General features: G+C 38.5%; 1 pseudogene; it reads right to left on the reverse strand.

Moving 5' to 3' along the window:
* Window positions 1–26,017: 26,017 nt before the first annotated feature.
* Vdac1-ps4 (voltage-dependent anion channel 1, pseudogene 4) lies at window positions 26,018–42,991 on the reverse strand (annotated as a pseudogene).
* Window positions 42,992–72,089: the final 29,098 nt, after the last annotated feature.

The following is a 72,089-nucleotide window of genomic DNA, read 5'->3' on the forward strand; positions in this document are numbered from 1 at the left end:
TGTCTCCATATCTCCTCCTATGAATATTTTTGTTCCCCCATTTTAAGAAGCTTCCACACTTTGGTCCTCCTTCTTCTTGAGTTTCACGTGGTCTGTGAATTGTATCTTGAGTAATTCAAGCTTTTGGGTGCCTTAAACTTTCTAACTTGTAATCCATGTGTCTACACATCAACGGTTACTATGATCATACACCAGGAGACTTTCATGTTTGAAATATTACTCAAGATTCTGGCTTAAATAAAGTTCTTGGAATATTACTCCCGGCACAATTATTTTTTGTTAATGAAAATCAATTTATTAAACATAGTTTGTGTAAGCCTTCTTATCTTTACACTCTTGATGCTTTGAGGAAAATAAAAAAATAACATACAAAAAGGTTGCTCTGTTACGAATAAATTTATAGTAAAAAATATCAATAGGGTAACAAGAATAACAAAGGGATAAAATAATAAATAATAAGTTAAAATAATAAATTAGAAATGCAAACTAAGCCATGTTATGATAACCTAAATTTCAATTATACAATTGAATTATTATTCAATTAAATTATTTAAACAAGCTAATTTAGAGTAACAGGCTATTAGAGTAGATTTAAAATTCTCTTTGGAATTTTTTTTCTCCTTTTTGCCTAGGGTGGTGTCTATCATTGATGATGAGATATTTCTTGGAAACAGCAAAAACTTGGATCATATTTTCTGGTCCAATCTATTGGTTTATCTATGTCTTTTTATTGGGGAACTGAACTCAGTATTAAAGGCTATTTTTTAAATGTTTGCTAATTTCTCTCATTGTGTTGATTTTCTTGTTTCTGTCGACTCTGTTTTTAGTGTCTTCCTTATAGTTCTTATTTGTTCCCCATCCTAAATAGGGTTATGATTTCTGTAACTAAACAGTGCAACTAAAGTCAAGTCAAGGAAGAAATGGGTTTATTTGCCTTACTTGTACATCACTGAAGGAAGTCAGGGCAGGAATCTGGAAGCAGCTGTGATGCAGAGGCCACAGAAGGGTGCTGCTTACTGGTTGGCTTCGTTATAGAACCCAGGACCTCTAGCCCAGGAGTGGCCCCATCCACAGTGGCTGACCACCCTATGGTTTTACAGATTTTCTTGTTGAAAATATTTAATGGGGAGTTTCTACCCTACCTTACTTAGATCTCTAGGTTCTCAGACACAAACCTTTATATTTATGATAAGACTTTAAAGCACTAGAACTGGACTGATATCTATCCTCTAAGCTATTAGTGTCTACTTCCCTATCAATAACCAAGTTATATTTTGCCATGTTCTGCCGTGTTTCTCTTACTCTAATTGGCCAGTCTGTATGGCCATATTTTCATGATTCACTTATCACCATGGTGTCTTCTCCTCTCTCCACCTTCTCCTTCTTCTCTCATAATTTCCTGCCTCAGACACCAAGCCTGGGAATGGATCTTGCCTATATCTCTCTGTCCAGTTGTAGGCTATAGGCATCTTTATTGACTAATCAGGGATAACATGGGGGGCAAGGTTATATAATATCACTTGGTGCATATGAGAATCTCTTGGTCCCTGAGGTAACTAGGACCAGTATTTAGCATTACAACACATAGCAACAGACTAAACCTCAATAAATTTGTTTACAGCCCAGTCATATAGAAGCATCGTCTTAACTGATACTCTCTTCTCAGATGATATTAGCCTGCGCTGAGTTGACTTAAAACTATCAGCCACCCTTCCTTTGAAATCTTGTGTGTGTTTAATCTTCTTTAAAGGTTGTAGTATTTTTTTCTAGTTTCCTCTATATAGCTAATTTAGTAGTCAAATTCCTTTCTATCTGTGTCATTGTTTGATCAGTGAAAGTTTTTATTTCTCCTTCAATTTTAATAGGTAACTTTAATGAATATAATTGTCTGGGTTGACTGTTATCTTTCAGGACTTGGAAAATATCTTTCCAGGCCCTTCTGGCGTCAGCGGCCTCTGTCTAACAAGCAAGTTTGTTCCAATGGGCCGGCATTTAGAGATGACTTAACTTTTTTGTTTTCCTCCTTTATCTTTCAATACTCTTTCATTATTCAGTTTTTACAGTTTTATCTCTAATATATTACGAAGAATTTCTTTTCTCACTTTGTATGTTTGGTTGTTCATGGACCTTCTGTACCTGGATAGACATCTCTTTCTTAAGTTTTATTTTTTTCCTTCTGTGATTTTACAGAAAGTATCCTCTATCCTTTTATGATAATATTCTTCTCCAACTGTGCCCATAAGTCAGATGTTAGGTTTTGTTCACTGTGTCCCATAATCTATACCTCCTTCCTACCTCCAGTTTTTCACTGACCTGCTCTACATGACCTGATGCCTCTGTGTTTACCTTTGACCTTTCACTGCCTACTTTTCACATGATAAATAGTGGTGGTGAGTTTTTGCCTTACGACCTAGTCAACCATCGTTGCTCATTCCATTTTGCTTTTCTTCAACTCTATTTTCATGCCGTGGATTGACTTCCTTATTACACATATCCCTTTGTCTTTTTCAGCATTGGGTTGTTTGAATATTGTTATAATAATTTGTTTGAATTCTTTGAAAACGTTTCCAAGTCATTTTTATTATGGACCATTACTATGAAATACATATTTTGGAGAAGACGTGTTATTTGGTTTCATATGTTTTAATTTTTATGTTGAGATTTCCACCTCTACAGTTAGTTCATGGTTTAGTTTGTCTTTAATTTTTGTCCAGGGCATCTTTCTCCTAAAAGAGAGGGTTTTTAGTTTTTTGCTTTATGACGTTTAGGAGAAAGCTAATTCATAGCGGAGGTGGCATCTCCATTTCCTGTTTGCCTGGGATTTGGGGATTCAGCCTTTATTCTTGGTTTTCAGTTTGTCTGCCACAGTCTAGTTGCTTTAGTGGCTTGGTCAAGAAGGTTGGAATAAGTTTCTCCTGGCAGTAAGGACAGGTCCCAGGTGTCAAGACTAGATAGGGTAACTGGATGCTTCCAGTCAGGCAGTTGGCATCACAAGGGCTCTTTAGAGTGGTCAAGTGTGGTGATTTGGCAATTACTGAGGGGAAATCGGATGGAATCCGTGGAAGTCCATAAGGTGAGAGAGGGACTCAGAGAAGCTGCAGGTCCCTGACAAACTACCAACTGGATTTAGGTCACCTGAATGGATTGAGGCTGGAAAGGAATGTCAGGAAAGTCTGGTTCTCCAAGTCATGTGTGATGGTTAAAGTTTTTAATAATGCACTTATTCTATAAAACAGACTTTCTATACATACGCAATTAGTTTTACTGCATTTGGAATGACTACAATAGAACTGTGCAAATCAACATGGCTGACTCTAACCATAATCATGTCAAATAAATAAAAAAATCGTTTGCAGAAGAGAAGAACATGACACCATTTCTATAAATAATGTAAGACAGATAATGCGTTCTAAGGCTATATCCATATGGAAATCATAAACTAAAGCAAAATAACAGAGTCTGGCACAATGGTGACCTCTGGATATGAAGAGGAAGGCGGCTTTGTCAGAGATCTCATGGTGCCCAGCTCCATCTTGTTGGCTTACTATAGGTCTCTCATTGTTTTATTTCAATGTGAGCTATGTTATTGTATGAATGTATAATATTTAATTATTGCATGTATAATATTTAATTACTATTATAATACACTATGAAAGTATATTTTAGACCAATAGACGGTTAAACTGCAAAAGTTTGTTATATGCACATAAGGTTTTCCGTCCTTAACGTTCTTACACTTATGCAGTGAAAGCAAAATTAGTTAAACTCAATCTTAATTGTGAAATTATTTCTAATTTATTAATCAGTTTTGTAAGATCTGTTATTGAAAAATAGATTTCATAATATATTGTTATGAGACGTTTGGGGATATATTTAAGTCATAGGCACAGTTTTTGACTACTCTTTTCCTTTAGGTCATGATAATTGAGAGAACATCATGATTAATTTTATGTTATCATTATTTTAAACAAGAGAGTACATTTTTCTTTGCCTCACACTGTTCCATTGGTGATTTTTAAACAGAACACTTTTTCAGAAATAAATTATTAGGCGATAACATTTCATTTCTACTTTTATTCTCTTTTCAACTCTAATATATGTTCGTAATTGCCACTCTTGGGGACATAAACCTCTGTATATTTCTCTAATTATGGACCTCCAGCAATATCTTACCATCACTACAACTACTTGTGTGTAAAAGGTCTTCTAAACAATGATTTAAAGGGACATCTCATGTTTGTATAGGCTTCAAGATTTTTGTTTTTACTGACTTATCCCACACTCGTTAAATTTTAATCGACCCAGAATGAACTTATATAATATTCTCTAAGGTATACTTGACATTTTCCCTGTCATAAGTAAGCATGTATTTTTTTGTTCTGCCTGGGATAAAAATTAAGAATCAATCATTTCTGGAAAACTGCAGTTTTTAATAGTTTGTAGTAATTTATGACACAGTATCGATTGTATTATAAAGACTAACTCATAAACATTGGCTAACTGTGCACTTTAATACTTGAGTCCTGTTTCATGTCATAAATTTATCAGCACAAACACAAAATTCACCCACATTCAGTTTGCATTCCACTTTATAGAGAGCCAAGATGAAAACTCTTTGTTTCCTAAAATCTGAAGTTTCGACTTTTGACAGAGATCTTTGAAACTAAGCAGAATTTAGAAACAACTGAGTGCCCTGAATTGTATCTCTTGGAAATAGATTTAAGGACCAAGGTTTTTGGGTGTTCTTAAGGTCTTATCAGAAAAAATGTGAGTTAATGAGGAACACAGGATCTAGCTGAGGGGCAGCCTAGGGTACAGTAACTAGACTTGAATCAGCCGTGAAGAGCCATCGATAATCTTGAAGAGAAGTTGGGGTGACTCAGAGAAACTGTTGAGGTAGATGTATTGCAGTGTTGTATAAAGCTTATTTTCCAAACTCTGGGGTGGGTGCATCTACGCTTTTCTCTAGTGATGGGAAGCAATACACTTTTCTCTTCTTGCTTACCCAGATTAATTTTATCTTTGATGACTATCCTAAGCCATTTACATAATTATGTGATACACTAAGTTCTTTTCAGGTAATTAAGGAACTGAACAGAAGGATCATCAAAGCTTTGCAGAGAAAATAAATGTATAATAATATATATTATTAACATACTTTCCAATATTTATGGTAGAAGTTGGAAGTATCTTGCTTAATTGTAAGTTGTATATCATTTATTCAAAGGTTTGTAGTCCACATTAGAAAAGATAAGGCATTTACCTTGGCCAAACCATCTATGAGAAGGTGAAATTTAAAGTGATCTACCTTTTTGTTACATCATGCCATGGCATTGAAAATCAAATGGCAAGACATCAAGTGTACTGGAGTAAGGCCTTTTGTATAAGAAAGCACTCCTGGAAAACCCACTGTTCCATTAATCATAGAATAGATTATTCATTGCACAAGAATTGAAAAAAACAATTATTTCACTTCCCAGCAAATGTATTATGAAACAAATTTCAAAGAACTATAATTTAGGAGACATTGCTTAAACAATATCAAGCACTAACATATGTCATTCTGCCTAAGATCTTAATCTAGTCTTGATTTACTAATATAATTAATCAGTTTTACTTTTTTAATTTCCAGATCAAAAAACATTTGTCATCTATCTAGGAAAGATGAAAAATGATCTACACAAACTGACAACTGGGATCTTCAAACTAGGAATAATTGGATAAAAGCCAAACTCAAAGGTGGGTCATTACAGTAAATGAGTAAAACTTCCGGAGAAGAAAGTAAGGAAGGGAAAGGAAGGAGGAAATAAAGGAAGATGGGAAGGAAAGGCAGTAGAGGGGAGAAAAAGCAGAAGGAAGGAAAGACAAACAAACACATAGAAAAGGGGAGAGAACAATAGACAGGAAACTAGCAAAAGAGAACGTGCTCTGGTAGGCCTAGTTCCAAGCAGGGAGAAAGACAAGCACTTCTGTCCTGCCACCTCTCTTCCCATTCTTTTTAGGACCTAACCTCAGTGAAATGAGCCATGAATCAGATGCTCACTTGCAGGAATGCTTAGAAGCTTATCCCCCAGGTGATTCTAGACTATTAATATTAAGTTGACAACTATCACTAACCAGAATACCTCTTAATTAAAGTTAAAAAAAAACCCTAAGTCCAGGTGGATTCACTGATTAATTCTATTAGACCTGTAAAGAAAATCTAACAACAGTGTTCATTAGATTGTTGCACACAATATTGAGCTATTTTAAGAAGCCAGGATAACTTTGATAGATAAACCAGATGAAGACACAACAAAACAAACAATATATAAGAGTTTCTCAGGAACACTGATGCAAAAATCCTAAATAAAATACTTGCGAGCAAAATTCAGTGATGCAGCGAAAAGATACTTCTCATGGCCAAGTTGGATTCATCACAGGAGGCAGGGATGATTCAGGAATAAATGAAAAACAGCTCATAAGTAGACGAAAGATCACATAACTATCTCAATGGATGCCAAAAGGGACTTTGGCAATATGTGACATCCTTTCATGATAAAAACACAGGTAGAACTAGAAACTGAACCGAAACATATTTAAAAAAAATAGAAGTAAAGACTACTTTAGAAAACAAAGGCTTTAGGACCAGTTTACATCATGGTGTGGATGAGAGTTTTTGGTATAAATCATCTAAAATAAGGCTAAAGGTGATTGACACACTATGTTGGTAAACAGAGTACATTTTATCTACTTACAATTCACTGAATTGGCTACAACCTTGTGACTCCATATGACCTTCCTCCTCTCCCAGCTTTGAGATTAAGGTATTATATTTTGTATTGAAATCTTTTGCCAAGAACTAGCCTCAGCTTCGAGAGGAGTTCTGAGAGACTCAGTATCTGAGAACAGTCAAATTACTCAAAGTCAAATTGTGGGTCCTAGCTGATGACCTATTCTACTCAAGATAGCTTTCTAGACTGCTTTTTCTCTGTTCTGCTTTTTCTGGAGATCTCTAGACAGCTCTCTCTTTCTCTATTTTCTGCTGGAGATAGTTCTCCAAGCAGTTCTCTCTTGCTATCCCAAAACTTCTCTGAATAGCTCATCTCTTGCAGATCATAAGCTCGGTCTTGTATTTTACATACCAACCCAGTCATTTACTCCAGGTTGCCTTTTGATTATTCTACAGTCAGTATCCTGTGACCTCAGCTCCTTAATTCTTAGGAAACAGCAATTATACATTTTCTTTTAACATTGCATAAGAATTCAGAGATCTGTCTTCCTCTTTTAAACATAGAGACAATAAGCTAGCTGTGTGGGAATGTCCTGAAATTACCATATCTATCATGCCTGGGCCATGTGGTTGCTGGGAATTGAACTCAGGACCTCAGGAGGAGTAGCCAGTGCTCTTAACACCTGAGCCATCTGCCTTTGTATCTGCTTGTCTTTGTATCTTTCTGATAAGCGGGCTCAAAGTGGAGCTGATTTTGTTCCTTTAGATTCATGAAGCCCTTCATATAATTCATGTTGCATCTTTATTTTGCACAGTTGAGAAGTTTTGGACTCACGTTTTTAGAATTCTTTTCTACAGCCTTAAGGCTGTCCTAAGGTCCCAGCATTTACCATTTTGCTGACACACTAGCCTCTTTTCCCAATTCCTGCTAGTACATGCGGGCTAGGTCTATCAACGCCTTTGAACTTAACTATTTCTTCTTTTAACAATGCCAGAACTAGTGTGTCTCTAGCAAGGGAGGAGCTTTAGCTGTTAACACTGAAAAGACTAATTGTATTGCGTTACATTTCCGTATCCTAAATTCCAGCTTTCTACCTGCTCTGTGTTAGAGAAGTGGCTGGAGTTGAAGATTAAGTCTACAGTTGTGAATAAAACCTCTATCTAGATATAAAACCAACCCCTGTATATGATACTCGGGCTTATATTCTCTGAGTATATAAGATTAGATTTTTTTTATACAGCCAGGGATTTGCAATTACAACTGGCCTTAAATCTGTGATTAATCATGTTCATCTTATTACTGTCCCTCTTCGATACTTCAGTCATAGTCATTTTTTGCCTTAGTTCTCAAAATTGGGTCTTACCCCATTACTTTGCAAATAATTGATAACAACTAGATTCCATTTTAAAGATGGTGCTGGTTAACAGTTCATACACATGCTAGCGGTTCCAGCCTTCTAGGACCAGGCTGATAGGATGAGGTTTTTATTGCCATCACAGTCGAGGTGATTTAGTTTAGCATAACTCATTTATGTGTCTGAACACTAAGGATAATTTGCCGTGTCATGCATTTTCGATAAAATTGGCAAGAAGTTAATTGAGGAATACATTCTGGAACGGCGTATGCAAGGGAATTACAACTAGATGAAGAAAAGAGATGTTCAGCCTTGCAACACTTACAGTGAAGCCTCCCTTACACGATCCCTTAGGAGCATTTGGATTTAACACGGTCCTTCTTTCACTTTCTACATCTAATTAGTCCTTGGATGTGGAATGTCTCAGAAAGGGCCAAAACTTTACTTAAAACACTGTTTCTTTATAGAGAACAACTCATAAAAGGAAGGCGTCTGTTGACCAGGAACACACACTATAGCAATGAGTACTTCCTTGTTTTCACCTGTATAATCTACCAATGAAAACATTAAATAGAGTTTCCAGTTCTCTTTAGATGAAAAAACCACGAGGCATAATAACCAGATTGGGTGAGATAGCATTCTGTAAGATCTAGTTAACATTATGTGTGTGTGTGTGTGTGTGTGTGTATCTGTGTGTGTGTGTGTGTGCATGAGCGCACGCGCGCGTGCACACACCTGTGTACTTTTGTTATGTAAGCCACTGGGCAGTACAGAAGGGAAATAATGAATATAAGGAAATGAGAAAGACATGACTCATTAGTCAGTACCCTCTGCATAGCTAAGCCAGTGACTTGGGTATCTGTGTCACTCATTCCTTTGTATACACCAAAGATCCCAGGATTCTTTTCTCTTCTTATTGTTAGATTTTTTTCTGACAAATCTAATTCCTTGCACAATCATCTTGTCTTTACACAGTCGAATCTCCTTACTATGAGAAGTTGTATAGAGACGTTGTTCTATAATTATTACCAGTACAAGCACAGAATATTCAGAAAGAACAAGGGAAGCTAGCTAGCAAAGATGGATACAAGTAGTTGCAGAAGGCTGACCCGTCATACAAACAGATGGTGCCAAACTGGCTTTATGTCTCACAGCCAACTCACTTTAGTTTTCCCGTCAAGCTCATCTGATACTTCTATTTGAGACTGCAGGTCTTTATTCCACTAAAGAATTCACTTGAGTTTTATTTTACAGCAAGCTTTCAGATGCTTTCAGCAAGACTTTGGTTTGATTAGCCTATTTGTTCACTCAAAAGTCATCAGTTCATTTGTCAAAGTCATTCTGGTCATCCCTCTGCCCCAGGTCATTCTAGTAAACACTCATGGTAAAAGTGTGTTTAGCTTTCCAATGTGTGATAATTTTTTTTCTCGCTATATTAACCTTTAAACTCGGACACTTGGAGAGTCCAAATCATTCTTGTATAGAAAGTGTTAGCCTGCGTGTGGATAAACTGAGCTCTATCATGAAAACTTTCAAGTACTTATGAAACAGACTGATAACTATGGCCTTTCTATTTCTGGATGGGAATAAGGTGTGCGTTCATGAGCCCATTTCACAGTGCAAAGTGATGTGGCATTGCAAGCCAACCTTTCCAGCCTCCATGCTAGTTGGGTGAGTAGCACTGCTCCACTGAGTGGGAAACCAGAAGTACAGTAGCTTTGTTTTACTATTTCCATCTCTTGCCTTTGTTCTTGTATGTCACCTACTGGCTTCTATGAGTCAAGAGAAGAAAGGTATCCTTAGATGACCTCACATAGTCATTTGAAGAGTCCAAAAATGATTTGGCACAAAAGAGCCCCTTTATGGCTCGGAGAAACTCTCAGCATATATTCTAATCTTACTAGGGAAAAGATAGCTTCAACGTATGTCCAAGATTATTCTGGAGTGACCAATACACTTTAAGTCAAATGGACTTATCAAACGATGCATGCCTAAGGATCTGTCAAGGGCAATAACATTCCATGCCTGGGGTGATGTCCATTTTCAAATTTCTGTTAGTTTATAACTTTACTTTAAAGACAAAGCATATTTTGATTCATCAAAGGAACTATGAGATTAAAACTGAACACTACTTTACATCTGTTTTATCCTTTGGAGCTACAGTTTTTTTTAAAAAAAAAGTCATTTTATTCAAAGCCTCTTTTAAAAAGATAATGCAAGATTATCTATATGTATAGATGAGGACAGACAGCTTGAAGATGCAATAGGATTCATATGCATAACAATTTCTTTTCGGAGATTAAAGGACTTTGTATGTGGCCTCATAGTATAAGCATCATGGAAGCTTTAATGTGAAATAAATAAGTAACGCAAATAAAAATTTGCTATCCTGTTGAGATGGGACAGAATGAAAGAAGATATAAAATCATAACTGGAAGGTACTAAGCAGCAAACAGGATACATAAAAACTGCAGCAGCTGGATCAGGGACGAATAGAAAGCAAGGTAGTATTATCGTATTGTTTGCCCAGAAGCAACATACAAATGGAAACACTTTTTCTAATTGGCACTAAGAGCACTGCAATGCCTTTTTACCAGGACCTTTTTTGAAAGGGGAAAAAAAAAAGGATTTGCTAGTTGGATGGTTTTTTTCCTCTACTTCTGGCCATATATGGCCTCATAAGCTACCCACACAAACACAAAGAAAAAAGGGAATACACGACAGGAAGTGGAGTCTTAATAGTTCCCATAGGAAACTAGAGGTAGGATCCCAGTAAAAGAAAAAGCAACAAGAATTATCTTGGATAATTGAGTCTTTCTTATTTCTATTAAAAATCGATTCTTCTCTCAGATAGTATACGCCAACCACAGTTTTCCTTCCCTTCACTCCTCCATGCTTCTCCCCACATCCATTTTCCCTCACTGAATACAACGCAAGTCACATACAGTAAATAAGTAACTAACACACAAAGCTTCCGGATAGCAATTTTGTCATAACGGGAAAATAGAAAGTATTAAGTTTATGACTGCAATAAGACCCAATGAAGCACTATGGAATGAACTACTACTAAAAAAATAATAAATAAAAAAAATAATTCTCAGTTTTGGGAGTGGAATTGTTAATACCTATCTTGAGTTTTACAAGTGAACTTACAATGTGAAGGAATATAAAAGTGGCTATTGTAACAGCAAAAATACAGGATGAAATTATTTTTGGTTGTGAGCCTAGCCTTTAACGGCTGAGCCATCTCTCCAGCCCCAGGATGAAATTATTAATTGTCCAGAGTATGTGCGTCAAGATCAAGTCTATCTGATGTTTGGGCTCATGGGTAACTTGGAGAAGTCCTCACTATGAGAGCTTCCTACAGTTCTTCCTCGGAGCCCTGACACCAGTGTAATAAAAACCTCAGCCAGTCTGCTGGACATTGAGGCCTACATCTACTCTTGAAAATTTATTCCACAGTTCTCTGATTCTAATGTATTTAGTGTTAAAATACATGAATTTGGATTTATTATTTTCTTTTTCTTATTGTACCATGTATGTGATTTAAAGTCATTGACAGAACTTAAAATAGTTAAAAATGGTTTTCTGCTAATAGACACGGGTACATCATGGATGCTCTTGATTCTTAAGATGTGAACAGGACAACGAATGGACACTGATTCCTAACAATTTCGATTTAGTGACGTCATAGATGATTTGGTGTTATAAAAACCATGAGATCCTGAGAACCTAAGTTTAGATCCTCAACATCCATAGGAAGGATGGGCATGGTGGTGTGGCCCTGAAATTGCAAATCTGCAGGGACAGAGACAGGAAGATGAGTTACAAGATTCTATCTCAAAAATAAACAAGAAAGGAACAAAGGAATAACTGATGTTGATATCTTCCTCTCTCTCTCTCTCTCTCTCTCTCTCTCTCTGTCTCTGTCTCTCTCTCTAACACACACAGAGAGAGACAGAGACAGAGACAGACAGAGAGAGAGACAGACAGAGATAGACAGAGAGACACACAGACAGAGAGACGGACAGAGACAGGGACAGAGAGAGACAGAGAGATTTTTGAGAAACATTATTTGTAAATGCCAGATCATTTTAGTTCTAACCTTACTTCTTCCTTGCCTTGTAGCAAATAGTCTTTTCTTATTTTGTCATTGTTTCTTTTAGTTGAATGGGTTATCCTTGGCTATTTTCATCCTCTAGCCTCTGTTAAGCAGTATTGGCCTAAATTTTCTGTGATAAGGTCAATGGTGTATAGCAATTCTCTTCTGAGACTTTTGAGAGATCCCCTGTGAGACTGTAATAAACTAAAATAGTCTCTGGGTCTTCATAATATATCTTAAAGAAGTTCAAGAAGCTTGGGAACAGGTTAATGAGCATTTTCTTTCTCCAGAAAAACATATACCCAGGGCCCACTGGGCACTTTAGTGGTGGATGGGTTTGGCTAAATTTTGTAAGACATTGAAATCAGGACTAGGTGTTTGAAAAAAGAAATTCAGTTCCATATTTCTCATTTAGGGGTGAAAGAGCTAATATATTGTGGGCCACACCAGGGGGCACGAAGAAGGCAAGCAGCATAATTTTTACGAGGTAGATCTTTTTTTCAAATGAAGTGTTTTTTAAAAAAATCAAGCAATTCCATCCCACTTCCTATGCATATTGATTTAATGTTGAGACAGACATGGGAATTAGTTGGTACAAAGATTTTTGGAAGAAAGAAATAATAACAAAAGCCTTGCTTAGAGATTCTGACTGTGCATTTTTCTCACAGTCTGTGGACTCATGCTCACTATCTGGATAGACATCGTTGAGCTTTTTCTGAAGAGAACCATTGAGCCTCAACAATCTAATTCCCAGAAATTCTGTCATGCTTTTTGAGCTTCAGAGTTCTGATATTAAACAAAAGTCCCATAGGTTTCAGTAACCAAAGTTTTATTCCTAAGAAACTTAAAACTGCTATTATCATGATATACCCATGTAAAAACATGCAAGGATTATCATATATGAGCTAGGTTACAGTTAGGAGATAGTTTCCATCTCTCAGCATAAACTAACATACAAAATAAAATCAGTAGCCACAAACATACATTTATATTGAGATAATCCACACGTGGAAACAATTACTGACGTTTTGATACCAAGTACTTAAATAAAATAAAGCTATACTGCTGTTCATATGTTTCAATAATTGTCTTGAAAATAAATTTAAATAAAGAAAATGTGTGTATTGTTACCCATTTAATGCTATTCTGCAGGAAGTCAAAATTGAAGTCTTAAAGGCCTAGACAAGTAGTCTTAATGAAAATACAATCAGTTAAGATGAGGCTATCCCAGACAATGGTATCCACTCTTTATCAGAAAATCATTTTTATTAGTGTGTGAAGGGTAGTAAGTGATGCTGGTTATCCATGCAGTTTCATTTTTTGGTTCTAAGCAAGAGGAGGGCAGGCCTAAAGGTCACAGGCTGTGCACAGAGAAGGAACAATAAGCCTTGTTTACAAAGAGCACAACATCTCACAGACACCAATGTGACAAGGATCCGGTCCATTTTCTATATTTTTTCTTAAAAATAAAATGTTTAAAGCAAACAATAAAGAGCTGTCTATAGTCTTCGCTGTACATTTAAATTGCAAGGGTTTAAGCTAGAAAATCTCTGGGAGCAAGTTTAGGCTTAGAAATTACCTGGTACCTGAAAACACTTTATATTACTAAATATTTATTCATAAAAGTTCAGCTGGGGTTTGAGGATTTGAGGGCTTGTTTTAATTATTTCTTTTTCTTCTTGAGATTAAAATGTGATTACGTAATTGGCTCCTTCTCTTTGCTCTCGCCAAGTATGCCTATGCGGGACATGTGTACCATGCCACCACACAGAAAAACTGGTGAGCTCAAACCCCACGAAACCCAGAACTGAGAATGGCAGAAGTCGGACCAGCTCGCTGCCTAACTACCTGCTCTGCAAAGGGTAATCACAACACTCTACTGAGAGGACCATGACAGTCACGTAGGAAAATACCTGGGGTCCTTCCCCATGCTAATAGAGCATCGCCAGCATCTCAAGCTAAGCCAGCTGGAAGAATCTATCCCTTGATCCCACCCTACTCCTCAATGTTCATAAAGTCCCCATCCGCATGGAATAACAAATGTACAACGTAGTCACCAAGAATTGTCGGAGTGTGGCTGTTTTACTGAGTTGTAACACTTTGGGGAAGAGTTTTCTCTCCCAAAGCATTCATCACTGAACCTCAAACCCGCCTGGCAGGCCGGGCTCACGTCCCTTCTGTCCCTGCCACTGTCACCCACTGCTGCCTCCGCTGCTGCTATCGCTCCTACCACTGCTATTCTGTGCTGCAACAGTAGCGGGTGAGACCTGAGACCCCAGAGTCCTGCCCTGTGCAGGCTTCCTTTCTGAGAACGATAACACTTTTGCCATTTCTGGCCGGATCAGAGACCCAGGGAACCTCTGGTTCAACGGAGGATGGTATACCTCTATACCTTGCTGTCATTCATGGCCTCTTTTTTCACTAATCATTGTTATATACACATAACACACATATAATCTCTCTAAGTACATAAACACAAACATACAATATCTCTAAATGTATAACTACAACCTGGTCAGTCTGAATAATCTTCATTTTGTGTATATGTTTTCTGGGCTGACTATTTCCTATTGGGGTGCTCTTCTCATAGGAAAACTATTGCTCCCACTTTCAGCCTTTCTTACTTGCCTACAGTTTTGTTCGTTTGTGTGTTTTGATTTGCTTTGCTTTTCCCTAGCGTTTGAAGTCTCGGGAGCTCCCCTCCATCCATGTTAGCAAGTCTATTGCTGCCATCCATGTTCAGCAGACCTTTGGGTAGTCATGTTGTTGAGACTCTATGACTACAGCTTCTGATAGTCTTAGGAGACACACTCAAATGAAAGCTCATTGCCCATTCCTCTTAGAATCTTTCCATACCCTCCTCCCTGATGATCCCTGAGCCTTAGGTAGGTGTGAGATTGGTGCTGTGTGTATGATGCTGTACATATAGCAGCTGGGATTGATTTCCACAATCCATATTTTTATTGATTGTAGTTTTCAATAATAGCTTTTATCTGATACAATGAGAAGTTTGAAGACTAAAATATGTACATTTTTAATATATATTTAATATAATATATTTAATGAATATATTTATTATAATGTACATTTAATATATGCACATGCATACATATGTATACAATATAATATTTAATATGCCTTTAATATAATATACATATAATAATAAATATATACTATATTTAATATAATACATTATACAAAATATATATGTTTGTGTGTTTATGTATGTGCCTGTATGAGTTTATGTGCATCACATGCATGCAGGTGCCTACCAGAAAATAGCACCAGATATCCTGTAATTATGGTTACAAATAGATGTGAGCTACTAGTTATGGGTGCTAGGAACCTAACCTGTATCCCCTACAAGAGATGTTCTGTTAAAGCTATGAGAAGAGACAGAAATACAGAAACACAGGAGAGACACACAAGGAAAACGCCAAGAATATCAACTCTGAGAACACAGTGACAAACCAGTATGCCAAGGACTTCCAGAAAACCACCAGAAACAGTGGCTCTTGGGCAGATGTTTTCTTGAAAGTTTTAGGGGAAGCCAGTCCTAATGACTTCATAGCTTAGGACTTGAAACTTTCAGAACCTTGGAAACATGAGTTTCCTTGCTGTGAGCCACTTAGTTTGTGATACTTTGTCACCATCTTCTTACCAAGTTAATAAACGCATGTCCTGATATAACTACAGCTCTTCAAGACCTTCAAACTTTAGGGAAGACTCCCCTATTGATCTGGTATTGCGTCCCTTCACCTACAGAATTGCATTTATCCTAACAGCACTCTGCTGATCTGCAGCAGTCATGCAAAATAGAACTACAGGCGACGAGGGAAGGATGAGAGCAGAAGAAATAGTTGTCCCCAGGTAAGAGCACATCAATTAGTTACTCAATATCAAATGGTCAGCTCTGAAAGCATAGCACACCGAACAGGCTGTGTTTACTAAGTATATATGGAATATATACATATACGTATGCATTAATCATTTATAAGCAAAGGGGGCATGAGTTTGAAAGAGAGCAAAGAAAATAAAATCTCGAATATAAATAAAATAAATCTCAAAAATAAAGAGTTCATTAATTAATTATTGATATAGCTGCAAAAAAATTGTTTGCTTCATGTGTGACAATCGGGTGTTGACAATTCTGGTCTTCTCAGCTGAGGACTTCTGAGTCTTGTAGCTTCCTTACATATACACACAGGCTGGCACTAATATGAACTCAAATATGAAGGTCTCTGGAGTTTTCTCTGTGGTTCTGCTTTCCTCTCTTCTGACGTCTTGTGATCACCATTAAGTTCCTGTTACTCGTGGGGAATTTAGCACCATTTCCTCAACTCAGTGGCACAGATTTTGTCTATGTTTGCCAACCAGAGTTTGTGCAAACTCTGTCAACACATCATGCTGGACAATTTTAGAACCTCATTGCTCTTATTTTACGTGAAGTTATGACCCAATCTCTGATGACACCAAATACTTCAGACATAAGACTTGGAGAAATTGAGCTCTAACTGACTTAGAAGCCTCTACCCTGACGACTACCTCTCACGGTATTAGAAGATGTTATGAAAGTTAGCAAGGAAGAAAAGTAATCGATAGTCCGGGAGGCTGGAAAACCTGTGGACCACAACAAGGATTGAACTGACCAAATATCCCGTGTGGTACAGTAGAAGCATTTATATCTCAAGGTTAACCAGCAACTGTCTACTCCAACTGAAAGTTCATTTAATCAGAGGGGATTCAAGCCTGGTTCTGTAAACCTGGAAAACTTCTGGTGGCTGGAGAGACAGTGACTTCCTGGAGAAACTTCTGCTGCTCTTTTATAAACCAAAAGAGTTCGAAGCTGTGTTCCATTTACCTTTATACCTACAGGTAAATGGAGCTCTCGTCTTTCATCAAAGAAACATCTTGTTGCTGTTAATGGAGATTACCGTAGAGATCTCAAATGATCAAAATAAAGTAAGAAATCATAGGAAAATAAGTAATCATAGGATGCTCAATCCCAACTGGTCCATCTCCGTCACTATGCCTCTTCACTAGGCTCATGGGAAAGCACAGAAGGAAGAGAACGGTTATAAAAGCCGGAGGACATCTGTTCTATGGTTGTATCTTCCAGATGTTAGAGAAGCTGCGTCTGTGAAATCCCAGCAATATTAATTTAAATAAAACATCATAGCTACAGGAGTGGACCAGAGAGCTTGTCACAACTAAGTAGAGGAGAAATTTCACAATGTCCCACCGCTAGATAAATATCTGCAGGCAACCAATGACTGTAGAAAGAGGGAGAGTCAGTTTCCCCCAGGGGCAAGCCTCCTCATGTCCCAATCCTAAATGGTCAGCATGACTGTACATATAAACAACACTAAAAGGGCTAAGTGTGTGTGTGCATGCATATGCATGCACGTGTACATGTGTACATCCTGTGTGCATGTATGTGTGTTTAAAAACAATAAAGAGAAAGTCATAAATTTGATGAGGTTGAGGGTACCTGGAAAGAGTAGGAGAGGAAAGAGGGTTGAGAAGGATGCAAGTACAGTGCTTTTGTAGGAAAATATCAAATAATATCATTTTAATTAAAAAGAAAATAGGGAATAGAAGCAGATATTAAAGAGCCAGATGTTAAAGATAACAGCTAATCCAGGAAGTTCCCAAGCGTACCACAGAGACACTTGCCACGTCCATGGTTATTACAGCTCTTTTCACAGCAGCAAGGAAATGGAATCAGGATACAGACCTACATGCACATGAATCGGTAAGGCAAGTGTGGTATCTATACCCACTATGGCAGTTCCTATTCAGGGTTCCCTTGACTGGATTCAGACTTACCTAGAAAATGATGGACACTTCTCAGTGGGGGATGGACATATTTAGAGAGGATTAAGTGTGTGTGTGGGGGGGGGGAGTGTTGCTGTAAGATATAAAAATGAAAAAAGTATTGTTGTCTTTTACCTCACTAGGTCCTGCACCTAGGTGCCCCAAGATATCTGCTAGGTATCTTGGCCAGGTTGGCCCAGTGTCTCCTGCTGCCGCACACTTTTCTACACTCAAACCCTCATATAAAAGAACACACAACACAATAATCTTAGATCCAGTTGATAAGATATAATTGCCCACTTAAACATACAAAGTCCGGTACCATCCATCCCTTGAGAACATTAATAACAACCTGTAAATACACAGAGTAGAATCTTTACATCAGCCTCCATTGTCCTCCCACGGCTTCTCTCTCTCTCCCCTCCCTTCTCTTCTCCTCCATTCTAGTCTCCTCCTCTTCCTTCACACTTCTCTCCCGCCCATCTTTCCTTCTCCTCCAATGACAGGCCTCCTTCTATCCGGTACCTGCCCCTCACCTGTATTTTACAAATTCAGTGGGGAGAAGGTTCTGGTGAAGTCACCAGATTCCTGAGTAGTGACTAGGCAGCTGTCCTTGGGGCAGTGGAATTAGCATCAAAATACAAATAACTCCCAGGCAAACCACAACAGGGGGGAAATGATGGATAAACTCTGTGTGCCTTAACAGAAAGAAATGTGAGAGACAAGAAAGCTAAGAGCCATCCTTTTATCCATTTTAGAAGGGGGAAGGTATGGGATGAGTAAAGTCAAAGGGCAGACATGGATGGGGATAAACACTAGACTGTAAAAAAAGGATTTAAAAGGGGGAGGGGCACACCAGGATTCCTCTTTCTTTTCCTTTCCTTTTTTTTTTTTTTTGCTTATTTTGCTTCACATAGTGATTTCCACTTCTGTCCATTTTCCTGCAAGTGGTATGAGTTTACTATTTATTTATGAATGAGATTCTGATACTCATACATACATATATACCCATATGTGTAGTTGTAAGTGTGACATATATATGACATTTAAATTTTTTACAGAAGATAGAACAAAGCACAATATGTAGAATGCCCACTAAAGACTTCTTAGGAACAGAGGATTTCACTGTCATAGTTCAAAGTAAAAAATTTTATATATGTGAAGGGCTAAGGGAACACATTTAAATGGCACCCTTGTTTTCCTAACTCCTAGGCCCTCCACAGTGTGAACTGCTCTGCCCATACCTACACAGTGACACACACACACACACACACACACACACACACACACACACACACACACATGCACACGGTCCTGCTATAATGGACTGGACCTCCAACTGTAAGACAAATATGTGATTCCTACTCCAAATTGTTTTCTGTCGGGTGTTTCAGTCACACAAAGAAAACCACACATTGCCAATAGAGTTTTCTTTATTCTAATTATTTCTAATTCTTTATTATTAAGCTGATAGCAGAAAGACTAATACCAACTTTTGTTTCTCATACATGGAATCTAGGCATGAAAATAGAAAGTGAACTATCTAGGAAGAGGGATGAAAATAGCAGGGAATGTGAAAAATAGACATAAATATGAGCAACATAAATTATATTAATGTATAAATGTCATAAGAAAGCTTATTATTTTGGATAGTAATTAAGGTGAATAAGTTAAGAAAAATTACATATATCAGAATTATACAACACCTATTATGAAAACACAAAAATTTAAAAGTCTGGTCATATGAATGACAGAAAACCTCAAAAAATGAAACCAATATATATGTTAGCTTCCACTGATTCCAGCAATATGTAAGAATGAGAGGAGAAAGTCAAGACAAGTTGATGATGAGGACCAAAAATGCTGTTGACAAGTGACGAGATCATCAGTTAGCTATATAAGAATCGAGCTGCAGAGAAGGAAAAACTTGACCAAATGTAGGAAGAACTGGAGAATGTCTACACATACATATTACCAGGTTGTACCAGAATGTCAGTACCATGCCAGGAGGGAATACCTGTGGCTTTCCTTGTCAGGGACCACCTCCCTCTGGTGTTATAATGCCAAAGCACAACATTGAAGAGGTTCATTAAGTCAATCTAAGAAGAGATTTAGCGTTTTTTCTACAGGAAAACAACTGAAAGAAGCCAGTTTGGCAAGTTTTAAGTTAAACTGTAACAGTAGGTTTTAGGGTCATTACTCAATACTTGAATACAGATCATGTGCACAGGAATAGAAAATAGCATTGCCCTTTTTAAATGATGGTAAAATATCAGGTTAATAGATTTTTAATGGGCCAACTTGATATTTCCTTGACATCAAATATATGATACTTTTAATTATTTCTTTAAAATAGGTAGTAACTATATAATAAGCATAAAGATGTAGAAGAGGAAATTAGTGGCTAAGTATGTAATTATCTTGTTAATTTGCTCCAAAATACATCAAAGTATGTATTTACATGGCAAAGTGATGTTGATGAAGAAAATATTATATCAACGAAACCAGAATAATGGGATTTTTCTCAAGGGTTTCCAAAAATGATTACTGGAAGAGGCAAATGCGCAGCCTGAATTACACAGATACCTTCGGGCTTAGAAGAGAACCATGAATACTTATGAGCAACAAGCATTGTCAGAAAGCTGACGTGTTGTGATATTGTACACCCTTATATAGTGCAGCTATTCTTCCAAGTTATCATAATGCCAATAAACATATTCTTATAAATAATCACCTTCGAATAAACAGTTAATATCTTAGGATTTTTATATAAATGGCATTACAAATGCTCTAATGAATGTGCTTATAAAGGGACAAGTTAACCCTGAGCACTGGAATGATCTTCTTCCTTAACTGCACAGACATGCTAGCAGGCCTGTTAGCAAAGTGCTCACTCTTTTTGATGGGATGATTTGCTCCCAGTCTCATCTGTCTCTAAAATTCATGCCCCTCATTTCACTTTTATTAGATTTGTCCTAAAGACGCCCTCTCTCTATCTCACTGAGGGTTCTATATTTTGCTTTTCTCTCTCATACTATGCTCATATTATCAATTTATGCTGACAGTCTGACAATTCATACATGAATCTAACTCAGTAATACTCTATAGCTATTAAAACATCAAGTACCAAAGTATTTGATATTGAGATTGATCATCATGTTTCTTTGGTTCTAACAAACCATTCTTGGTATGGGTATACAGCCAAGCTTCATTTGCTTTATAAAAATTTTACAGGTTTATAAAAATGGCATCCTTGTAGAGCATTGGTACTTTGTGTTATTTATAGCCTCAGTTGATCCATTAATTGAATCCACATTTAATTCCCGAAAAGCTCATACATTGACAAACTGGCTTCTGCACTAGTAATTTGAAGTAAAGGATTTAATTTCGTGGGACTGTGGAGGTGATTCAAAAGACAAAGTTCTTTTTCCCAATTATGAGGACCTGAGTTTTATTTCCAGCAACAATCTAAAAGCCAAATGTGGCTTTGTTTATATATAATACTCATGCTGGGTAGGTAGAGGCAAGAGGATCCCTGGGGCAAGTTGACCAGATAGTCCTGACAAATCAATGAACTCAGATTCAGTGAGAGACTGTCTCAAATCAAAGGAAGAAAGTGATGGGAAAGATATTTTAGGTTGATCTTTGGTTTACAAACACACACACACACACACACACACACACACACACACACACACACACACACACACACCCCTATGCTCATACATCCCTCTCTGAAAAAAAATGCACCTAGTAATTTGTTCAATGTCAATGACTCCCACCTGCATTCAGTTGCACCTACAACTTTCTCTGAACTACGCTTAACTATCCAACTGAGACTCTGTTCTGTCATAGTCTGTTTATATCTGAATTGTAGAGTCAAAAGGTTTATCCAGCCTGAACTCATTTTAAATGCATATGTAACAGGACCAACTGTTTCTTCAAAATGAAATTTGGCAAAACTTTTCTATTTTCCATCTTATGCCTGCGCATAATTTGATATGATTAAAATCAGATGCATCACAGGAAGAGATATGAAAAGTAAAGAAATGTTTATATAACATAATCTGTCAATCGAAATAGGAAAGAGCCAAACTATTTCCCAGTAATCAGAATTCTTCAGTTGAACTGTATAAAAATAAGGTGAGACAGTCATTAGGGCCTTTGAGTACCAACAGCACTTATGTGGCCCACTGTCATGATTGACAAGGCATCCTTTTATCTGTCTTAATGCCTTATTCTAAATAAAGTTGTGGCTTAAAGACTGAAGGTCTCCAGACATTCTAGTTCTCTAACTATCTTGAATGCTGGTGATAACTTTTTTCATAAAATTTTATTTAGTTTTTCATTAAATTTAATATTATTTTTGAGAATTTCATATATAAGTACTAATTTACCTCATTTCCCTTAGCTTCTAAAATGTCCTAAAGACTATCTAGCTCATTCTGAGGGTTAAAAATCTCTGGCTTGGTGATTAACACCTGTAGCCTAACAGCAGGGGATTAAACAAAGGATTAATTGCTAGAGCCTTTTCCCTTTTCTCCAGATGCCTCTCCCTTGTCAGGCTGGTGAGGAGGTTTGAAACAATAAACCAGGAGAAGAGAATCACCCTCTTCTTGATCTTTAAAAATAAAACTTCAAATGTTCTGCTGATTAGACTAGTTTATGTTTTATGCTCACTTATGAATCATACACTATGAGCAGGTAGGTAAGATTATGCGTCTCAGTTTAGGTCAATCAGTGGTCATCATATATTTGAACGTGAAATTAATTTCCTGTGGCAAAATTGCTTCCCAACTGTAAAAGTTTTCCAACTGGTAGGTCAAGGCTTCTGTCACACTTGGTATATCCAAATCTATTTGCATTCATTTATTTTCTCATGGTTGTGTCCAAAAATCTCAGAAAAAGCAACTAAAATAAAGCCATATACTGGCTCACATTTTATGGGGACACTGTCCATCTCGATGGGAAAGACATGGTGGGAAGATAGGTGGCTGATAACATTGAATTCACAGTGAAGAAACAGAGGGTGGTACACACTAGAGATTAGCTTCTTTTTTTCTTCTTTTTTTTAAAGATTTTTTTTCTTATTTTAAGATTTATTTATTTATTTTATGTATATGAGTACACTGTGGCTGTCTTCAGACACACCAGAAGAGGGCATCAGATCTCATTATATATGGTTGTGATCCACCATGTGGTTGTTGGGAATTGAACTCATGACCTCCGGAAGAGCAATCAGTGCTCTTAACCACTGAGCCATCTCTCCAGCCCTTTTCTCTTTATAGACACCAATACTTATGGTAATTCTTCCCTTCCATCTATAACCCCTCTAGAAAAACAGAACTTTTCATAATTGTGTCTCCTTGGTGAATATAATTCTAGTCCAGTTGGCAGTGAAGATTAATGATCACTACAGCCTTCAGCTATCTTAGAATGGTATCAAGGTCACTGCTTGATGAGTGACTATTGGCAGTTTTCTTTATTCTGAATATAAGTGAGAGGTGTACTTCACGGTCTCTTACCAGTTGCTGTGTCTCTCTCTCATAACATGGTCAGATCAACACATTTTTTAAAAAGACAATATTTGCCAATGAAAATTCATGGAAGTGTAAAGCATCACTACTGGTACTTACCATGTCATTTTGGTTATTATTCACTGTGCGTGAATGCATATGAATCTATATCAATGTACATAAATATATGAATGCTTTACAGTCAAGTGTCTGGCATGAATCTAGGCAGCATCCAGGATTTTGAAGTAAGATCAGAGAAAGAAATGGGACCTTCCAGCTGCTCCCATTGAAACTGGAGAGTGAGTAAAGAATAACAATCTGTGCTTTGAAGTCCCTTTGTTAAGCACAGATTATTGTCACAATGTAACTCAACTGCACTAGCAACAAACAGTAAGTTTTCATCAATTGCACCCACCTAGATAGCCAAGGGCTACCTTCTCAGTCGCTGTTATGCTCATATGAATATACTTTTCTACTAGAATATGATGTAAACAATTTGCAGTTACTTACTTGTTTAGAAGGATATCTGATTTTCTGAATTTTATTTTTGTCCTCAATGCTGGCTGGAAATGCCAGTTACAGCAGGAGCCTTGACAACCTCACGTGCAGCCTAGTGACCTGCATTATTGGGCCATGAACTTAATGCATCAAAGCCAATTTTGAACAGATCATCAACCAAAAAAATACTATAGCTACTACTTATATTATAACTCTAGTGGTTGAAGAAATAGGCAGCAAATTTGCCTTTTCCTTTCATTATTTAACCCATGTATACATTTAAGAAATATTATTTAATTGATATAGTATGGATGGATGGGAGATGGGTGGTAGGAGCCATCATAGGGTAAATTAATAACTAGTAGGTGATCTTCCTGAGATAGTCAGTGTGTTGTGGATTAAAATTATCCATGACAGATTTGCTCCTATAGGCAAGGCTCAGGAGAAAATCATTTTAGAAAAGATTCCTGCTATTAATATGTTTTTCCTGTTATTATTACACCTGTACGGCAATCACTAGGTATTAGGCAAACTTTTGAGCAGAACTCTGCAGATCTATGAAGATGTATGGTCTTGTAGTGATGATATATAGACAAATAGATGAGTTCTTAATTCTTAATGATGATCCTAAATTTATATCAGTATTTACTAATCACTCTTACAGTGGCACTACTCTTATGTTCTTTCTGAGGTGAAAACTGTAGTGAGAACTCTGCTTGCTAGTCTGTCACCAGGTAATTGCTTCTACTACTCAGAGCATATTCCAAAAGGTTGTAAAATATAGGCGTGATGAATATTAGTTCCCACCTAAGTTGCTAAATTAAATCAGCCTTGCATTTTAACTATTCAACATCTACTCAGAAAGTTGTCTTTTCTTCCTCACTTTGGTTATAATTTGATGTAAATATGAATGTCTATGAATCTATATCAACGTATATATAATATGTATGTTCTAAAGTCAAGTGTCTGGCATAGATCTATGTAGTTTCCAGAATTTTGAAGTTAAAATCAGAGAAAAACAATAATGTAGCCTTAACAAACATTAGCTCCCACCTGAGTTGTTATATTAAATTAGACCTGCATTTTAACTATTTAACATGATGGATGTAGTCATAATATTTTAATACTGACAGCATGAATTCCTAAGTTGATTACTATTAAGTAAGCTTATTAAGGTTTCAAAAAGCTTGCCTTCATATAACCACAGTAAAAGAAGGATTTACAAGCCTGAGTGCAGAAATTATACTCACAAAGTGTGGTACAGGAATTTATCTGGAAAGTATGCTTAAAATTATATGCCAGAATAATCCAGGACTTTATGCTTACCCTGTGGCTCAAGTCTGGTTTTTGCAAACATTGTCTATGAAGTAAACAATGACAAACAAACTGGAATTTTTGGGGTCTAAACAACAAACGAACTAGAACAACAATAACGAAAACAAAAAAATAAACCAGAGATTGGTGAAATTGTGGAAGGCTTCAAGCTGCTCAATCAACTCTGTACTAGAAATAGTCCAGTCGCAGACAAAGAATCAAGCAAACAACAGACACCTCCACTAATGTCTACATACTGATGTGTGCTAGGCATCGAAAACATACTTTTGTCACTCAGTTTCATACAGGAAGCCATGCAGAAGCAAAGCATCTAAAGATGAAGAAGACTACAACTCTAGGCAGGATTAAGAACCCAGGTAGTCATGGCCTTGTGGCATGATGCAGTTTGCAAAGGAGGAGTCCAAAACTTATAACTTGATCTTCAAAATAAGTCAATAGGACCTTGAAATTAAAACTGAGATGAGTGGTGTGGCTTTATATCCTTTTTGAGGATCAACACACAGCAGCAGATACTTTTCATCCATGTGCCAAGGAGCTTTTAAATTCAGCAGTTAATAATTTAACAAAGTCATATGCATTTGCACTGCACTGATGAAAAGATTGTTTTAAACAAGTCAGACCAGGAGTCAGGAATTGTAAAATTTACTACAATTTTGTAATTAATTATCAGGGAAGAACTATATCACAGAGCATAGTACAGGACTGCCATTAGTTCTGTGCAACTATAAAGGGCAATAATCAATTATTATTAAGTCTTATTAATCCTTTCATATGTATCTTACACCTAATATCTTTTTTAGCTACTTTCAAATCTGAGTCAATACACTGTCAGTTGTATGTGGTATTCAAACTTGCAAATTCTTCTTTCATATACATTCCTTAAAAAAGTCTTGAGCAATAGGATTGAAAGTTAATATGATGATCTTATCACTTGTGAGAAATTGAGGTAATGAGATTAAAAGGCAAACCAAATATTACACTATGAATGAAAGACTAGAAAAATCCTAGTATCTAATTCTCTTTTTATTGTGACTAAAGATATGTAAACTGCGTGCTAATCTATGTATCTGCTTCTTTCAAATATAGATACAGATAGATATCAAAATGCTTTTTATTGTCACAGAAAGAATAAAGGGTGACAGAGGATAAAAGTCCAAGAACCAAAATGGAGTCATCCTGGGAAAGCAAATAATGTTTAAGACGAAGGCGATTTCATTCAGACAGAGCATCTCACAGCACACCTACGCTGTCGTTTTTAGGAAGGCAATCTACAATCTGACTGAAGCAAACCAGAGCCATAAATTACAATGCCTAAGCTTCTGAGAGTCTTAAAAATACATTACCAACCAAAGATTGAGACACAGGGTTCACAAATTCTGTTTGCAACATGGGAGAAGTAGTCCACAGACAAATGTCAGAGAGACAGGAGACCCTTGAAGGCGAAGAACATTGACAAAGGCAGTGTTCGGAGAATCAATATGAGGCAATCTGGTACGCTATTTCTTTCCCTCAATGCTGGAGAGGAAACAAAAGGAGAGGAAACTGAACTGAGAAATAAAAAAATGAAGACTAATAAGTGAGAAGAATACACACAACTGAATTCAGAATGACCAGGGAAACTGAAGTCTAGGGAAACAGTCTACCAACAATACAACTTGGTGTCAGCAAGTAAACATGAAGTGATAGGACAAGAGATACATTTACATGAAAATCAAGGCATAGCAATGGTGACCAGCCTCGGTACATTGAAGATTTTTAAGCATCCGAGAGAATGTTGCATGCTGCCTGAGATCAGCAAGTTACTACTCAATTCAGCCTCTGAACATTGACCATAGCAAAAAGTAGCATAATGGTGCATAATCCAAGCTCTAGACATTCAGATGCAGATCTCTGACGAGTCAATGGACCCCCTCTTCCATCACTTTTTCCCCTTCCTTTTGGTACTCTGAATGGAAGCCTCTTCCTGCCTTGACTGCCCTTTGTCTGGCACTCTCACTTACCACCTACGAACCTACCCAGCAGGGCCCTTCCCTCACCCTCCTCACCCGTCCTCTCTCTCATTTGTTCCTGTAGCCCATACACGTCAAATCCTGGAAGTGGCTACCCCAGGCCAGTCTTTGGGCCCAGAAAGTAGATTGTTGCTACTGAATCCAGGCTCTGGACACTGAGAGAAACATGCTATTGCTCAAACTCTAGACTCTGGCTCCAGGGTCTAGACTGTGCTCAGGAGCTGCATTCTATTGTTCCTTACAGGCTCTTGACCCAGAGAGTCCAGCTCTAGACACTTAGAGCAATATGTTCGCTACCACTCAAGTAGGGCTCTGCTTAATTAAGGAGATAAGGAGATCCAATACATAAGTAATTCATCTCTGGGGTACATAAGTGAAGTCTCCAGGTTTTCTAACTCTTTTCTTATTCCTTACGTTTCTTATTCCATTTGCCTGGTTTTCACTTGTTTTCCTCTCACTATTTAAAAGTCAAACACGTTTATTGTAGTTCATGGGGGAAAGAGACTGGAATCCATTGTTGGGATCTATGGGCCTGTGGTGAAGCAGAACTTCATGAAAGCAGTGGGGCAGGGCAGAACAGATTTATTTACTTTGGGACAGCCAGGAAATAGAGATATACACACACAAGAAGGAATCAAGGACAAGATATCCTAAAAGTCAACTCCCACTGACTTGCATCTTTCTAACAGGCTCAACTCCTAAATTTTCTACCACGTTCTGAAATAGTGTCAGTTGCTGGGGACCAGTCTTTCATCATAAGAGCCAGCATGTAGAGCACATTTCATGTTGTAACCTTGGCTCAAAGATACTTGCATTTACCCCAGCTCTCTGTAATATAAATGCTACATGGCTGTACCTCTCAACTATAATGAATACCCTTTATATACTTGCATTTGATAAGGGAAATTAGCATCTCAACATGAATTAAAAATGTTAGATTTAATAGCTACCCTAGGATTTTTACTACTTGTCATAACTTCTCATTTTCAATACAATATCTCCACTTTAGTCCCTGCTCTGTACTAAAACAAACAAACAAACAAACAAACAAACAAACAAAAAAACCACCTCACATCATGTCTCTTGCAAAGACAGCAAGCAGTCTTAGGGACGGCTTGAGAATCCACAGGAATCTGAAAGCACTAAGAGCAGAATCTCTGCTCAATACAGTAGAGGCAGCTGAGGAGATGGCTCATTGGATGAGACAGTGACAGAGGCAGAAGCAGGAGACACTGCAAAAGATTGACCTGACAGAGTCTGTGGGGTTTATCTGAAAACCTCAGGAAAGGGATGGCTTAGCTACTGATTCTTCTGGTTTTCGTCTCTCCTTTTCCAACCCATGCTTTTGATATTCTATCTACTGATCCTACATTTGGCCAGCAAGAAGGAACAAATATTAAGTCAACTTAGCCAAATAAAACATGTCCCTTCCATGCATCAAGCTATACACAGTGCACGCACCCACTGCAATCTGACAGGGCTAAACCCAGACACTTTTTTCCCCTGAGAAAAAACAGTGACTGTGGATTTCATGTGTTGTATTGAACTTTGAATTCAGTTAAATTTTATTTCGAAATGTGTTAAAGAAAGAAAATGTTTCTGTTTATGACATATAGCTCTTAAGCCTGATAATTTGTTTCCTGGACAAAATTCTAGTTTATAATATAAAATGCCATCCATTCCAGGGATAATGTATTAAGAGGACAATTTCCTTTTTAATAGATTTGATTATGATCAATGTGGAGCCTTTCGTTCAACAGACTACTTCTTAGAAATAAAGTCAATCCATGGGATTTGTTTAGAGAGTAACGTGTGGCCTACAATCATCTATACCACTAGCCATTTGAAATCCTTTTATTTGCACAAAACTGTGTTGTAAAAATAGCTTTAGAATTTTTTAGTAAAACTACCACCCTACCAAAAACATTCAAAAGACATTTTAAATGCATTCAACTTTTTAAAATATTCTAGCCATTATAAGTTTAGCTAACAGTCAAACGAATAGAGATTAAAATATATAATTGTCTTAGAGTTTCCATGGCTGTGAAAAACCACCGTGACCAAAGATATATAGAGAAGATAGGGTTTTTTCCAGCTTGCAACTCTTCAGTTCATGCTCCATGACTGAGGGAAATAAGGACAAGAACTCAGGCCTAGGAAGTCCAGGGCAGGAGTTGATGTAAAAGCCTTGGAGGAGTACTCCTTATTCTTTTTCTCCTTATGGTTTTTTCACCCTGCCTGCTTATCTCATCTAGTACCACTTTTCCAGGGATGGCATGGTCGCCAGTGAGCTGGTGCACCAACAACAATCACCAATGGAAAAAAAGAAAAAAAGCAACCGTAGGCTTGTCCATTTTCTCAATTGAGATTTCCTCTTTCCAAATGACTCTACCTTGTGTCAAGTTGACATAAACCTAGGCAGGTTCCCAATGATATAATCATTGCCCACTGATAATCGAGTAAAGATAAAACACTAAAACGATGCCATTAGTCAAGAAGGTTGGACACCGAAGGAACACAATTTATGCAGTTGTAATGTAAAAGATTTACAGAGAACATTTCAGGTCTTATTCAGTGTGACTTGTTTCTGTGTCTGAAATATTGTCCCATTAATCAGTGAATGAATTAAGAATAACTGTGAAGGACTACTGTTTATTTTGTTGACTTATTACTTAGACCCTGTTCATTCATTTTTCCATGCCTCATAAATCAAATGGATATACTTAGGCATAAGATGTTTGTTCTTCTGTTACTGAAGCATCTCTTTAAAGGGTTGAACATAAAATTAAGTAAGTGTTTTTAATGAATAAAAACTTACCACACCAAGTTGATTGTCTAGAGCAGTGGTTCTCAATCTTCCTCATGCTATCACCCCTTAACACAGTTCCTCATGTTGTGATGACCCCAACCATGACATTATTTTATTGCTCCTCCATAACTGTATTATTGGTGCTGCTATAAATTGTAATGTAAACATCTGATATACAGGATAACTGATATGCATTCTCCAAAAGGGTCACCACTCATAGGTTGAGATCTATGTGATTGTCTATGTGATTGTCACACACTAATATTAGCAGAGAAGCATTGCCTGAAAACAATGTTGCCATCTGTATTAGTTATATGTTATATGATATATGTATGCCTATAATAATAATTGTATGTTAGACTCTGTATTAGTTTGTCATACACTAATAGCATAGTAGCATTGTCTGCGTACAATGTTACAGTCTGTATTATATGTATATAATGTGTGTGTGTGTGTGTGTGTGTGTGTGTGTGTGTGTGTGTGTGCCTATACCAATAGGTAGTTGTGTGTGAGACTCTGTATTAGTTAGAGTTTTTGTTGCTGTGGTCAAACGCCTAACAAGAGAAGCAACTTCCTGTAGGAAGAGTTAATTTTGTCTGGAAAGCTATGACAAGAAGGTCATGAGCCAGCTGGTCACATTATATCCACATTCATGTCAGAAAGCAGAGAGAAATGGGTGCTGACGCTCAGCTGGCTTTCACAATGTCATTTTTACAGTATCCCAGATCATGGAATGGGGCCACCACAAATGGGTCGTTCTTCCCAATTTTAATTAGCCCAATTTAGACACTTCCTCACAGACACATTGAGAGAATGATCTCCTGGTTTACTCTCTACCCTATCAAGTTGACAATATTAAATATCAGATTCTGAAAAAATAAACTCATATTAAGGATATCAGATTTTATAATCCAAAACTACAATGAAAATATCCAACTTCAATCACAGCGTGAACATAATTTTTCTAACTACTGCCCTGTTACCATTTCAATGGTTGGAAAAGTGAGAGTGAGATCAGTAGATTTCTCCCAATGCCATTTTCTTCTCTTTCATTAAAAATGATTTTGCATTTGACATTCATCATCATGAAGACTAAATGCTCTTCTCTCAAAGGACCTTACAGCATAGTGTGAACACTATGGTGTGCAGCTCTAAATGGTTTGTGTGAATTTTGAGCCCTGCCATTAAAATTCTCTTTCACATATCCTATTAAACACAAGGCTAAGAGGAATCTTGAAGTGAAAAAGAGATGTGCTCTAGAGAGTTATATGGTAAAGATACACAATAAAATGGGATCCAAGATACAATGTCATACCTGTGTCACTCTGGGTTTTGTTATGACCAGATCACATTATAATACATATATATTTCAGGCCAGTAGAACATTAAGGTTTCTAGTATAGAACATGAACATTATAATGAAATTTGTTCCTAACAGGACTAAGAATAGGTAATAATCCTTCAGGTGCAACGATATGGAAATGGCAACTAGAAAAATGAATGTCCCTTCTGTTGTGGAAAGCCATATTGGATGACCACCTGAGAAGTTATGGGAAATCAGAATACATATTTCTGAGTTTGAAGTACTAGGAGAAACAGCGGAAAATCGAGAGGGATGAATCAAAATGCTGGCATGTATTTGTTGTTTCCTAACATGTTGAACAAAATGTAATAAGAGCTATTAAGACTAGTGCCTGCAAGTGTGCACAATTGATTCAAAAGAAGCTAATTTAATTTTTTCTCAGCCTCAGCCTGAAATTCAAGGTTATGTTAAGTTGGGACCTGTAAGTATTGGGAAAGCCAATTGAAGTAAGTACAAAAAGTGACCATTGAAAGGTAGTTTTTCACCAGCCACCAGGCAGCCTGCCCCTCACCAGGATGGTATTGATATCGGTGACCCATGTGACCATGGAGGACCACATGGATGTCCATGCACTGTTCTGCTGCTGGGAGGCCACATTTATCTGAGTGGCTTGTGCTGTCACCTGTGCCCATGTTGATATCTGGGGTTCAGAATGCCTCAGAGACTCTTTCATGGGTCTGTGGTCCGATTTCTAGTGGACAAGCTGTCCTGTTTGTGCTGTTGCCAGAAACTGCATGGAGGCCCATGATCTGTGAAGAGCAAGATGGCTACTTTGGCTGAGATCTGGAGAGCTGGATGACTGTAGATGCACAGTTGAGAGAGAGGGACATACAAGGTTTCTGTGACAACCTCTAGTCCAACCTGAACTCCCCCACCCCTCAAAAGAGTAACAGCCTTAACAGGAAGCCACTGAAGAGAACTCTTAAGATGTGTTATAGGAATGCTAAAGTGTGTCTCTCTATAACTGACACCTTCTGGTAAGGGTACAGGAGGAGGACTCAGTTCTACCTAAGTGGCAGGCCACTGAGAGTTTGCCCATGCTCCAGCGAATTTGAATGTGTGTGTGTGTGTGTGTGTGTGTGTGTGTGTGTGTGTGTAACACAAATTGGACTTTTTATTCTTGTATTGCTTTTTACTTGGGAGGGCGTCCCAAGGGTGGGATTTGGCAGATATGGAAGGACAATAGAAGTAAGTGATCAGGGTGCATGATGTGAAGTTTCCACAGAATCAATGAAAATTTTATGTTAGAAAGAAGGAAGGAGAGAGAGAGAGAAAGAGAGAGATGGGTGGGAGGGAGGAAGGAAGGAAGGAAAGGAGGGAAGAAGGGAAGGAGGGAGGAAGAGGGAGGAAGGAAGAAAGAAAGGAAAGGAAGGAAGGAAGGAAGGAAGGAAGGAAGAAAGGAAGAAAGGAAGAAAGGAAGAAAGGAAGGAAGGAAGGAAGAAAGAAAGAAAGAAAGAAAGAAAGAAAGAAAGAAAGAAAGAAAGAAAGAAAGAAAGAAAGATGTAACCAAATGTCACCTGTGGCATAAACACTTTATCATATAGGGACCAGGTAATGTGAATCAACTGAACAACTGAAATTTCGATTATAATTGCTGCCATATTACCTGAGCACATTGTCCCAAGTGGTTCGAAGAAGATGCCATTACATCTACGAAAGGGAAACAGTCAGAGAAGCAAGTAAATAAAAATCTACTAGGTTTTAAAACCTACACAGATATCTTTGCTCAATCAATTCATTAAGTAAATGAGAATTTTGGTATTAAAAAAGTCTTTGAAGAAACCACAAGTGTCTTCTAAAACTTACCATACTGCCCTCTCCTCCCTAAGTTGTTTGCGGTTGTGGTGTTGTAACACAGCAATAGAAACTCTTAGAGTTACCATGCTATGGTGGTCACTGTACCTTCTGTCCAACACACCCAATGTCTTCAGCAACAGGTTGCCTACCTCTAGAGGAGAAGTGAGAGCATCGGCAACAGCCTCTCCTGTTTTGGGAGTCACTTGAACAATCTTGACGAACTCATCAAAGAGTCTCTTATCGCTGGTGTTGGAGAACTAATTAGATGGTCTTTGGTTATTGAAAGGAGCATCATCAGGTGTTATGGGCATGTTTCATTTAAACTATATATTTATACACAAATTTACCTGTATTGTAGGTGTTTAAGGTAGATAACTAATAATATGATTGCTCGTGACTTACGCAAGGTGACATAGAGCCACTGTGGCCCAACTGGGCACATCTTACCCAGTAGGCTGAGGTTGGAGATCATCGAATCCACAGCTATATAAGGCCACTGATTCCTTTTGTTTCTGAGCAGCTTTCCAGATTATGGAAACTCTCCACTTAGAGAAAGCTTCTAGCTTATTCCCAGTTTATTTTCTTGATATCATTCATTCAAGGTATGTGGTAGCTTCAGCAACAAGGTCTCACTGTCTAGTTATGTAGAGAACAAGCAAGAAGGCAAGAACCTGTATGGTTTTGAGGGTTTCTGGGGCTTCTCCGAGCAATAATTCATGAGAACATGTGCTACCTCTAGCAGTGGGACCCTCAGAATAACTTTATCTCAAAATATAGTTTTTCTACCTTCAAGAATTCATTCAAAAATAAGTTATATTTTTAAATTTGGCTGCCGGATAATAGGTTTCCATGTGTCTCTTTTCATTGCTCCTGTTGTTTTGGTAGTCCTGTCCCCTTTGCCCTATAATCTCCCAATACCCGCCCCTCACTCCTTTCTCTCATTAGCATTTCCTCTTTCTATTTCTATGTTATAGAACTTCTATTTCCCCCATCTTCACTAAGTCCTGCCTCTCGATGGCTTCTGACTTCTTTCTACATATACTCCAAGCTAAACACACAACAATAGAGATCTGGAGCTAGTTTCTACATACAAGGCTAGCATGAAGCATCTGCCTGGCTATGCCTGTGTTACCTCATTCAATATGAATGCTTTTTCCAGTTCCATCCATTTGCCTGAAATTTTCAATTTTTCATTTCCCCGTAATGCTCGATAGCATTTGATGTATAGATGTATCATACTTTCATTTCCAGTCAACATTTGATGAGCATTTGGTTTGATTCCCATCTTCTCGATATTATGAATAGATTTACAATACATATGGATGACCAAACCCAGGAGTGGAACAGCTTGTTTATATCTTAGAGGTCTCTACATTAATTTCCATAGTGGTTGTAATGGTCTGCACTCCCACCAGCATAAGACAAGGATTTTTCTTTCCTCATATCCTTCTCAGCATTTGATCCCATATGATTTCTGATGACAGCCATTCTGATCTGGTGAGATGGAATCTCAAGGTAGTTTTAATTTGCATTTCCCTGATGGCTAAGGCTGTTAAATATTTTTAAGTGTATATGACCCATTCATAAATCTTCTTTTGATAAATCTTTGTTCATATCTGTAATCCATTTTTGGTTGGGTTGCTTGTTTTCTTGGTGTACTTTTATGAATCTCTATATATTATAGATATTAATCTTTTGTCAGATATATTGCTGGCAAAGGTTGCTTCCAGTTCTGGAGGCTGCCTCTCTATTTTGTTGACTGTTTCCTTTGTTGTGTACTGCTTTACTTTCATGGGATCCCACTTATTCATTGTTAACCTTATTTTTCATTGACCAGAGCTTATTCAGAAAGTTCTGATGCATGCCTAGATGTTTTAGCACATTTTCCTTTCTACCATTTTCATTTTCCCATTTTTCCATCAAGATCTCTGATATATTTGGAGGGTGAGGCAGAGCCATTGAAATCATGAAATCACAGGAGCTGCAGCTGTCTGCACAGGTTCAGCCCAAGAATGACCCAATTAATACTCGGGCATAAATCAGTGAAGGGGCTCAGGGGCAGTACACTAACTGCTTCACTATTTTACATTGATGGATTCCGGGAGAAAGAGGAACACTGATATCAGTTGTGCATCCACTGATGAATAACCCTACCAGATTACAATGGCTAATTCCAACCCAGCATTCGCACAGGTGTCCCTTTTAAAACTGAATGTATCAAAGAGTAAAACCAAAAGTTATGAATCCTAAACTGTGTCAGAGAGTAAAACCAAAAGTCGTGAATCTTTAAGAAACTGATAGTGAAGAGATGGATGCCAGGATGTAAAAGGATGTGGTAGAGAGTGTAACCAGAATATCTGTGTGTGTGTGTGTGTGTGTGTGTGTGTGTGTGTGTGCACATGCATGTGTGTGTCTATGTGTGTGTGTGCATGTGTCTGTGTTTGCAAAATTGTTACACAATAAATGTTAATAAATGAAAACATTCAACAGAAAAATCTATATGGTCAAGCAATATTATATCTACAAATACTCAAGAAATTAATAATATACACCCACACAAACTTGTCTACAATTATACACATGACACTGTAGAGAACCAATGAATGTTATATGGGCACACCTGAGCAGAGAAACAAAGGTGTGCGCTAGCGATTCTAGAAATTAAAAATGCTAATTCTTTACCAGATATCAAAACTAAGCATCAATGTTTAGATGAAAAACTCACATTCTTCTTGAACTGAATATTAGATACAGCAGAAATTGACTTCATACAGTTCTGGAGACTGAGAAGTCCATAGGCAAGACAAGTAGCTTCAGTTTCTCTTGAGAGTCCATTTCCTACATGATATATTATGCTTCTTTGCTTGGGACTTGGAAAAAACTACTGCACTGGACCTTGTTTGCATGCTTTCATATCATGCATGTTTTGTTCAGGAATTCATTATTGTTGTCCCTGCATTTCCTTCCTTTTAATATCTTCCATCATTGTATCCAATACTATATGGTCAACCATGAAAACAGCATTTTGTGTGTGTGTGTGTGTGTGTGTGTGTGTGTGTGTGTGTGTGTAGCATTTTATGGACTAAACAGGTTATATTTAAGAATATATGTGTATATACATGTACATATATGCGTGTAACAGCAATTAATAAAAAAGAAACCATGGCCAGGAGGGGTACATAGGAGGGTCTTGGGAGAAGAAAGGAAAGGGAGATTGACATGATTGTACTGTGATCTCAAAAATAAAAGAAATAATTTTAAAATTCTCTATAGTTCTAAAATTTATAGTCAACCATATAAATTCTTGCTTAATAATCAATATTATCATTTAAAAAATGGGAAAAAACCTCAATAGCTATAATTTGCTCTGTTTTTGAGAATCAGTAAGTAAATCATCAAGTAGACTAAGTGAGGAATTTTTGTGATTTTTTAAAAGCAAATCAAGACAGATAGTCCTCTGTACGCAGGAATCAGTGTTCTCACAACCCTGAGACATGCTACCACTGCACTGCGGTTTCTATCTTTATTTATCAAGAGTATGATGTCATGTTTCAGGTGGCAGCTCAGAAGGAAAGGTGTTAGATTACCATAATGACTGATACCTTGAAATGAACTTTAAATGCTTTAAATGAACAACTTCTCTCTCTCTCTCTCTCTCTCTCTCTCTCTCTCTCTCTCTCTCTCTCTCTCTCTCCTTCTCTCTCTCTCCCTCCCTCTCTGGCTAAATAAGGTGTGGGGACATTACTAAATGCAATGTAAAATAAAATTTTTTTCCTGTAATCAAAGACTTTTTAAAAGTTACACAAGATCCCCAAATAATAAAAATTATCTCAAATATTGAATCAAACCAATGCACAAGCTGGATGTTATATAAGGCAAGAATTACTCAGAACAAATATTGGCTGGATTAATTATAATAGTCTTAAACTAATTCGCGTGGTAGAAGTTCTGATTTAAGATTTGAATTCAAATAATTCATTGTCATATAAGTGTTATGAATGACAAGGACTTATATTAGATAAGGGCAGTTGACAAGGCATAGCCAGAAAAAGAGTTCAGCTTTGTTTTGTTTTGTTTTGTTTGTAAATTAAAACAAAAATGGTTTATGATCTTCAAGTTGCTTCTAGATAATGAGTGTTCTTCCTGTCGGTTTTGCCACAAAGCAAAAGCCCAAAGCCGGATATTCCTTGAAGGAAACAGCAGTCAAAAATCATTAGCTCTTACTTTTATTACATACATGTTCGACTTTCGCTTTAGAAATAGCATTCGTTTATACTTAAAATTATTGAGTAGTATAGAGTGTTTAGAATCAACTAAAAAATGAAATTCATGCAAGAGCTGCAGAACAGAAAACCTTTTGAGTCCTTGATTCAGTCTTGGTGCAGGTGTATTTGCTGCCCTCTGGCGGCTGCGACTGACAACAACACCATCGCTAAGAGAAAACGGGTGTAAAAACTGCCTCCATCATAACCTTTGAAAACATTTGTCAAGCAGGCTCATGTGACAACCAGAGGAGCTGTTAGAAGTAAGTGATTACATCTGTAAATTTGATTATGAGAAACCGCATAGCTCAACCAGACAAAATGACGACTAAATTTTTATGCACTTAAAATTACTCATCTGGGAAATTTCCAAATAAGAATCAAGAGATTTTTTTTCACGAAACTATGTAACTTTTTCCTATTATTTAAGGCTTCCCTAGCTGAGTTTTGTAAAAGCCCTAGAATTAGATCGGCGCCTTAACTGGCTGTTTCCTTATGCATCTGGCTAAAGCTAGGGTCTGCTTTGGGGATGCCTCTGACAACCTTAATTTATAGCATCATTATCATCTTTGTTATGGTGTACAGTCCAACACGACAGTAACCCGCAATATTCAGGTAATACTTGGACTTAACTGTATTCACCAGCAAACACGGCATTTTACAGTATGCCAAATCCATCACGTCCAGTTATTTTAAGCAAAAAGGAGAAAGTACGGTGTACTCTGGAGTTCAGACTTGTGAACTGATTAAAAAAAAAATCACTGAAAGTGGCTTTGGGCTAATCATAAAGCTAAGTAATAGGGCAAACTTAATTTATCATTGGAAATATTTTCTCACTTAAGACAGATCCCTCATGACATTTCTGATCGGATCTTTCTGATAACTCTGAATACTATGATTATTTCCATAAAGTTGAATTTCATGTTTCAGTGGAGAAACTTTCCTTCCTAACATGTTATTAATCACTTGAGATTTTATAAATATATATTAAATATATTCACCCTCCCCAGACTGGACTGTCAATCCTCTAATCCCTTTCTACATAACTCTAGGATTACATTTCTATTTTCTTTTTCTCCCATCAAGTCTAGTGTATGTTGCTCACCTAGTCTTGCTGTTGGGGCCTGCTCTAGGATGACAACCTCAAAAGGCCACACAGTTTGAAAAATCTCTCCTCTGCCTCTCCCAGCTGCTCTCAAATGCTAATAGCTCCTTGGCTAGCAGTTGGATTCATTTCTACCCATGCTCCTTTACGCGAGATTGTGTCTGGCTGGAACCAATGCAGGTCTGGTGCAGACTGCCACAATCACTGTAGGGGAGATAGTTTAATTGTTGTGCCTTACATAATTAAATGCCGAAAGTTAGGGAATATTACTAAATTACCCATCCTAATGCACTTTTAAGTTCTTCTTGGTGTATGTAAAGTGCATATGATCTTTTGTTAAGGACACTTTTCTGTAGACTACATTGTAGGTGGCAGAGTTCACCATCGATGGCCCAAATCTCTCATATTCTAGACTGGCAACCTCTTCCTTTCCATGTCTCTTCTTGAAACTTAACTGATTGTTACTGTACCGTTTATCGAAATACAGAATCATGAACCTGATAGGATTTGTGTACCTTTATACATTCATAAGCTATAAAAGGATGAACAGGAATGAACACATAGCTGTTTTTAATTTACAAGGTTAATTTCGTGGTGGCACTAAGTAGATGACTGTAGCTCACCCATGCTATCACGCTGGGACAATTTGCTTGTTTGCTCGTTTGTTTTTAAACCCTTACTCTGCTGCACTTAGCCTTATAAAGTTCCAGTCTTTCATTTAGTTTTCTCAACTGAAATTCCTGAGAATGTCAGTTTCATGTTGAAAAAATCTCAGCATCCTTCAAAACGTGTTCACAGATAGCACCTAAACTTGGTTGGTAGCTTGTGTTTCTTATTGTCTTCTTTTCCTACTTTATGATTCATAAAAGCTGTGCACTTAAGAACCTGATCAATGATAAGTTGATTGGCTGTTTCTTCTGTTTCTGTAATTCAATTCGGGCTTTTTAAATTCTGGATTAAAATATTGCAACTGTTAGCTTATGTGTTATGACACACAAACTCATACACACACAAACTATATAAACATATATATACATATATATATACATATATACATATAAACGCACATGTATAAACATATACAGAAAACATATAAACACATATATACAGTGTGTACATGTAGTATGTATGTTTTTTTAATCTGTACAACATTTTAGTAATCCACTCCTTTTCACTTCTGTTCCTTCTGAATCTGGGCTGGTGTTAGAGACTCATTAGTAATCAGTAGATGGCAGCTACAGTGCGGCATCCTATGCTAAATTATACAACAAAGAAAGACACTGTTTTTACTTTGCTTGCCGGAGCATTCAGCCTGGCTCCATGATTCTCAAATGAAAAGACCCATGTAGAACTGCTATTCTGGGAAGATACCCACCCAGTCAACTGGAGGAAGAACATGAGGGCACTCCAGTTGAAAGGCCCTGTTACTAAATTTGTCCTGTTTTACTTCCTGTCTATCCAAACCGCTTTTGGGAATAGGCTGGCTTAGTTATGGAAGGTGTTATCTTTATCTGGTATGCAATGTTGGTAAGTATGCCATTGTCCTGCTCAAGACTTACATCTACATAATTACTAAGAGGTCAATACACTTTCAGCATGGCTTACTGGTAGAATTGAGATCATATAGGTCTCAAAAAATGGTCTCTCATAGAACCCTGCCAGGGGCCTTTAACAGCCTCCACGGGAAAACTCAAGGCAGAGTCCAAAGGAAAGAACAATTTCAAGCTGACACTGCATGCTGTACTTTGTTTAAGGGTAAACTTGTACCTAGAAAAAATTAGCAACTATGGGGACAAATTTTTCTTGTGCTCTTTGGCATGCATTGTTAATTTGGTAGTTTGTATTTCTTTATGTTTGCTAACTCCCCAAATAAAGCATCTGTAGGGGACTTGGAAGCATTTTTTAAAAGTGAACAGAGAGATTAAAAAGAAGCGTTGAAACCTAATACATGGTAGGTAAAACGAGGGACAGAGACACATAGGTTTCATTTTAGTCTCAATAAAAGTGGAATAGGGGAATATGTAATGCCCTTAATTCATCCCTGTGTTGAGGTGTTTCATTTGTCTAAATGAAAAGCAGGTGTGTGTGTGTGTGTGTGTGTGTGTGTGTGTGTGTGTGTGTGTGTGTGAGCAAACACTTGTGGAGGTCAAAGAATAAACTATAAAAGGAATTACAAATTGTTGCTAGACCATATAAACGACACAATCCATGTATTTTTTTCAGTATTCTATTCAAGTTTCATTCTAATTGATGTTAATTACAGAATTTGAAGGAGAGAAACTAATTCCACACAAAATGGAAGACTCTATAATGCATCCATTAAACTGCTAAAAAATAAATAATAGTGCTGTGGCTGCAAGAGAAGTTAGCTTAGGTCCCTAGTGTTGTCGGGTGTGAGCATATCGCCTGCCCAGCTCAGAGCTGGAGAACCAGGAAGCTATTTCATACTCTGGTACAATGGCAGAATAAAAGCAATGGAGAAGGAGGAGGGGGAGGGGGAGGAGAAGTGGGAAGGGAGGGGGAGGAGAAGTGGGAAGAAGGGAGGGGGAGGGGAAGGGGAAGTGGGAAGGGAGGGGGAGGGGGAGGAGAAGTGGGAAGGGAGGGGGAGGAGAAGTGGGAAGAAGGGAGGGGGAGGGGAAGGGGAAGTGGGAAGGGAGGGGGAGGGGGAGGAGAAGTGGGAAGGGAGGGGGAGGAGAAGTGGGAAGGGGGGAGGGGGAGGAGAAGTGGGAAGAAGGGAGGGGGAGGGGCAGGGGGAGGAGGAAGGAAGGAAGGAAAGAAGGAAGGAAGGAAGGAAGAAGGAAGGAAAACCACACCTCAACACAGGGATGAATTAAGTCCTGAATGACTGACTCCCTCATGCCCACCCACTCCACCCTAAACTGGCACAAAAGAAATAGTTAACCACACCCTAAAGACTACTTTTGGGCTAGGATGGGAACAGGGCATGATGGGAACAGGGCACGACGATCTGTCTAGAACACCCCTTTCACATAGGCGTGTACATACCTCCCAGCAGATAGGATTGACACCAGGGTGCAAGGCTTGAGAAGTCACAATTTCCTCTGGGGACTGGATACAGATTTACAAAGGGCACACACGTTCCCACCTTCAACTTGCAGCCTGGTTATCTCGGGAGGGGGCTCCTCCCCAACCACGCCTATAGCTAAAAAATAAAAGACCCTTTCTGGAATGAGGTTTCTGCTGGACCTGAATGGTAAACACCTTAAAGCAGTCATCCTTAGCTTAGAGGTCTAACGTGGTATTTATCAATTTTCAAATCCCCAACACACAACATTAAAAGGTACACTAAATGCTGAAGGTAGCTATGCTGAAAAATAGCTTAAAATTAACACAGTATTCATTTATGCTTGAAATCCCAGTCCTGAGGTTGGGGATTTAGCTCAGTGGTAGAGCGCTTGCCTAGAAACCGCAAGGCCCTGGGTTCGGTCCTCAGCTCCAGAAAAAAAGAAAACAAAAGAAAAAGAAATCCCAGTCCTTAAAGCAAGCTTGTGGCCACCCGCATTGACCTTCTTGCTTTCCAGCAGGGCTGACAGCATTAGTTTGATACCTGGTTTAAGCCAATTAGGCTGGAGTTGTTCACTTTGGTGGAAAAGTGGACATCAGGGTCAACCTGATACATGGCTGCTCTTTCTAAAGCGAGTATTACTGTTCCTGCAGTCCAGGCGAGATTGACAGCAGGATCTAACTTCTGGTTCGCCTTCTGGTAAACAGAGCCACCAAATTCTATCCGGTCGTTCACATTAGTATGAAGCTGGTGTTTCTCCATCTTATAGCCAACTGAGAAGATCTTTTCAGTCACTTAGGACTGGTCTCAAAGTTCATCTAGTAGCCAGTCAGTCAACCCTCAGGGCCAAGCGCCAGGATCGAGGGCCCAGTGATGTCAAAGTCCATATCACAGCCCAGGGTGATATGCTCCCTCTTGTATCCTGTCTTGATTTTAGCATTTTTCCCCAGTGCAGGCAAAACATAAGAACCAAAGGTCGGCTTCAGTCCATGCACAAGCTGGTCTTCCACAGTGATCTCAGTGCCCAGGGTGTTGTCTGTGTTTCACTTCTCCGTAAATGTTAGTCCACCCTCAGTCCATCTGTACTTGGTTTCCCGACTATCATTAATCTTGGTGATCTCCTTGTTGGCAATGCCTGAGCTGGTAAATTCCAATCCATTCTCAGACTTTGTCTTCAAATGAAGTTTTACTAAGCCAAAGCCCTAGGTGAAGACGTCCCTGGAGGACTTGCCAAAATCAGTGTATGTGGGAGGCCCAGCCATTTTCTCAGAGGTGGTGAGGGCAGAAGCAGCAGTTATGGCTGGGGCTGCAGCAGGAGGTTGGGAGCGCAACCAACGGCCATTCTAGGTATTTTATTTCCAAGCTGTAAGCCTAGATTGGGCAGATTTTACGACTACAATAATTTATTGCCCCAGCCATTTATCCCTTGTTACTTGCTACTTCTCCTGGCCAGTGTTCATGGTCCATATCCTCACAAGGCTGCTTCCTCCTTTGATCTCCATTCTTTTTCCACCTTCTCTACCTGTAATCCCCAGGCAGATAACTGAAAATCCTGCCTATTTCTACCTACTGTCCAATCAAAGACTTTTGCCTTTTATTGACCAATTAATTTGGGGAGGAAAATTAGATAGCACCATTTGGTATATGGGAGAGGATCTCCTGGACCCTGAGGATATCTTCACTGAGGACAACCAGATCTTGGGCGCCATTATTCACCATTTGATTATATAGAAGCACCAGATCAACCCATCCACCAAATGTGTTCTGAGGGTAAGCTCAGGTTTTCAGTTTTAGCGTCAAGTGTCCTTACCCCTGAGTCAATTCTCTGGCTCTCTCCACATTTCTTTTTTTTTTTTTTTGGTTCTTTTTTTCGGAGCTGGGGACCGAACCCAGGGCCTTGTGCTTCCTAGGTAAGCGCTCTACCACTGAGCTAAATCCCCAGCCCCTCCACATTTCTTTAAAGAGAAAAAAAATTTTGAATCACATTTAACAATTCACCCAAGGTTTCCAAACACCAAAACTGGAGACAATGGATATTCTGCTACTGTTTTAAGAAAGTCCAAATTCTAAAAATGTAAGAGCAAATTATGTAAAATTGTTCTCCATAAGAAGACTTGTAGATACTGGTCAGCTATAATTAAAAACACATTAATTCTATCTAAATTTTGTTTTATCATCCTACTGTCCACTGTCATGAAAAGCTTGCTGTCTTACTCTCAAGTTAGACTGAACTGTGGAAGGGCCTCAGCTCTCTGTAGGTGATGAGGTAAATCTATTCAAGTTTAAAAGAACATGTAACAAACCTCCTGAAGAATGTCCTTGATGTAGTAGTTTACTTTAAAATGAACCACAGCTTAATCCCTGTTTATAAAAATTCAGCAGTTTTCAGATCCTATACCAGAAGAAATAATGACACTAAGGACTCTAGTGTTTGTCAGTTCTTAAAACTGTAAGATTGTACATAGACCTGAAAATATATGTAAATATACCATATACATGGTGTTTGCTTATCTGCCGCCTGATGTGAAAGAAACTTAGAGATTTAAACTTTAAAAAAGTGTTGGTGAACCACAAGTGAAGAATGAGATATCTTAACCATGACTGTTTTTATTGGATATTTTTTATTGACATTTCAAATGGTATCCCCTTTCCCCCACCAATCACCCACCCTTTCCTGCCTCCCAGCCCTGACATTCCCCTATCTTGAGGGGGGGGGTGTCAAGCCTTAGTGGGACCAAGGGTTTCTCCTCCCTTTGGTGCCCAACAAGGCCATCCTCTGCTACACATGCAACTGGAGCCATGGGTCTATCCATGTGTGCTCTCTGGATGGTGGTTTAGTCCCTGGGAGCTCGGGTTGTTGGTATTGTTCTTATGGGGTTGCAAACCCCTTCAGCTCCTTCAACCCTTTCTCTAAGTCCTCCAAAGGGGAGCCCTGCTCTCAGTTCAATGATTGGTTGCAAGCATTCGCCTCTCTATTTGTCATGCTATGGCAGAGCCTTTCAGGAGACAGCTCTATCAGGCTCCTGTCATCATGCATTTCTTGGCATCAGCAATAGTGTCTCGGTTTGGTGACTGCATGTATATGGGCTGGAATCGCAGGTGGTGCAGTCTCTGAATGACCATTCCTTCGGTCTCTGTTCCAAACTTTGTTTCCCTATATCCTCCTATGGATATTTTTGTTACCCGTTCTAAGAAGGACTAAACACTTTGGTCATCCTGCTTCTTAAGCTTCCTGTGGTCTGTGGATTTTATGTGGGAGAGGAGGAGGAGACTGAAGCGAGGAGGAAGAGCAGCCGAGAGAACATGGAGGTGGATGTTAGGACTCCTCTCTGCACGTTTACAGGTTGTGATGAATGTTCTTAAGGGATGGACGAGTACAGAGATTTGTAGGTCTAGGTGGGCAATTATATCTTATCAATTGATTAAAAGGTTTTGTGTTGTGTGTTCTTTTATGTGGCAATTTAATTGAATTCAAGAGAGTGTGTGGTAGCTGGAGACACTGGCTGCCACAGAATTGGGATGTGTGTGTCTGGCATGGTGGCAGCCTGCCTTGGGAACTTGATGGGTAGGGAGATCGTTGCCAGGCTCCGAAAGCAGCAATCAGCAGTGTGATATGGGATGGAGCTAAGCGCGTGAGACGAGTTGCTGACTGAGATGAAAATATCAAACAGATGTCAGGGGCACTCCAGTGCCAGATCTATTGCGGGTTAAAAGAAAGCTTTTATTTTATTTTTTCCCCAATAACATACCATGTGTTTTGTTTTGTTTTGTTTTGTTTTGTTTTGTTGTTGTTGATTCTTTGAGAGAGAGAGATTGGGTTACCTCACTCAGGATGATATTTTGTAGTTACATCCCTTTGCCTATGAATTTCATGATGTCATTTTTTTAAATAGCTAAGTGGTACTCCATTGTGTAGATGTACCGCATTTTCTGTATTCATTCCTCTGTTGAAGGGCATCTGGGTTCTTTCCAGCTTCTATTGTAAATAAGGCTGCTACGAACATAGTAGAGCACATGCCCTTGTTATAAGTTGGAGCATCTTTGGGGTATATGCCCAGGGGTGGTATAGCTAAGTCCTCAGGAGTGCTATGTCCAATTTTCTGAGGAACATCCAGACTGATTTCCAGAGTAGTGGTACCAGTTTGCAATCCTGCCAACAATGGAAGAGTGTTCCTCTTCCTCCACATCCTTGCCAGCATCCATTGTCACCTGAGCTTCTGAACTTAGCCATTCTGACTGGCATCAGGTAGAATTTCAGGGTTGTTTTGGTTTGCATTTCCCTGATGTCTAAGGATGTTGAACATTTCTTTAGGAATTTCTCAGTCATTCGATAATCCTCAGCTGAGAATTCTTGCTTAGCTGTATACCCCATTTTTAATGGTTATTTGGCTCTCTGGAGTCTAACTTCTTGAGTTCTTTGTGTATTTTGGATATTAGCCCTCTATCAGATGTAGGATAGGTAAAGATCTTTCCCCAATTTGTTGGTTGCCATTTTTTGCTAATGACAATGTCCTTTGCCTTATAGAAGCTTTGCAATTTTATAAAGTCCCATTTGTCATTTCTTGCTCTTAGAGCATAAACCATTGGTTTCCTGTTCAGGAAATTTCCCCCAGTGCCCATATGTTTGAGGCTCTTCCCCACTTTTTCTTCCATTACTTTGAGTGTATCTGGTTTTAATTGAGAGGTCCTTAATCCATTTGGAATTGAGCTTTGTACAGAGCTAAAAGAATGAGTTAACTTGCATTTTTACATGCTGATCACCAGTTGAACCAGCACTGCTTGCTGAAATGCTGTCTTTTTTTCCACTGGATGATTTTAGCTCCTTGTCAAAGATCAAGTGACCATACACGTGTAGGTTCATTTCAGGGACTTCAATTGATCTACCTGCCTGTTTCTGTACCAATACCATACAGTTTTTAGCACTATGGTTCTATAATACAGCTTGAGGTCAGGGATGGTGAATCCTCCAGAAGTTCTTCTATTGTTGAGGATAGCTTTTGATATCCTGGGTTTTTGTTATTCCAAATGAACTTGTAAATTGCCCTTTCTAAGTCTATGAAGAATTGAGTTGGAATTCTGATGGGGATTACATTGAGTCTGTAAATTCCTTTTGGAAAAGTGGTCATTTTTACAATATTAATCTTGCCAATCTGTGAGCATGGAAGATCTTTCCATTTTCTGAGATCTTTAATTTCTTTCTTCAGAAACTTTAAGTTCTTGTCATACAGATATTTCACTTGCTTGGTTAGAGTTACACCAAGGTATTTTGTATTATTTGTGACTATTGTGAAGGGTGTCATTTCCCTAACTTCTTTCTCAGCCTGTTTATCCTTTGAGTAGAGGAAGACTACTGATTTGTTTGAGTTAATTTTATATCCAGCAACCTCGCTGAAGTTGTTTATCAGGCTTAGTAGTTCTCTAGTGGAACTTTAGGGTCATTTAATATACTATCATATCATCTGCAAATAGTGATATTTTGAATTCTTCCTTTCAAATTTGTATCCCTTTGATCTCCTTTTGTTGTCTGATTGCTCTGGCTAGGACTTTGAATATTAGATTGAATAAGTAGGGAGAGAATGAGCAGACTTGTCTAGTCCCTGATTTTAGTGGGATTGCTTCGAGTTTCTCTCCATTTAATTTGATGTTGGCTACTGGTTTGCTGTATATGGCTTTTGCTATGTTTCAGTAGGGCCCCTTAATTCCTTATCTTTCCAAGACTTTTAACATGAAGGGGTTTGAATTTTGTCAAATGCTTTCTCAGCACCTAATGGAATGATCATGTGGGGTTTTTTTCTTTGAGTTTGATTATATAGTGGATTACATTAATGGATTTCTGTATATTGAACCATCCCTGCATTCCTAGGATGAAGCCTATTTGAACATGATGGATGATCGTTTTGATGTGTTTGCAAGAATTTTACTGAGTATTTCTGCATCAATATTCATAAGAGAAACTAGTCTAAAGTTCTCTTTCTTTGTAGGATTTCTGTGTGGTTTAGGTATAAGTATAACTGTGGTTTCATAGAAGCAATTGGGTAGAGTTCCTTCTGTTTCTAATTTGTGGAATAATTTGGACAGTATTGGTATTAGGTCTCCTATGAAGGTCTGATAGAATTGTCCACTAAAGCCATCTGGTCCTGGGCTTTTTTTGGTTGGGAGACTTTTAATAACTACTTCTATTTCTTTAGGAGTTATTGAACTGTTTAGGTGGTTTATCTGATTCTGATTTAACATTGGTACCTGGTATCCGTCTAGAAAATTGTCCATTTCCTTCAGATTAGCCATCTTTGTTGAATAAAGACTTTTATAGTAGGACCTGATATTTGTTTTAATTTCCCCAGTTTCTATTGTTATGTCTCCCTTTTCATTCCTGATTTTGTTAATTTGGATACGCTCTCTGTGCCCTGTTTATTCTGGCTGAGGGTTTATCTATCTTGTTGATTTTCTCAAAGAACCAGCTCCTGGTTGTGTTGATACTTTGTATAGTTTTTTTTTTTTTTTTGTTTCCACTTGGTTGATTTCAGCCCTGAGTTTGATTATTTCCTGCCTTCTACTGCTCTTGGGTTTATTTGCTTCTTTTTGTTATAGAGCTTTTAGGTGTGCTGTCAAGCTGCTATTGTATGCTCTCTCCAGTTTCTTTTTGGATGCACTCAGAGCTATGAGTTTTCCACTTAGCACTGCTTTCCTTGTGTCCCATAAGTTGGGGTATGTTGTGCCTTAATTTTCATTAAATGCTAAGAAGTCTTTAATTTCTTTCTTTATTTCTTCCTTGACCAGGTTATCGTTGAGTAGAGCATTGTTCAGCTTCCAAGTACATGTGGGTGTTCTTCCCTTATTGTTATTGAAGACCAGCTTTAGGTTGTGGTGGTCTGATAGGACGCTTTGGATTATTTCTAGTTTTCTATATCTGTTGAGGCCTGTTTTTTGACCAATTATATGGTCAATTTTGGAGAAAGTACCATGAGGTGCTGAGAAGAATGTATATCCTTTTGCTTTAGGATAGAATGTTCTATAAATATCTGTTAAGTCCATTTGGTTCATGACTTCTCTTAGTCTGTCTATGTCTCTGTTTAATTTCTATTTCCATGACCTGTCCATTGATGAGAGTGGGGTGTTGAAATCTCCTACTATTAAATTCTAAAAAGTTGTGACGTTTATTTCTTTATTTCTTCCTTGACCAAGTTATCCTTGAGTAGAATATTGTTCAACTTCCATGTGTATACCGGCTTTTTGTAGTTTTTACTGTTATTAAAGACCAGCCTTAGTCCATGGTGATCTGATAGGATGCATGAGATTATTTCAATCTCCTTGTATCTGTTAAGGGCTGTTTTGTGACTGATTATATGGTCAGTTTTGGAGAAGGTACCATGAGGTGCTGAGAAGAAGGTATATTCTTTTGTTTTAGGATAAAATGTTCTATAGATATCTGTTAAATCTATTTGTTTTATAACTTCTCTTAGTTTTTCTGTGTCTCTATTTAGTTTTTTTTTCCATGATCTGTCCATTGCTGAGTGTGGGGTGTTGAAGTCTCCCAATATTATTGTGTGAGGTGAATTTTAGTAAGGTTTCTTTTATGAATGTAGGTATCCTTGCATTTGGAGCATAGATATTCAGGATTAAGAGTTCATCTTGGAGGATTTTTCCTTTGGTAAATATGAAGTGTCCTTCCTTATCTTTTTTGATAACTTTTGGTTGAAAGTCGATGTTATTTGATATTAGAATAGCTACTCCACCTTGTTTCTTAAGATCATTTGATTGGAAAATTGTTTTCCAGCCTTTTCCTCTGAGGTAGAGTCTGTCTTTGTCTCTGAGGTGTGTTTCCTGTATGCAGCAAAATGCTGGGTCCTCTTTATGCATGCAGTCTGTTAGTCTAAGTCTTTTTATTGGGGAATTGAGTCCAGTGGTGTTAAGAAGTATTAAGGAATGATTGTTGTCTTCTGTTATTTTTGTTATTAGAAGGAGAATTTTGTTTGTGTGGCTCTCTTCTTTTGGTTTAATTGGAATTAGATTACGTTCTTGCTTTTCCTAAGGTGTAGTTTCCCTCCTTGTGTTGGAGTTTTCCATCTATTATCCTTTATAGGGCTGGGTTTGTGGAAAAATATTGTGTAAATTTGGTTTTGTTTGGAATACTTTGCTTTCTCTCTCCATATTAATTGAGAGTTTTGCTGGATGTAGTAGCCTGGGATAGCATTTCTGTCCTCCTAGGGTCTGTATGACATCTGCCCAGGATCTTCTGGCTTTCATAGTCTCTGGTGAGAAGTCTGGTGTAATTCTGATAGATCTACCTTTATATGTTACTTGACCTTTTTCCCTTACTGCTTTTAATACTCTTTCCTTGTTTTGTGCATTTGGTGTTTTGACTATTATATGATGGGAGGAATTTCTTTTCTGGTCCAATCTATTTGGAGTTCTGTAGGCTTCTTGTATGTTTATGGACATCTCTTTCTTTAGGTTAGAGAAGTTTTCTTCTATAATTTTGTTGAAGATATTTACTGGCCCTTTACATTGGGAACCTTTGCTCTCTTCTATACCTATTATCCTTAGGTTTGATCTTCTCATTGTGTCCTGGATTTCCTGGATGTTTTGGGCTAGGAGCTTTTTGCATTTTACATTTTCTTTGATGGTTGTGTCAATGGTTTCTATGGAATCTTCTGCCCCTGAGATTCTCTCTTCTATCTCTTGTATTCTGTTGGTGATGCTTAAGTCTATGACTCCTGTTCTCTTCCCTACATTTTCTATCTCCAGGGTTGTCTACCTTTGTGGTTTCTTTATTGTTTCTCTTTCCATATTTAGATCCTGGATGTCTTTGTTCAATTCCTTCACCTGTGAGGTTGTATTTTCCAGTATTCTTTAAGGGTTGTAGTGTTTCCTCTTTAAGGGTTTCTACTTGTTTACCTGTGTTGTCCTGTATTTATTTAAGGAAGTTATTTATGTCCTTCTTAAAGTCCTCTATCATCATCATGAAAAGTGATTTTAAATCCAAATCTTGCTTTTCCAGTGTGTTTGGATATCCAGTATTTGCTTGGTGGGAAAACTGGGCTCTGATGATGCCAAGAAATCTCAGTTTCTGTTGCTTAGGTTCCTTTTCTTGCCTCTTGCCATCTGGTTGTCTCTGACACCTTCCTGTAAACCTGTATGTCAGCACTCCTGTAAGCCTGTAGGATTTGGGTACAGGAAACTCTGTCACAGCGGCAGCTCTGACTGCAGGCGGAAATCAGAAGGATCCTGTCCCAGACTGCTCCTCGGTTCCTTTGTCCAGAGGAATCCAGTTGGGTTCCTCTTGGGCCAGGTGAACAGAAGTGGTGGTCTCCCCTGTGTTCTCAGGATTGTCTGCACTTCTGAGAGTCCAGCTCTTTTTCCCACAGGATTTGGGTACAGTGAGCTGTGGGACCGGGTCAGCTCCATGCACAGGTGGAAACTGGAAGGATCCTGTCCCAGACTGCTCCTGGGTTCCTGTGTCCTGAGGGCTCCAAGCAGGTCCCTCTGATCAGAAGTGGTTGTCCTACCTCTGCTCTCAGATGTGTTAGCACTCCTGACAACCGGCTTTCAGCTCCGGGCCCAGGCAGAGACTGGAAGACCATGACTCTTTAACTAGGAATATAAAAAGAAAATTTATTTTCATAAAGTATTAGTATCCGCAGGTTTCAAAATGGACATTACAATGTTATTATCTATGTTTTAAAACCTAATGTATTTAAATATATTCCAGAAATATCATCTCAATTTATGATTTTAACATGGTACTAATTGTTCTTTTTTATTATATATTTTAAGATCATTAGAAGAAAGGTTTTAATGCTTCCTAGACACATTATTGCTTATTTCCTTGTATAATTAGGACTAAGAATAATTCTGCCACGTGATGAACAGTATCTCAGAAGTTTCTATTGAAAATAGAAATAATTCTATGAAAGTAGCCAGAGTGATCCTTTTATTTATAACTAAGAGGAACTTGATCTACCAGCCACCCTTGTGGACTAACTTCACAGGGCTTTCGCACATCCAGAAGCTGCAGTGTCAGAATGAACTAGAAGGCTGTCAAGAGACATAGACAGCATAGCATCCACCTCAATATTCTACTTAAGTGCTGTAAAATACATCCAGGTCTACCCTTCCCATGTTTCTCCGTATTTAAGGTACTGCCGTCAAGTACACATTGTAGCAGTCCTGCGTGTGCTGAACTTCACTTATGTACAGTATTTGTACATCAGATGTCGATTCCAGAAACGCTTTGGAGTTCATGGATTTAATGTTTCACTTGGGCATATATGAAGGGATGCTGTTCATAAGTCAGTGGACAAATATGAAAGGATTCTCTAGCTATGTGACAATGCTGAAGGTTTAAGATTATTACTCCATACTTTGAGATTGTGGAACAGCCCCAGATATCATTAACCACAAATAGTTGCGAATACTTGTTTCAGGGTATTATTACTCATGATTAGATCTGACACCAACTGGCTGCCTCTGTGCTGAAGACACTCTTCTGACTGCTACAGGTACTTCAGCTAATGAATTGAAATTATTACTAGATCTTCTGTCCTTAAGTCCAGCATAAAATCAATCATCCATTAAATAAATACTATCCAAAATCATTTTGAGTTTGTAGTAGTGTGTGTGTGTGTGTGTGTGTGTGTGTGTGTGTGTGTGTGTGTATTGACACAGGAATTCTAAATGGTTTGGAGTTCTGGATTTCATCAAATTGGCTAGGTGGTCTCGCTACAGATTCTCAGTGGTCTGGCTGTCTCTGGTTCCCCAATATTGTAAAGATATGAATGCTACCACAAGAAGTTTTTTTTTATATATATTCCAGAACCTATGGTCGTAGAAATCAAACTCAGGTCTTCATGCATGAAAGCTAAGCACTGCACTGACTAGACAATCTTCACAGCCACCTGTTGTGTTTTTTACAGTTGTAGAAGTGATTATATTTTTATGTGTACTGTTGTTTCTATTTATTTCTGCTTTCTTTCATTTGTGTTTCCTGAACACACCCCCATGCTTTGTGGTGTTATCAGTCTCCTTTTCTAAAGTGAGTTCTCCAGACATCTTCAATAACATATACAATTGTACCTATACGAGGATGTGTTGTGTTCTTCTGAAATTCTGCAAATTCCCCACCACAAGTGAAATTTTATTAAGGCACATAAAGTTAAGTATCCATAGAAACATACAACATGCTTTGTTGGGAATGACCTGAAGTACATGTTCCCAATATCAACAAGTCTGAAAATAACTATACCAAGTTTTTATCAGGTAGGTATCAATTATTCCCCCATAAAAGTTATGTGTTGGGAGTTTGTGGCAGACTGGAGAACTATTGGAAAATGGTGGAACTTAGGACGTGGAGCCTATTGGAAGGAAACTGAGCTATTGCGAATTCCTTAAAGAAACATGGGAGCCGGCAACTCCTCATCTCTCCTTTTCCTTATTCTGGCCCATAAGTACCCTCAGCCATGATGTTCTCTCTCTTCATAGGCACAATCATAAGACTAAGGCACTATTATCTGAAATAATGCTTCCTTCTTTTAAACAGATTTTCTTGGTTATTTTGTCACAGAGACCTACTTTACATAATTGATTTTACCTAGTGAATTTCCCTTCCACTATAAGGTATTAAATGAAGCAGCCCATAAATTCTAAACAAATGAGTTTATGCATGGAAAATGTTTTCAAACTTATTATAAAGATGACACCTTTATCCATAGTAACTAATTTCCATAGTAGCTTTATTCATTATTAACTTATTTGTTGTTAACATAGGTGTGGATTTTTCTGGAGGCCAATGTCAACAAGCAATGTCAAAATGAAAGCATTGACTTCTGAAGAAAAAAGAGTTATATATTTAATAAAATAATTTATTTGTTTAATAGCTAATTCAAAATGAGTACATTAAATGTTGACACACAAAGAAAGAAATTTAGTTATGTGCAGATAACCATGGTGGGGAGGGAGGGAGGGAAGGAAGGAGGGAGGGAGGGAGGGAGGAAGGGAGAAAGAGAGAGAGAGAGAGAGAGAGAGAGAGAGAGAGAGAGAGTCTGCACAGTCTCTCTGTTTTTAAAGGATTTATTTATTTATTTATTTATTTATTTATTTATTTATTTATTTATTATGAGTACACTGTTGCTATCTTCAGACACTCCAGAAGAGGGCATGAGATCTCATTACAGATGGTTTTGAGCTGCCATGTGGTTGCTGGGAATTGAACTCAGGATCTCTGGAAGAGCAGCCAGCACTCTTAACCATTGAGCCATCTCTCCAGCCCCTTTTTGCAGTCTCTTAAAGCTAAACATTGGAAAGGTTTTTTGCAGCCAAGTAATATTACCCAAGATGTGGCTATAGAAATACTTCTTCTTCCTCCCTTCTTCAGACAGGTGAAAACTATATCTGCACACATGGCCTCATCCCCTGCAGACACAGGAATCTAGCATCATACAATCAACAGACTTGCTTGTTTCTTCATTAAACCAAGTTTAAAACGGCACAACTCACACGCATCTCTTCTGTATATAGAAGAATATTTACAGTTTAATTTTTATCAAAATTAATTCATTGAAATGGCTGTAAAACTAAAATACAAGGCACCCATTCAGAGCCTGCCGCACATGTGGCCCATACATATACAGCCACCAAACTAGATAAGATGGATGAAGCAAAGAAGTGCAGGCTGACAGGAACCAGATGTAGATCTCTCCTGAGAGACACAGCCAGAATACAGCAAATACATACTGAGAATGGGATCCCCCATTGAAGGAATCTGAGAAAGGACCGAAAGAGCTTGAAGGAGCTTGAGACCCCATATGAACAACAATGCCAACCAACCAGAGCTTCCAGGGACTAAGCCACTACCCAAAGACTATACATGGACTGACCCTGGACTCCAACTGCATACATAGCAATGAATAGCCTAGTAAGGGCACCAGTGGAAGGGAAAGCCCTTGGTCCTCCCAAGACTGAACCCCAGTAAAAGCGATTGTTGGGGGGCAGGGCGGTAATGGGGGGAGGATGGGGAGGGGAACACCCATAGAGAAGGGGAGGGGGAGGGGTTAGGGGGGATGTTGGCCCGGAAACCGGGACGGGGACTAACAATCAAAATGTAAATAAGAAATACTCAAGTTAATAAAGATGAAAAAAAAAAGATAAGTCTTCTGCCAAGAAAAAATGTAGAAAATTCTAAAAATTCTAGGAATGCAATTTCAGGAGATAGTATGGCTGCTATTTCAACGAGTGTTACATTCATTTTATGGATTGAATGAGAGAGTCTGCTCTGCAATGGCTCATCCCCATTATCTGGTTAACTGAAATCACCTAGACAGTAGAATTCTGTACACGCATGTGAGGGTGTTTCCAGAAAAATTCAACTAAGGGGGGGGGGGCATCTGCTCTGAATGTGGGCAAACTTATGGACTGGGGGTATGGACTGAATGTGTGGCACAGGATGTCAGCTTTCACTTCTCTCTGCTGTGGGCACCATGAGACCTTAAACCTCTTGCTCCTTTCACCATGCCCTCTCTGCGGTGCCTTCTCTGCCACTCTGGACTATCCCCTGAAACTCAGGGTAAAATAATCCCTGCCTCCCTTACATTGCTCTTGCTGTATATTTTGTTACAGCAATAACAAAAACACCCCCGCCAATTTTCACCTACCCTGTAGCTTTTATATTCCATGAAGACTACAAGTCCTGGAGAGTCTTGAGCCTTGAACCAAAAGTAGAAGATATTTCTTTCAGACTCATACATACACTGTTCATACATTGGCCATTTTCCTCCCTTTCAATAGTGTGTAACCTTTAAAATGACTTCTTTCATCATCATCATCATCACCGTCATCATTGTCAGCAGTGATTTTCATATCCAGCTTAGCATCGGTATTCATTCTGGGATCGCAGCCCTGCATTGTTTTAGTGACTACCTTCAACTACACCCTACTAGGTCACCTTCTCACGTAATTACCCTCTAATTACTGCTTTCCAGGTGGCTCTGTCCCTGTAATTTGGCCTGTCACCTTTCTGACCACAATTTCCACGCTTACAAGTCTCAAAAAATTGCATTTTTTAAGCCTATGTCAGTTCTCTTGATTTCCCTACTTCTTTGCATGTGGCAACCCTATCTATCTTTACCTCCTATCTGATAGAGCAAAATCCTCACCACATCCTATGAATACTGGATACCATTTTTAAACTTCCTTACCTTCTCTGCTATGGCCATTACACAAAGGCCAACTCTGCTCTTATGTAAGTGATTTCTCTGTCTACTTTTACATCAAAAAGAGTGAATGGAAAAGAAAATATAAACATTTACTGCCAGAAGAATTCGTGCCCCAGCCTCAACAAGAGACCAGTTTCCAGCAACTCTGTACTTGAAATCTCCTCAGTGCCCTAAGCTTCATCATGTCCCCTTCAACACCATATATTAATCTTAATTTGTGCTTCGAACTGTGCAACCAACCAAGTACATCATGAATTGCTACAACATACACAAAACTCCTTTCTCTGTGTTGATCTCTCCCTACCTTTGCTTTTGTAAGAGAAGAGTTTGCCTGAAACTCACATCCTGCCCTTGTGATGTGATTTCTCCCAGTTCACCAAACACAGTCATTCTTCAGTGACCCCACTCATTGATCGACCATCTGCCCCCTTTTCATCTCAAATGTCTTCTGACTGAAGATTTCAATCACTCAGCTATGACTCCAACTAGAACCCCATCCAAACTGATTTTCTCTGCCCTCCTTAGCTCTGTCCTGATTTTGTAAAAGTTTCTAGAGAAATGTCTGCTTACCTGTTTGCAGACGTCTCTCACTGGCCCCACCTACTGACTCTGCTTCTCCTTTGACCACTCCCGGGTGATACCATGGAGGCATGGAGCCTGTTTGCACAATTGAAGGCACTAAGTCAGGTGCTTCACTTTCCCTGTCTTGGTGTGATGTGTCATACCATTGGTAGCTCAAACGAAGTAATGGTGGACTCAGTCTATGCTGATTGACAAATGCTGCAAACGTACAATGCAATTCTACAATTTATTTTTCTGCTGTTCATCTTCTTGATCCCTTCCTGTAATGTCATTTCTCATCATTTCTTACGTCACTCTCTAAAAAGAAAATAATTTCATAATCTCCAAAATTCACCTGCTACCCATTGTACTAAGAACTGCCACACTTGGGCCACAGGTCCTGAAGCTCGCCACATGAATCAAGATGCCCCTTTCCATCCAAACGTTTCAAGCCCATGTCAACTTTTGTGTGTTTAAGATTGAACTCACTAACCAGTCCCTCTCGGTACTGCTTTTCAATGTCTTAAAGCAAGACACCTGGTGTTACCCTTGTCTCTTTTATCTTACTCCACCTACCAGCATATTCCAGTCCCTGGACACTTCGTGAATCTGAAATTCTCTGTTCACCCTCACTGTTCGGAGCTTAAACACATAAACTACACCTGAAGTACTCTGACAGCCATTTAATGACTTCCCTTCCATCCCAGTGTCGCTCTTGATCAATCCATCATCTATGCTTCAGGAAGAATAAACCTCATTAAGAATCTACTTACAAAAATCATATCATTCTCGCAATTAAAACTATAAAATGTCTCTGAAAAACATCAAGATCCTTTCATAGTCCATAAACTGCCTTTTCATAAGGAAGGTCTCTTGATTGTTTGCTCTGGGTCATTCATCTCCTTTCTAGTTCATTCTACGCTAAATGCTTTCACAGCGCCACATACTGTCGCTTACTGCTTGGCCTCACACACCCCAACCTCGCAGAGCCCTGTACACAGTCAGTAATGACATTTGCCTCTGAGATTTAGTTCATCAACTATTTCATTTCTGAAAAAGGAAAACTCCTTTAATGTTTTCACTTTCTTACTTTTAACATTAAACATGTCGTTTCTACCGTTTTACATTTGAGTTCTCTTGTTTTATACCAAATTTACAGAGACGCCATGGCCCCAAACAGCAGACCTTTGTTTTTTCCCAGTTCCGAAGGGCAGAAGTCTGGCACCAGCCTCATTATAGAGAAATCTTCTGACTTCCTAGGCAATGCAATGCCTTTTATTGTTCAGGATTATTTGAGGTATCCTGAGTTTTATGTGTTTCCATGTGAAATTTAGGATTGTCTTTTCAATATTTGTGAATAATTGCATTGAAAGTTATTTCAATAGGAAATGCAATGCAAGAGTGGCACTCATGTGACATCTTCTAGGGACAACCCATTTCTTTGGCTCTTGTGACAGTGTTCGTTTCTCTCCTCAGTATTCATGTCAGCACCTCAGATCTGTCCTACTGACATCTTACCACTTGATGTAGCTTTCATTGTAAGATCTTCTTTTTGTCCTTCTTGTTCACAAAGAAAAGTCATACGATTGCCCAGGAATCACCTGAGCATTCCGAAACCATGGGCTCCCCTAAGAGCCTTGCCTTCTCACATCTTGAATTTACCATATTGACAAGTTTGGAGACTAGCATGTGGACATGTTGGAGAACCATTATTCAACTCTTCACATATTCTCATTTCTTTTGCCTTCTTACCCAAATAAACATCCAACAGTGGCAATATTTTCTCACTCCAGGATAATAACGCCTAAACAGCTTTAACTGTTTCAGAGATAATTATGGGTATTCTCGGGGGCTAAAGCACTAGAATGTTTTTAAGGATCTAATTCATTCTTCTACATGCGTCTACCCAGTTGACCACTACCAACTGTTGTAGGTATTGTTTTTCCTCCAATGTGTATTTTTGACCTCATTGTCAAATATTAGGTGACTGTGGGCATATGGATTTACATTCTCAATTCCATTCTGCTGTTCGACATGTCTGCTTTTATCCAAGTTCTTTGCATTGCTCTAGTTGTGTAGTAGAACTTAAAACCACAGGCTCTCCTACAGTCCTTTTATTGATCAGGATTACTTGAGGTATCCAGGGTTTTGTGTGTTTCCGTGTGAAATTAAGGATTTTTTTTTCAGTTTCTGTGAACAATTGCATTGACATTACTATAGGGAATTATGTTGAATCTGCAAACTGCTTTTGCTGAGATAGTCATTTTGATAATATTAGCACTACTAATCCATGAGCATGGAAGGTCTTTGCATGGAAGGTCTCTTAACCAATCCTACATCCAATAGAGGGCTAATATCCAACACATACATTTAGACCTGATTTCTGTTCCACAAGGAAAGAGTCACTGGCCCTGTAAATCATTTATTTAAATGACTTATTTTGCTAATCAACTATCATCATCATCATCATCATCATCATCATCATCATCATATTCCTGAATGCAAATGGTGATACATACGATTCCGATAAATATAATCTATATATTTGTTAAAATATCTTTTAAAATGCTATAAGGCTGTTTCAATGTTCGAGTGGCTTTAATTTGGGGGAAAAGTCAAAATATTCCTTTTCTACTGGGAAAAGAATATCCATAGTTACTCTTCAATGTCACTGAATGCACCTTTAAAATTTATTTAAACATTTCTTCTATCTAACAATAAAAATTTAAAATATTGCTTTGGAAAAAGTATGTGGTGTGAACATACTGTCTGATATGGAGTGAATGTCAGTAGCTGTGAAGTATTTACACTTGATGCACAGTCTTTTCATATTGCCTACAGGCAGACATGGTGCTTCGAACATGTGGGGTAGGAAGTCACCAGAGTCTGGTGAAGGAAGTGTCATTCCTTTTGAGAACAATGACTAAATGTACATCTGTGAAATATCCGGCTTCATTCAAATGACTCTCTCAGAATCTTGATACAATCATACATTTGACCTCAAAGCACTTGTGTTTTCTATGCAAGTTCCTTTTTGGGAATAAACTTTATGCAGTAGAGATCATCATTATGTACTTGTAGACACCATAACCCATGTCATATTCAGACAGTGAAATACAGTAGTTGCAATACAGATGCCTATGTTGATTCGTCTTGGATAGATGTTAATTATTTTAGAAAAGATCTCATTACATAGTCTTGAACTCATGATCTTTCTTGATTCTACCTCCAAAGATATATGATTACATACATTCTATGGGTAACTTTTTAAAAATCTATTCTCAGATAATTTTACAAGCACATATATATACACACACACACAAACATATATATATATATATGATATATCTTGATTATACTCAACCTAAATTAATCTTGCAATGTCTCTGGATATCCCCAACACTTGCATCTCCCCTCTCTCTCTCTCTCTCTCTCTCTCTCTCTCTCTCTCTCTCTCTCTCCATATATATATATATGAATTATAGTGCTGCTTGCTTGAGGATGGGTAACCTGCCAATAGCCACACACACACCCCAAATTATCCCTTCTCCTCCAGGAGCATCATTCGCACTGACTCCTGGGTAGCTTGGTGGCTGCTTGCACACACACACACACACATACACACACACACACACACACACACACACACACACACACACACACGCTAGATTATTAACTGGCTTGATCCTTATCATGCAAGCATAGGTTCTATGAGGTCATCAAGGCATGGCCATATCATGTCCAGAAAGAAACATTCCCTCCGCTCTCTCTTTCTGCTTCCTTCTCCACAGTGTCTTTGTGCCGTGTGGGATGGCAGTGCAAATGATGTCTTATCAGACACATCAGCTCTTCTAATTTATGAACAGATTTTTCTTTCAAATTTAATTTTGGTCCTGAAAGGAGCCATGTTTTTAATAATCTCTAAGTCATCTCAAAAAGATAGACTCGTTTCTACAGTTGAACTTGACGGTACAGGACTTGTTTGGTCATAAGGCTGACTGTTCTGCAGCTCTGTTAAAAAATATGCCTCGAAGCTAAGGAAACAGTAAAATTAAAAATTGACTAAAATCTAGGACAAAGACGCATGGGTTGCAGAAACCATGATGGTCAACTTTTTAATTCTGTAAAATTAAAATACTAAACACTAAACTGAGGCAAACATTATTTTACTGGACAGTCTTATAGAAACTCCTTAAAGCATTGTTTTGCCCCATCTGATTAGACTCTACCTTGGAGTCTTAAGCTATTTTTACTGAAATTTTCCCTTTCAATTTTGTGATTTCTCTTCCTCAAATTATAAAACTTTAATGATCTTTGCAGGCAGGGTGACACAAACTACCAACTAAAGTTCTGTCACATGTAAAAAGCCCAGTGCCTACATTCTTCACTCCATAGAAGTTATCACATATAGTCACACTATGATGGATGGAAACAAAGTAAGAATTAACCAGATGATCCCAGCAAGGCTTTAATGCTACCTGATAAATGTTACCTGCTTTAGTGAGAAGCATCATTAGTTTCCTAATGTTTGGTTGTGTTCTTGTTTCTAAACTGATCTTTGAAAACAGTGATCTATTAAAAAGAAACACACACACACACACACACACACACACACACATGTTCACACCAATTTCAGAAAACTGTCACCATTTCTAAGCATGTATATGACCCACAGCCCGGGAAAAGGCCGGTGGGTATACTTAAAGCCTCATGGAAGAAGGGAACTGAGTCAGCTTAGACGCTGTACTAAGCAGCTAAGCAAATACACAGTATTCCACCAGTGCATGACCATACACTCAGAGGTGGAAAAAAGGTCACCTTTCAAATTTTCTGTAGAACAAATACATGGGAACCTCTTAGCTTTGTGCATAGGGGTGTAAATGGAGCAACCAACTATTCAAAACAGTAAGAACCTTAAAAATAGCTATTATGGGTTGGGGATTTATCTCAGTGGGAGAGTGCTTGCCTAGCAAGCTCGAGGCCCTGGGTTCAGTCCCCAGCTCCAAAAAAAAAAAAAAAAGAAAGAAAGAAAAAGAAGAAAGAAAAAGAAAAAATAGCTATTACACCATTATGTCATCACTTGATGGTGTACAAGCCCCAAAAGATTGAAAGCAAGATCCATAGAACATGTTGGCAAACCTGTATTCATTGCACGGTACCTCACAATTGTCAGGAGATAGAATCAGTGCAAGATTTCATGGAAAGTTAATGATTAAACAGAACATGACATATGCACACACTTCTATTTTCCTCTTCCTTGTAAAACAAAGTGTCTACTAAAGCACAGGTGAACCATGAGGAAAAACATTAATGAAGTCAACAAGTCACCAAAAGGTAAAACTCTATGATTCTATTCACACGAAGCAGCTAAAGTAGTCATCTCATAGAAATACCACCATGAAAATGTCCAGGGAGTGGAAGGAGAAGAAATTGAGCAAATATCATACAGAGGTGTAGAGCTTCTGTGTTTGGATTCACGATTTAGGATTAAATGTTCTACAGCTCTGGTACCAAATCTAGTATACTTATTATCAAACTATGCGTTCAAAACTGCTCATACTATGAAATATTACATGTTTTACCACAAATAAAAATATTTTCCTTAAGAACAATAGGTTTAAGATATAATTCCCAACAGTCCAACAAACCCATCCTAAAGTGTCTCTCTGAAAGACAAAACAAGGCACTTGCTTGTGTGTATAAAGAGATATAAATTATGGTTCACAGGAACGTGATTCAATATATCAAAAACCTAATTGTACCTCCATGGAAATTTGTGACACATGAAGAACTCATAGGATGGAATCCCACACAGATGTGAAGATGAACAAAGGCGTGTGCCATTGGAGTTCTCCCTTATGTGCAGGAACATCAAATCCTATGGAACCGAGTGCTCTGTCTAAACTCAGCCAATCTAGCTTTCTTCAGTTGCTCTTTCAGTGACCTGGCTTTAAGACCATTCAACAAGAAGAAAACTATTCCTGACAGTTAAACCTAGTCAACCACCGAGGACAAATCGATTTACGGTGTCGTTTCTTAAGTTCAGTGAAAGTGTATACCATCCGCTTTCTTGGGCTATTATTGGGGGAATATTAAGTTGCTACATACACTAAACAATTCAATCAAATACATATTCCTTTATATAACTCATTTTTAACTCTATTACGAGAAGACAAAATAAGCTTTGCAGCCTCATATATTTCTTTGGTCTTTGGAAATAAAAACAAGATTGAACAAGACTTGACCTACAAATTTGGTGACTTGGTAGTAGAAAAATCACATTATTTTTAATCTCAAAATAAGAGGACTTACTTAGAGATGCAGAGCCAAAGAAAATAAACATGAGAACATGACATGGGGCATGAGTTGATGAATCATGTGACCCTGGCCTCCGAAACAACTTAGGTATGGTTTTTTGAACTCTAAATTCGTGAGTTGACGGTGTTGTACGGTGAAAAGAAGCAGTGGGTTCCACTAGCTCAAAACAGCTCACAAAGGTTCCACACCAGTTTCTCTCACTAAATTAACAGTTAATTTATCTGATTATAGAGAAATGAAAAAAGAAATGGCCTTTCGTTGCATCCTTCTTGCCTTTGCATTTTGTGCAGTTGCCAAATGTCGATTCACCATCTCTTATATTTTATTCAATTTTTTTACAGAAATATAAAAATAAGATTATGTGTAAAACAGCAAGTTTTATGGGAAAACTAAAAAGAGGCTGCATCTAAAATAAACACCACTTTTCATTTACTACTGTGATATCAAAAGAGACACACACCTAACCTGGCATTTGAAAGAAGCCTGCATGGAATGCGATAAAATGTCACTGGAGGATTTAGCAAACTTGTAGGTTCAGGCGCTAGGGTCCAAAGGTAAGGTTGTTGAAACAAAATGGAGGGGAAAAACAGTTCTGCCAAGAGATAATGACTCCTTCCCTCTGGCAAAATCATTGCAGTGCAGAAATAATACATAACACTCAGTGTCTTTCGAGTGAGACCCTCTGATTTTCCTCTTGCTATAGCCTGAGGCCATACCCAGAGCTATCCTACTTTTAATAACATATCAAGGTTACAATGAATATTAAAATCTACACAAGGAGCTAAAATATAAGTGGGAAAGTATCCAAGTTAAACAAAAGAATAATGGTGTGGGCTCTTAAGATAAACCTACAAAGAAGGAAGAAACTGTTATTTACAAAGAAGTGAAATATAAATTCAGCATACCAAAATAGTAATAATTATTGGAAGCTTTGTCTTTATTTTTAACGCTTAAATTCTACCTTCACGCAATAAAACTTCCAAGTCCTTTAAAGAAAGAAATTAGACTTGGGCAAATGAAGACTTCTTCTGACCTCCTTACATTGTTATAATATAATAAGCTAAAATTAAATAAGCTAATACAGTTGAAAAATATAGAGAGAATGGCTAAGGGAGGAACATGCATAAAGGTTAAGTTACCTCACTCTGCGGAGGTGTGAGATTGCTGGGGTCAAGGGGCAGCATGAGGAGAAGTCTCCTAGACCTTTGTAGTGACTTATAATAGCATTTGTATATAGGAAAAGTTTATATGTTTATGAAAAGAAGAATTGAAAATTGTAAAATTGCATGGAGTAGTTTTCCCATGGTAATTACAGAACATTCTACAAAAGAAAGGGGTGGCTTTCAGTATATGGAGAAAACTAGGGAAATGATGAGTGTTTATCTCTAAAGAATGAAACTGAAGAAGGCAGCGAAGAATCTGCAAAGGCTTCAACAGTCTAAGTCATATGAAATCACAGTCACTAACATGGAGATATCCCAGCGGGTCATTCCGTTTAAATAAAGGGAAAAGGGTCCTCAATTGGCATAGCGAGTTTTACAGCAAGGATAAACCAAGTGATCTCTTTATCATCAAAGACACCAACACAGTAGAATGGTTATTTATGGAAGAATGAAAACAGAGACAATGTCTGAGGCATTTAATGAAATATTTTCTTTCTCTGCATTTCATGCCTAGAGTATTATGGAAATTTGAATTTAAAAGACAAGCAACAGTGTCTGGTTCACCCTTGTACCATGTCATTGAAAATCTTACACTAACTTGTATTGTCCAACTTACTGGTTTCTAAGGTACAGAAGTTCATACAGAAGGAAAGGAAGACTGAGAATCAGGCTGTGCCTATCACCCCAGAGAGGACTCTGGGAGGCATGCAGTAACTGGGAGAGGTTTGTCATGGGAATGCAAAGCTCACCCCTTTCTGTGCCCATGGATGCCCAGCCCCTACCTTATTAGTCATCACTTGAATGCACATCTTAAATCAGCAAGAGTTTAGAACCTTTAAATGCTTACCTGGCCCAGCATCTGCCAACAAACATTAGAAGTTTAATAAATTTTAAGCCAGACCCAGGATAAGACATGGTTTATATTGCATTTTGAAGAGATACAAACAAAAACAAAAAAAAAAAACCAATGTTTGGCTATGAGGAAGTCTTTAAATGTGTCCAACACTCCTCATTAGAAAATACAGCTCTGTTACAAAGCAAAGGGACTAGGTAGTTATGCACCATTTGGCTGCACACCTTACTGTGAAGGTGATGGCCTCCCCCCAACTGCCTCGCCAGCATCATATTTCTAATTATTGCTATTAATACCAAAGCGTTCACTTCCTCTTTTCTGCTATTACATTTCCAGTGGCTTCATTGTAGTCGCCATCGCTGTGGTGAATACCATCCACTTTTCATTAATTTTGAGAACAAAAGCAGACATGGTGAGTCCATCTGGAACAATGACAGGTTCTGAAGCTATTAGGTGACAATGCCCCGTCATTTAAGCAGCCATCTCTGATGGACCTGCAGAAAATGGACTGGGGATGTAGAAACACGGCTTAGCTTGCTTGTGGATCTGTGCAACAAAAGTCCCAGACCAAATAACCACGGTCGCTCATGGCAATACACAGGGTCTAATGCACACTTTTACATTTTACAGAAATTTAAAGTGAGACGAGCCTGAATTCTAGCCTGTACGGCCGCTTACCAAAAGGTGCTCATCCCTGATGTCTCCTTTTCAATATCTTCAAGAGATAAAGAATCATCACCCTCAAGGGACACGGGGTGAAGATCAGCTGGGATGGTCCCACATGCTCAGGGATATTCTTTATGGGGGAAGCATTACCTCTGATTGGCTGGCATTCATGCTACTTAAGCATTTTGAGTGACCCCCATGATCTCTGGGTCACAGGATTTTCTGGAGGATTTGGCAGAGTATCTTCAAAGCTCAAACAATGTTTTCCTGTGCCTTGCTGCAAAATATGTAACACACACACCATGTTGTTTACGTACTTCCAAAAGTAAGCTGAATATTCCTTTATTTAAAACAGAACTAAGAGTAGACATCCACAATCCTCAGAGGCTCTAGAAGCAATAACTATTTCTAGCTGACATGAGGTGTCAAACATTAATATAAGTGGCTACTAATAGAGAGATAACATTTACTATCTCCTTGGGAAATATTGGATAAGATGGATTATTTTGTGTTCTAATTATCGGTAATTTAATCTAATTACTTTATGTGCTTATCTTAGCATTTTGGTTAGTTACTTTTTTGTTACTGTGATAAAATACTATGGCCCAGAGCAATTTCAGGAATGAAGAATTCTATCCTAGCACCTTATTCCAAGAGAATATAGTCCTTTCATGTCAGAAAAGTTACGCCATGGTGGAAGGTTAGGGAGCTGACCAATCACATTTCCATCCATATGCAAGAAGCAGAGATAGAGAGGGGTGGGGGGGAGTGGTAGGGGAGAGAAAGGGAAAGGGAGAGAGAGACAGAGACAGACAGAGACAGAGAACAGGAGATGAGGCAGATATAAACTCTCAACGCTTACTTCCCTTCCAATGACACATTTCCTTCAGCAATGCTGCACCTCCTTGCTGAAAGTTCCAGAACTTCACCAAACAGCACCACCAACTGGGAACGAAGTTTTCAAATACCTGAGCTTCTGGAGGACAGATGGTTTCCATTCAAATCATCATAAGTACAACTTTTAAGTGCAGCTTAACGTTTTGCATAGTATATATTAATATGTGTTTTTGAAGAAAAAAGTTTTTATTTTGGCTCAGAGTCTGAACATACAGTCCATCATGATGGAGAAGCATCAGAGTAGCAGCTTTAAGGTCCCTGGGTCCTTTGACAACACAGTGAGGAAGCAGAGGAGGTAAGTGTGGGTTTCTCCGCCTGCCTTCTCCTATCTGTTCAGTCCAGGAACCCAGCCAACGAGTAGGGCTGCCCTTACCTACGGCAGATATTCCCACATCTACTAACTTAATAAAAACACATATGCCCTTAACAGGTATGACCAGAGGTTGACTTTCATTCTGAACCCTTTCGAGTTGGCAATCAAGATCTTCCATGATACATGTTTTTATGCCATGTAGCACCCTGCCTTTGTACAACCTGAGGATCGGCTGGCACAAAACCGAAAGCACAATTCCCACTCTTCCCTACGTCTATCCGTTCATTTATTTATGTTAATATTCTGTGTTACCTAGAGGTTAGACTTTTTTAAAAGATTTATTTTTTATTTTATTTTTTCTGATCGTAACATAGTTATATCATTTCCCTCTTTCTTTTCCTCTTTCCAAACATTACTGTATATCAGTTAAGTTATTGTGTATGAGATTTTTAAGAATTTGAATACTTTTTAAATGCTCTAAATAGAGAACAGTAAGTTGTGATTTAGCTTTTTACAACATAACTGTAATGACAGAAAATATTTAACACTCTTTTTTATTGGATTTTTTTACTTATTTACATTTCAAATATTATCCACCTTCCCAGTTTCCCATCCATAAAGCCCCTATCCCATTCCCCTCCCCTTCTTCTATGAGGATGTTCCCCCACCCATCCACCCACCCCTTCCTGCCTCCCCAACCTGACATTCTGTTACACTGGAGAGTCAAGCCTTGGTAGAACCAAGGGCCTCTCCTCCCATTGGTGCCCAACAAGGCCATCCTCTACTACATATGCAGCTGGAGCCATGGGTCTATCCATGTATAGTCTTTGGGTAGTGGATTAGTCCATGGGAGCTCTGGTTGGTTGGTATTGTTGTTCTTATGGGGTTGTAAGCACCTTCAGCTCCTTCAACCCTTTCTCTAACTCCTCCAATGGGGACCCTGTTCTCAGTTCAATGGTTGGCAGCAAGCATTTGCCTCTGTATTCGTCATGCTCTGGCAGAGCCTCTCAGGAGACAGCTATATCAGGCTTGTGTCGGTATGCACTTCTTGGCATCAGCAATATTGTTTGGGTTTGGTGGCTGTATTACAAGGGCTGGATCCCCAGGTAGGGCAGTTTCTGGATAGCTTTTCCTTCAGTCTCTGCTCCAAACTTTGTCTTTGTCTTTCCTCCTGTGAATAGTTTTGTTCCCCCTTCTGAGAAGGACTGAAACATCTGCACTTCTGGAAGCTGCGGGAGTTACCATCAATTCCAAGCCAGTCGGGAGTGCATACGGAGATTGTCTCAAAATGCATAGCACACAAAACAACAAAGAAGTATTTTCTGTGACAGCAACCAACAGATATTTCATTCATAGTTAGAGTTCGACTGCCACCTACTGGGCATTTTCTTTCTCCTTTTGTAATTTAATTTTATTTTTTTACTTATTCACTTCACATCCCGCTCAATGCCCAAATCCCAGTAACCCCCTCCCACATCCCTTCCCCCATCCCCTTTTCCTCTGAGTGGGTGGTACCCCCATTGGTATCCCCCCACCTTGGCACTTCAAGTCTTTGTGACACTAGGTGTTTTCTCTACCACTGAGGCCAGAGAGGGGAGTCCAGCTAGAATATAGCCCACAGACAGGCAACAGGTTTTAAGATAGTCCCCTTTCCAGTTGTTTGAGACCCACATAAAGCTGCACATCTGGGACATATGTGTGAAAAAGCCTAGTTCTGGTCCGTGTATGTTCCTTGGTGGGTGATTCAGACTCTGAGAGCCCCAATGTTGGTTCCAGGTTAGTTGACTCTATTGGTCTCCCTGTGGAATTCCTATCCCCTTCAGGGATAATGTGAGACAATTTCCTGAACCCCAACGGCTCAGGTTCTAAGACCAACAATCGATAAATGGGAACTTATGAAACTGCAAAGCTTCTATACGACAAAGGACACTGTCTATAGAACAAATCAGTAGCCTATGATTGGGAAAGGATCTTCACCAACCCTACATCTGACAGAGAGCTAATATCTGTAATTTACAATGACCTCAAGAAGTCAGACATTAACAACATAAAAAGCCCAATTTAAAAATGGGGTACAGAACTAAACAGAGAATTCTCAACAGAGGAGTCTCAAATTGGCCAAGAAGCACTTAAAGAGGTGTTCAAAATTCTTAGTTATCAGGGAATCACAAATCAAATCATCTCTGAGGTCCCATCCTACAGCCATCAGAATGGCTAAGATCAAAAAACTCAAGAGCTAGCTCATGGCGGCAAAGATCTGGAGCAAGGGGGACACTTCTTCATTGCTGGTGAGAGTGCAAACTTGTACAACCACTTTGGAAATCAATTTGGCATTGTCTCAGAAAACTGGGAATAATTCTATCTCAAGACCCAGAAATACCAAAAAGCTGCTCTCCCACCTGACAAAAACACTTGCTTAACTATGTTCATAGCAGCTTTATTCACAAGAGCCAGAAACTAGAAACAACCTAGATATCCCTCAACTGAAGAATGGATAAAGAAAATGTGCTGCATCTACACAATGATATACTATTCAGCTATTAAAAATGAGGATATCATGAATTTTGCAGGTGGAACTAGATTATATCATCCTGAGTGAGGTAACCCAGACCCAAAAGGACATGCATGGTATGTACTCACTTATAAGTGGATATTCGTCATAAAATACAGGTACCATGTTACAGCCCACATCCCCAAAGAAGCTGAACAAGAAGGAAGGCCCAAGCAAGAACGCTTGAATCTCACATAGAAAGGGGAATAAAATAGTTATAAGAGGCAAATGGAGGGAAGAAAGTAGGAGGAAGGAGGGATGGGAAGGGAAGGAAATGGGGGCTTCAGGGTCAGGTGTGGGGAAAGACAGGTGAGATGGCTAGATGGCCATGAAAATGAATGGAAATCTGTAACTGACTAGGTTGAGAAGGTGGAGGTCATCTCCAGGATGAGAGAAAGAGACCTCAGATAAGGGAGGCACCCAAGAATCAATGGGGGTTCACCTTAGCTATGACTCACAACATTGGGGATATAGAACCTGAAGAGGCCACCTCCTATACTCATGCAGGAACCCCTGTGGGGCAGTAGGGACACCGACCCACCCATAAAACTTACAACCCCAGATTTATCCTAGCTACAAGAAATACAGGCACTGGGGATGGAGCAGAGACTGAAGGAAAGGTCAAACAATAACCGGTCAAACTTGAGACCCATCCCATGGGCAAGCACCAATCCCTAACACTATTAATGATACTCTGTTATGCTTGCAGAGAGGAGCAAGTTGTCCTCTGAGAGGCTCCACCCCGTAGCTGACTCAGACAGATACAGACGACCACAGCCAAACAGTGGGTGGAATTTGGGGCCATAGAGGGGATTTTTCAAATCTTTTCTTTCCTTCCATTTCCAAATCAACTCCACTCAATCTTATTTAGATCTTTAGTTACATACACCTTTCATGAAAAGTGGAATTGTGAACCATTTGTCCCACGTAATGATCACATTTGAGGAAACCAAGATTTTCTAATTTATGATAATCACTGCTGAAATTCTATGTGTGTATCATTATGTCTTGATACAGCTTGAAGAGGTACATACTAATCCTTCTCCCTTACATGTTAGGTTGCAGGAACTTCTTTTAAGAATTTGTTATAAGACACAAATATGAATAAATAAACTGTGATGGTGGTGGTGGTGGTGGTGATAATGATGATGATGATGATGATGATGATGATGATGATGATGATGATGATAAGCCTGAATGTTTTAACCACAGTGGTTGCTAGGTAGCAAACGAAACGGTTATGTGCAGTACAAGATGAATGACAAGAAGTTGAAGGCTAGAAAATACCTCCTTAGAGATGTGATAATACTTCTACAGTGTGAACTGGAAAATGCTCTTAGAATTATGTTCAGCCAATTTTACCTGCTAACACCTGTCAAGGCACAAACTAAAGTAACTGTGCAAATCACAAGTATATCAAATGTTCTTCTCCTACTGCTCCTTCCCCTCTTCCTTCTCCTCCTCTTCCTCCTCGTCCTCCCTCCTCCTGTTCCTCTTCTTCCTGCTCCTGCTTCTATGCATCCTCCCGCTCCTGTTCTTGCTCCTGAGTAAAAGCTGTCTCCATCTTTGTAGCCATAATCCTTCTCTAGCTATCTCTCCTAAATAAGATGTACTGAGCCGGTGATACCATTTTGCCTGTCTCCCAGAGGCAAGAGTAAAGGTACAGACTACCTTCCTCAAACTATTCTCTGTGCATACAAGGCAATGACTACTTTTTATTGTGTATGTTTTTGTATTTTACAAATATTTTTATGCTTTAAAAATCCTTTGCTTAAAAGGATATTTTTCTTGGGTATCTCTCTAGATCTATGACATTGGGTTATTGCTATAAATGAGAATAGTTTGCTGGTATACTCTGCATATTTTTAATTAAACTTGTAAATTGGTCATTAAAAAGTTTGGTTTGTGGATGCTAAGGGGAAAGTCATAAGAACTTTACAGACACTCCTCATTAGCTGTAGGTTGTCAGCTTTGCTATTCTCTTCTTTCTCCATTAGCTACAATATGGATTTTAACTTAACATTCTATATTCACCGCGGCACACCCATCATTCAATAAATCCAAGGGCACATAACCAAGGCATCCGTGCAGCATAAGGGAAACCTCAGCACTTAGCTTGATAATCTAGAAAATCAGACCTGGGAGTTACCATCTCCACCTATTGCACAATGCTACAAAAAAAATAAAATATAACCCACAATAAAGGCCAGAGCTACTGACTTGGATATCTGGTTCAATGTACTGTCAGATTCTATAGAATACAAGGAAATGATGGGTTCCCAGTAAATCTCTGTATGAGCTGGACTCCCCCACAGCTCCCACAAGACAGCTCTGCTAGCATTTTGACCTTAGAATTCTGTATCTAGAATTGTGTTTGCTTTTAAAGGCGGAGTGTGGTTAGCTGTTTCAGCAGCTGTGGTACACAGCTGTACTTCAAATCTATTCCATTATAGCTCAGTAGCTCACTAACTGTGCAAGGGGTAAGTGGGAAGCAAGGAGAAAGGTCAGCAGCCCACGCCCTTTGCAGATGTCGGGCTTGCAGAATAAGTCAGAAGGTCTGCAGAATTTTACATTTATGTTTTGGCTTTCCTATCGTTCGACATGAGACAACTCCCTGAAGTAGTGGTTCTCAATATATGCACATAACCCTTTCACAGGGATAACCTAGTACCATGAGAAAACACAGATATTTACATTTCTGACCCATAACAGGACCAAACTTACAGTTAGGAAATAGCAATAAAAATAATTTTATGGTTGGGAGGGTCACCCCAACATCAGGGTGATATTAACAGGTTGCAGCATTAGAAAAGTTGAGAACCACTGCCCTAAGATCTTTCTAAAGAAAGGTGTAC

This window comes from Rattus norvegicus, chromosome 16 (genome assembly GCF_036323735.1).
Source record: "Rattus norvegicus strain BN/NHsdMcwi chromosome 16, GRCr8, whole genome shotgun sequence".
In the NCBI taxonomy this organism is placed as follows: domain Eukaryota; kingdom Metazoa; phylum Chordata; class Mammalia; order Rodentia; family Muridae; genus Rattus; species Rattus norvegicus.